We start from the raw sequence: 70,750 nt of genomic DNA, 5'->3' as shown, positions 1-70,750 counted from the left end.
ACATAAACACACTCATGCTGTCCTTTAAACAGCTGTTTGTCAAACTTCCTTGTAGGTTCATCCCTGCGGGAAACACTTGTAACATTAAACAACGCCGAAATGTTTATTTGAAAGTAAATCTGAGATCCCCACACATTGCATACACACACACACACACACACACACACTCATGCACACACAAGTGAGTCATGTTCTTGCTATGAGGGATATGCTGTCTCAGTGAGAGAGCTTGACTGCCGAGACTTTTATGGTTATAAACAATGAACAGGGTTGGTTGGACGAGATGAGAGGAAAGGACAGAGAGAGGAGGAGGAAACGGCTTTCGGTGTAAATTTGATCATGATTTTATCATAACAATCGTGCAGCATAGTGACATAGTTATGTTACATGATGGTTTCAAATGGTTTTACCCAAAAATGGACAGTTAGAGTGGTGGCGTCCAACAAAAACAGCGTAAAGGTAAAATGAGATTCATGTGAATGTTTTAAAAAGTGACTTCACTGTTTCATGAAAATCATTTGGCTCCTGAAATACTTTTAATTCCCATTAGTAAAGAGCTCCATCTCCTTTTAGTGTCTCCATACAGAAGGGTTCTGTGCTCGCTGGATGGGTAAATGTATCAGCCGCGGTTCCCATCACATACTGTGCTGATATTTAACACATGTGGTTTTGTTTCTTTGTGTGTCCACTTAAACCTGATGACAGATTTCCCAGCATCTGCCTCTCGGTTGGAACTGGGTCCCTGAGGCCTAGGTGCATTCAAGGCGCCACGACTTGAATGCGGAAAAGTGTTCCCATTTCAATTTTGCTTGGTCGAATAGTTTGAGAAAACCACCTCGTGCAAGCGTATTAAATTCTTTTGTTACATTTGAGTTTTTTTTCACGTGATTTCATTAGTCATTTTTGAGTTTGCAATTTCAAATTGCACATTAAGCAGGTTCCTTTTTCTCACAGGTTTTCTTGGAGAACAACAGTTTAGGGCCGGTACTTCTGTGCAGGCCAGGCTGCACGTATACCACACAGTTTGGACACACTTTCTTTTGACTGGTAGTGTTTGTTCAACAGTTATCATGCAGTATTCATTCTTCTCCGCAGATTTTAACTTTCTGTTCCACAAACACAGGTGATCTTGCAGAAAAGCAGCCTTAACAGAACACAGACTCCTGATGACCTCAGTTTCAGAATGAAAACTTTTCTACCTTTTGCAGGGGAAGAATGTCTTTGCCCTCTTTCCCTGAAGTAAAATTCAAACTGTAAAGGAATCTCTTTAATTTTGCGTGACTTGCAGGACTCATCCCTTTGATCAGGTTAAGTTGCTGGCGTGAACAGTGCGAGTAGATTAGAGCTTAAGAACAGTGAAGGCAGCCAAGGAGGCCGAGTTGAGCCGGTGCCACATGAGAGACCAGTGTTTTTAAAAATACTGTCCACTTTGTGATCACTCAGCAGGAACATCTAGACTGTATAAAGCTCAGATTCGGTCACGGTCGCTCAGTCTCAAATCTTCACAGCAGAGTTAAACTGGCATTCTCTCTCTTTGCTATTTGGTCAAAGGGCTCATTTGATTTAATCGAAGGAATCCAATTGTCACGAGTGCAGAGCCGAGAGGTGCGTCCTCGTCTCCTGCTGTGAGACAGATAGAGAGCTGAGTGGAGGAGACAGACGATACACCGAGTCATGATGACGCAACGAGATTAGGACGACTATCTGTGGCAGTGAGAGACAGCAGAGGCTGAGCAGGAGTGATAGCAGCGACAGAGGCGAGTGATAGGACTGATCCTGGGGTCTCACCTGGCTGTTGAGCATGCTCTGTTGTTTGAGACGCAGGTTCTCGGGGGTGTCGGTCACTATGGTGAAGGAGGTTTTGGGGTAATGCCTGGAAGCAAACGCAAGAGCAACAGAAATGTTTAAATGTCTCCATCTCTTTCACATAATTACAATGTACCACACAGTGCGGTTGTGTTCAGAAACCAACAGAAAATAGTCGGATAAGAACTTTTTTCTTCTTTTTTTTTTTTTTGCTAAAATTTAACAAAATATTGTTTTTAACAGGTCAGTGCTAGAAACTGAGATTAACATTATGATTTTTGGTTTTCAGACTTCCTCTAATCTTTGCTTTCCTTCTTATTAATCCTTTTTATTTCACATCTATTCAAATAAAAAAGCATAAAGGAGAGAAAAATCAATCTTTGGTTGAAACTGCTCTGTTTTATGGTGTTACAAGCTAAAAGACTGGGAACTTTTGTGGTTACAAACCTTGAAATATATTATAATGTATTTAAACTTGATCATTTGTCACATTTCTTACCACTTTGAATCTGACAATCTAATATCTCAACTATTGGTGTTTTTCCTCTTCATTTTATCATCATTATTACTACTATTTTTAAGGCACATAGGAATGATCTGACTGCTGTTGTAAGATGCAGGACCCCTGTAGAAATGCTGCCTTTATGCATGTAGGTTTATTCTTTTTTTTTTTTCAAACCTGAGATGTGCCTTATTTTCATTTTAACTTAACACACTTTATGTTCATTTATTTTTGTTTAGTATTTGCTAGAAAAATAGCAAAATAGTAAAATAGCCTCCAAGTCACAAATGTGCAAAAATCTGTCAGGACTGAGGTCTGTTCTGGACATGGACAGACACCTCAGGTGACACTGAAGAATTGTTGGGATCACATGATTCAGTCTGTCTGTTCACACTTCCCTTTTCCATCACCTGCGCACACTCCAGCTTCCACTGCCCATCTGTGTGTCTTGGAAATAAATATTTACTCGTGATGAAACGACCAAAACCTCCCAACAATGAAAACTTCAGCTAGAAAATTAAAAAAACTTAGGCTTTTACCAAAAAAAGGACAAATAATAGATGTGATTAGATTTATAATACTGAATATTTTAATTTTGTGGTCATAGTGTTATGATGAAACGTTACCTTCTTGGTCACTCCTGCAAGATAATTCAGAAGTGCTTTGTCTTAATCTGATGCTTTCCGGTCACTTGATGTTTAATGATTTCAATAATGTGGTGGTCAGTGAGGTGTAAACACTCACATACTGCAGTAAGGTTTCTTCTCAAATCCTTTGTAGTTCGTCATGCTCAGGGCCATCTTGCATACCTCACAGCTGAAACAACCTTTGTGCCAATACTGGAGTGAAACAAAGAGCAATGAGTCAGAGATTAAATGTGAAGAAATATTAAATGTGGTACTGAGTTCAACAAAATGATGTTCTATTGATTACAATATAAACATCCTGGAGGCCTGTGGTGACCCGTTAATCGGCCACTACAGAATTCTTATTTGGTTTTGCTGATGGTTTAAATTGATGCACATGGTATCAGCTAAAAAAAAAAAAAAGACAGGACACAGTGGGAAAATCCCTGAGAGCACAGCTGCACTGAGCGAGTGCCAATAAGAGACGGTTACATTGAAAAATTACAATATGAGAATGAATAATGGAAATTTAGATGTATATTAAAACCTGTGTCCTGGCAATGACTGGATCAAGGTTTGTTTTGTTGTACCCCGACTACCCCAGGAAACTGTTCTACATGATTTATTTGTTTGAGTTAATATCCAAAAGTCATGTGGTCACCTGAAGGAAACATCTTAGTGTCACAAAATAAAAAATTGAGCAATTTTTTCAGGGTTTTACTCTGAGAAATGTCTAAAATTCCTTAATCCAAATTCCATAACTTTGGCCTGTTTTAAAATGAAAGGTGTTTTGCTGTTTATGCAAAAACATAAATCATAATATAATAGTAAAATCTGAATAACTATCTGTTTCCCATACACCTTATTGTGCATAGAAGAAACACTTTGTTGTGTGGTTCACTGTGTGACCTTTGTGGTACATTCAATATCTGAGAGGAAATCAGACATTCAAAACAATGGTGAGTAATCCAGCTCTGTGAAATCAGGTTATTCCGCTTTGATTGTTTCCTTAAATTGATTAAATTAACCTAGACTGCGATTTTTCTTTATCTGTTACAGATACATTATCAGATCCTGCTGTTACAGACAATAAAGACAAAAACACACTATCTACTCTATCCTTTTTGTAAATTTTAGGGGTTTCTGACCAATGTGTGGGTTTGCGTCTCTTTTTTGTGTATATGCAGTATGTTTATATAATTTATGCGTGAACAAGCCAGACATTTTCATATAATAGTAGAGAATCACAGAGGTGATACTGTTTCATTAAGAACAAAAACAAAAATACAACATTTTTGGTTAAAATTAAATTGTAACAATAACAACTGGTTTTGCAAAACAGTCAGTGACATGAAAGTACACATCAAGGAGAAAAAGACCTATACCTCTTTAGTACTGACAATATTTTAAAGCATACTGACAACTTTCAGCAAAAAATTAATCAAGTGTCATTTGATGTGAGAATTTTGCAAGACTAAAGCATAAAACTGTTTAAAAAATCTACAAAATGTATAATAGTAATATTAAAGGCTAAATCTTTGTGTCATTTGGAAAAATATTCTGATCAGTGAATGGGGTTTGTCCTGTGTCACCTTACCTTATCAAGGCAGTTTATTTTTTCTGTGGGGTAAACTGGTTTCTTGCATCTTCCACAGGGCGGATTCATGGTGGCGTAGGGATTCCTCACAAAACAAAAAAAGGATAAAACGGTTTCAGAGGTGAACTACAGGCTGTGATGAGCAACTGGGACACGAACCGTCCTCTTCGCCTTCAGGCACTTCAATTAATATACAGAGGCGACCTCAAGGCGAGGAGGAGTCAAGCGTGCAGCTTGACGCATTCAAGTTCCGTCAGAAACAGTCGGATATAGGACCATTTACTTGTTGTGTTTGTGCAGAACTACCAGACTGGCGTCGAAATAGCATGTAGATAGTATAGAGGTCAAAGAACTGTAGTGATGGTTAGGTGTTGCGTAATTGTCATGTAGAGCTCTTTGCTGTTAACTTAATTCATACTTTAAATCCTTAAAATGACCCAAAATCTAAATTTGACCGAAAGCTCTATATTGATACAATTTCAATTTCATCTAACATTTTTCATAACTTAAGATAAAGCGTGTCAAACCACAGCAGGTGGCTGCCTGTTGTTCAGTATTGAGTTAGTATGTACACATTCCACTTTAAGTTTATGAATTACGGGGTTCTGCGGAGCACCTTAAAGTAGCATAAAATGCATTAGGGGGAATCCGTAATAACCTTAAAAGGAGACACAAATGATACCACAAAGTAAGGGAATACCAATTAAAATGCATTAAGGATTGGCTCTGTAATTAGTGTACATGGCCACGAAACTATAGTTTAGGGGGAAGTAAAAACAGAGGTTGCCCCCCCCCGAAACCAAGACTAAGTTAATACAAACCCATTATGAAGTGTATATCTGGTCTGAAACGCCTCTGTAATAGTAACCAGGTCAGAAATAATGAATTAAACGGCAAAAGTAAAAAGTAGACACATCGATGACAAATAAATAGTTGAGCAAACTGTAAATTAGATGTAACATTTGATGCACACGGTTTAACTGTGTCTAGTTGGCGGTCTCTGCCGGACACTGAGATAAATAACATCTCCGTCACCCATCCTGACTTCAATGTGAACGTTAGCGAAATGCTACATTATGGTTTAACCATAGACCCTGTGTGTTAATATGCGTTGTTGTGCGGTGGTACACAAAAATGAAATATAAACTCCACTGAATACACAGACCACAGATATTATTTATGGTTAAATACATGGCATGATCCCTTGCAAATGCATCGGGGGTATAGCTCAGTGGTAGAGCATTTGACTGCAGATCAAGAGGTCCCCGGTTCAAATCCGGGTGCCCCCTCTTTTTATTATCTCCATATTGGTTTGTCGTTTGTTTTAGCATATAAACCGATATAAACGTAACCAAAACTTACCGATACGGTGAAGTTGTTGAAAGTGTCCTCAGTTAACGGCTACAACAAACGCCACCCGCGCCATGTTAGAGTTAGAAGGGTTGGAAATCCTACATTTGTTTGCATCATGCGACTTTAATCAAACTTCACAAATTTATCTTTATTTCTTACACACTTTTAATTGCTTTACCGTCATTTAAAGACATTATATTACTAAAGCCAGCATCACTTGGACTATTCCTACCCCCTTTTTGGAATGGTATGTTCCACCTGTTGTAGTTGCAGTCTACTTAATGGAGGACGTAAAGTTTTTTGGGGGCGCTGAAATAAGGTCCCAGTACAGGTGTTACTACATTCGTTTTGCGCGTTAATGTTCCTACATCAAACTGTAAGTCATATATTAACATAACTCCTTGTTTGTCTGTCATTTACTAGGATAATTGGACCCTTTTTGTGGACTACTAGCACTTGTTATGCTAATTAGGACCAATTAACAGCAGCAGTGTTAATGTCAAGTTTTCATTGTTAGTCAGTTGGAAAGCCTGTTAGATGTCTGTTGCACCAGGTTAACCAATAATTATATTAGTTACAAGCAGCCAGCATGCTTGAATGTTAATATTTAGCTGTGTTTTGTCAGATATTTCCCTGTTAGCTAAACAAACACTACAGGAATAACTGTCCTTGCTTGCTATAGCTAGACTTGCTGTAATTGCAGCCTCTGCCTCGTTGATGGCTGTGGGACATAAATGATTTAGGCTCAATGTGTCATTTGGGATAAGTGTGTGTTTCTTGTAGCTAGTCTTATGGCTACATCGTGTGGCCTACTTGTCATCAATCACATATTCACTGGTTTTGTTTGTATCATGTTTGTCATTCAGAAACCACACACACACACACACACACACACACACACACACACACACACACACACACACACACACACACACACTTTTGCCCCAGTGCCACTCACCTGACAGTGGCGGCCATCTCTCCCACCACGTCATTTACCTCGGTGATACAGTAGTATATTGACATAGCTACAACTAACAATTACTGACAGGTGACAGAGTCGGAAACACTCATCGTAACCACCTGTTCACACTCAAGATGATCTGTGCCATTTGTTTTCATCTCCTCACCAAGCACAAGATTAATGTCAACACTCACCACCAGCTTTTATTAGAAGACATTTAAAGAGAAAGGTCAAAAGAAAACTCTCATAACTTGACATCGCTACAATTCATCCAAACATTTTTCTCCAGAGAAGTTTGAGATGATCATTATAATCACTATCAGTAATACAGTATAGCTAAATATCTGTTGTAGTCCAGAGATATAACATTTTATGAACCAATCATTGCTCGCGTAGAAGTTTCAAGAAACAAAAATAACTCCATAGACTGGGTAAAAACAAAAAATACATAGTTAAGTTGAGCTGTACATTGGTTTGCAGTATGAAGGCTAGTTCAATTCATTCCCTGACATCCCCTTGGATAGATGGGTTTTGTACAGTTACACATTTGCATCTCATCATTTCTGTGCAGTCGTCTTCCTCTCAGACCCTCCAACCCTTGGCTAATATGGCCAGTCTCCTGTGTGCGATGGCAAAGAGCAAGATACACAGAGAAAGCTGGAAAGAGCTACGAGAGCAGTTACAGTAAACACTGTCCAGCCGCCAAGGTTGGAGTAGGGCATCCTGTGTCAATGGTCTGGCTGGTCGTCCGTATTCATCCCCCTGTAGTGCCGTTACAATCCTCAAGATGGTGTCCTTTCTTCTTCTGAGTCCTGCAAGTCCAGGACCCTTAGCAACACTGCTCAGCTTCAATGAAACCTTCTTTTTCGTGACCCCCAAGCTCAACCTCAGCGTAACTGGAGTGGCAACCCTGGTTGCGGAACTTCATAGAGGGCCAGTAGTTATTGGTGTGTCGCTACAAACAACAGACAGTAGTTGCTGAAGGCCAGGCATCAGAAAAACTTGAACTGTTGACTCTACAGAGTGTATGAAGCTGTGGTGTGTAGGTGGAGCCTGAGGTTCTTTTTCTCACCTGCATGAGGTAGAACGGTGGAGCAACTGTAGGGTGTGTGTTGATGTAGTAGACAGCCAGTAAGGTCAGAGCTACAAGCAGAACAAGGGCAGCCACCACACCTGCTATGATGGCCGTGTTCTCTGTTATCCCCTTATGCTTTGAAGAACCCGTCTGTAAATCTGAAAGGAAAGAAAACTGAGACTCTGGGTATTGTTAAAGCTGGTTGGCTGACCTTAGGGCCTTAATGAAAGTGAGTGCACTTATTATCTTGTTAATAATCCTTAAATGTACAGGAAAACTGTGCACACACACATCTATGGCAAGTAGGGTAGGTCAAAGGTGAACCAGGAAATATGTTGATAAACTGTGATAGATGTTTACATTGAATAGTTTGGGGTCATAATTATACTGTTTACCTTTGTATACTCTTTTGAATGAGGTTGACTAACCTGGATGTTTGTCTAGTTCTGATCTGTTCTGTTCCCCCTAGATCCTTGCTGCAGAGAAACTCACCGCTAGTGACAGGCTGGTCTTCGAGCACTGCTGAAGAAGGCGTTGGACCTGGGGAAGAGTGGTTGAAGGAGCTCATGGATCCCTCAGGTAGTATCGGGTTGTAGTCCTCGCATGTGCCTTTAGCCTGTGAGAACGCCAATATGAAGGACTCAAAAAACAATGAAATATAATCATCATAATTTATACATGGATAATGTGTCTCACCTCTTCAGGGCAGTTATAATCTAACCACTCTTGTCTATGCCGGTCAATACCGTCAGAACATCTGAAACACAGTGAGAACGTAATGAGAAGAGCCAGGCTCTCTACAGCTTCATTGCAAGATAAATCTTTAGAGCTTCCACCTACCGTTGAAGTGTGTTGCACCAGCCGCAGTCGGTTGTCAAGTTGGATGTTAGGCAGAGATCACAGGATGTGTGCTGAAGACAAGCTGGAGGAATGAGATACAGTGCTCTGGAGTTAGAGAGGTGAATGATGAAGCTAGGCTGTCATATGAAAGCCAGATAGTCATAATACTTACTGGGTAGAGGAGTGAACTCAAAAGCAGATCTGTTAACAATCTTTGTTGTGTCAATCTCCACACGATGATACTCGTAGATAGTGCGCCGCTTTGGATCTTCAAGACAATTATAAAATGTTGGTATGTTTGAGTTTTTGCCATATGGATTAAAAGCTACTCTGCTTTTACAGAATATTATGAAAAAAAGCATAAATTCCTAAAAAAAAAATCAGTCATTGACAAAAGAGAAACAAATTTCAACAATGGCTCAGCTCCATCTCAACGAGCCATGTCAGTGAGCCAGCACGCACAGTATCAGGACCTACTAGCTGGAACTAGCTCCTCTAAACAGAATGCAGTTGTTTTTTTTTATTGTTATCAATTGCACCTGTCTAAAGATGTTCAGGTGTCTATAGCTTCAACAGATTAAAAAGTACGAACCCCTTAATTAGTTAACAGTGAGCCATTCGCAGTACACATGTGTTGATGGTCTTATTTCTCTTCTTTTTACTTAGATTAAATAGATCATATTACCAAAACATATGAAAGTTTCTCTGTTTATAACAAAGTAAGGCCCGGTTTATGAGGCATATGCCAATGTCAATTTGAGGTTTTAAGTAATGTAATAACTTATACACCAAAATCCTAAAGCTTTGTTACAAAATTGGAAGTTTTTTATAATGAGAAATGCTTGTTTTTATAATGAAAAACGGGTGATATGTCATAATAACAAGAAATATATTGCATTATCAAAGAACAAGAAACAGTTTTTTTGGTCATCATGGCACCAATAGGCATCCAGAGATTTTGAAGTTAGTTTAAAATCTGACCTGAGAGCTGCGAGGGGGAGAGGAATGCCATGAAAGCATCAGACAGTCCCACTTTCACTGGATGCTCGGTGGAATTAATTTTCTCCACTGGCACAGGGATCTGAAAAAGAACGGCATTTTGTTTTAACGTGGCTAAACCTGATATACAATCAGAAGATTTGTTCTGTTTCCTCATAACAGTGACCGTACAGACGATAAGAAAACAGTGTAGCTGAACTCCATAACTTACATCTCTGTAGTTGAAAACAATGGTTCCATTTCTGTGGAGGGCTGCCTGGAAAGTAAAAGCTCCTTCAGCCTCTCTGTCCTTTAGCCGCACCTTGTCCCACTGCACCACGAATAGGTTACCTGAGCAGAGTGAGACGCAGAGGCCAGTCAGAGAAATCCAGGAGCTCCCAAACACTACAGGCGTCACTGAGAAGCTCCCATTTACCGTTGTCCGAGTACCTCACTGTTGAGTTTTTGGAGAAGCTGGGGTCAAAGTTGGCCATGAGGGGGGCAACGTACTGTGTGGCAGTCAGCATTCGATGAGTAATCTCCCCCATGAAGATGAACCCTGGGGGGGCCGGGTCAGAAACGCAGGTACATATGTTAAAAACGCTTCATTCAGAAAATTCCTACATTGTTTTTTACATACTCTTAAGGACGATTGCAGTACATGTTGCATGTTTGGACCCTTTGACTACAAGCAATATCTACTACGAATTTTTTCAAGATGCAGTTAAAAGCTCTGGAAAAAGCTAGTAAGTGGACCTTTAAGTTAAGTTTACATTGTCAAAGCAGGAAAAATACATAAAAAGTATAAAACTGTGAAGCAGTGAATGTTTTTATCCCCATTACAGGATATTCAATCAATGTTGAATCAACAAACAACTCAATCTTTTTACGATAAAAAATTTAGGACACGCACAGCAGGTCTTTAAGCAATTAAAACCATCAAAGAAATGAAGGCATGTATATTTAATTAGATATATTATGGCCTGGTATCCCTGAATATTTCCCCAGGGTACGACAGAGTCTCCTTCAGTGCATTGGTAGACGTTTGGTCTCCTGATTGGAAGAGCAAAGCAGATGAGATCAAGTAATGTAAAGTAAAACTCACCGCCAGTTGCTACGATAATTTGTCTCAAGTAGTGTCCATAAAAAGGGAAATCAAAAGAAAGTGCCACCCTCTGTGGAAAAGAAGAAATATCAGACATGTCTGGGTGTTAAATCCAAAGTGTGTGTGTGTGTGTATGTGTGTTTGTGTGTGTGTGTGTGTGCGCGCGTCTCACCGCTGCCTGTCGATGTGTATTGGACAGTATGCCATGGATTCGGACTTGGCTCTTGTGCAGCGTGTTCAAATCTACCCACAAGTCTTCAGTCTGTCTGTCAGTTGGACCAAAGCTCTGCCATGTGTAGTAGCTCTTGGTGTCCTCCTGAGAGAAAGAGGACACTCATTAGGAGAGCGAACTTGTCAGAACATGGTGAGATAGTTTAGAGTAGCTTTCTGAAATTCATTCATTTGCTTTATTAATAATATGACTATTTCACAATTCATATCATTGTCCTCTACAGTTCTTAAATTATTGTAGGTGCCAGTTAGGGCTGGAGAAATTAAACCCTAGGCCTGTATTGTACTTTTAGTCTTAAAGAATATATACTGTAGTAGATTTGTACTGAGAAAATACGTGGCAGAATAATCAATAATGAAACTAATTATCTGCACTTCTAAATTATATTTCATTCACATCACACTGATAGGACATAATTAATCTTTGTGAAGATTTTCTAACATATCTACACCCTCTTTTAACCTCTTTTTACAATAATTTGATCTCTTCTCTACACACCACTCTGCATATTTATGTTTGGAGAGGGATCAGCAGCAGCATCCTGAAATCTGTTGAATTGCATTAATAATGTCTTGACTGAAACATTCAATTTTCTTTTATTCAGACATTTTGTCATGACATGTGATGATGAACCAGAGAGGATCAGGGCTGATGTCACACGCAGACAGTTGTTCCCAGTTGGGTTAACGGCCCCCCCCATATGGAGTCGTGAGAGCCGTCAGGTAAGAAATACATTGGACTACACAAAATTCTTATGAAAATTATTCAAATGAGAAAGTAACTTGTGAGCATATCAATCAAAAGATCAAAAACATACAGGCTATCAAAAAGGTTATGAGAGGAAATTGCTTGGTGCTAAGGGTAAGCTGGGAACCACTGCACTGGGACATCTGAGGATTTCTCTCCTCTATTTCTGTCCATACAGTTCCACTTGGGGGAGCTGTTTACACATTACACACAGTGCTTTGACAACGAGGACCTGTGTCTTCCAACAGATATCTAGTCTTGATGGCATTATTAATGTATGCCACAGTTGAAGGTGACAGAGAGCAATGGTTCTGGGGTTTAGTGTGGGCTCAGAAAGTGGAGCAGTTAAATGCAGCGCTCTCAGTGCCTCTCCGGCTGCTCCATATACAGAAAGTGACCCACTTTTTTTCTCCCATCTCTACTGCCTGACAGCAGCCTGTGTTTTCGAGAGGGTGGGAGGGGTTTGGGATTTCTAGGTGAGGAGATGGGAACAATCATATACTATTTTCCCTCACAGCTGACTGATTTATTGAAGATATTCCGGTTGGACAAGAGATGGAGGGTCTCGGAAATTGGGATCAGACCTCCCAAAAAAGGCAACAGCAGCAGTACAACAGAGCTACTTGTGATCTTGTCCAAGTGAGTCATTCACGAGCACACACATGTGCACATACTAACGCACAGCCACGCTTAAACAAACACTGTAAGTTGGCAGGTTGAGGTTGTCGTCTGTTTTCAATTTGAATTGTAGGGAGAGGGAAAAAAAAGTACAACACAATTTATTTGGGTTGAATTTTACTGAGGCTGATTTAAGTGAAAGACGAGTCTGGGACATAAGACAAATAAAACCTCATTACACATACACACACGGACACACACACACACGGACACACACGGTCACACACACACACACACACACATACACACAGAGAACTAAAAGGTAATGAATGGAAAATGGCAAAGGATACGTCCAACTGGCAAACACCTAATAACAATGACCTCCACTCAAAGCTTCTTAACTTTGTGAGAATAAAGATTATAACCCCGCTTGACCTTTCAGCTCAGTATTATCACAACCCATTGTCAGGTTAAAGCTTAAACAATGTAATTTATGATAAACCAGATAAAAAAAAAATACTTTTTAGTTTCACTTCATTCATTTAGCTTGACATTTTGTTCATGTTGGCCAGTTTCTTGTTGGGAGATGGAAATGTTTTGTTTTTCCAAAAGTAAACAGCGAGTGACGTACCCGTCAGGCTGATGTTATTTTTAGTTGAAACAAAAGCTACGGCAGCAGTTGCTAGGAGCGGTTAACAAAATGTTTTTATGAAGAGCTAAGAGATACGACGTCTTAATGTCATATTTCCGCTGTAAATCAGTTTACAACAACCTGTTCTGTAGTTGTGACCTCATCGCCAGTCACTACTTTTGTTGCAGTTTTTCTCAGTCAGTTTTCAAGGCTGTGGCTAGTGTAAAGCCGCATTTCCACCGCAGGAACTCTCCCCAGGAACCTTTCGAGGAACTATGTGCGTTTCCACCGCAGGAACCACGGTCTAAATTTAGTTCCAAGGTAATTGATCGACCCCCAAAAAGGTACCTGGGCAGGGGGTAGTACTTTCCAAAGGCTCAGGAACTTTGGGGGGGTGTGGTCTGCGGTGCTGAACATTTCTGACTGGTCGAGTACTCACTGCATTTTATTTCATCCACGATGTTTAAAAGTCTGCGGCGAGCGAGCGAGCACTGACCAAGCAAACACATTTTCCACAGCACGAAACAGGTCCGGGTGAAGGTAAAAAAACTGAAACAGGACTTCAAAAAAATTGAAGGACCACAACAACCAGAGTGGCTAGGGGTTGCCACCCGTTACGTATAATACAAGATCGTCCCGTATTTGAAAATGAAATGCTGCGTCTTGTATTGAATGAATATGGGAGGCAATTTGTCCCGTATTTTTGTTCATGTTATGTCCTCAAAGAGCTGTGAATTTTGCATAATCTTCCTGGGACTTTAGGCCGCGGTGGAAACGCAGACAACAATGGGCCACAGGAACCTTTTAGTTCCTGAAGAAAAGTACCTGGAACTTGGTCTAAATGCGGCTTAACAGTCAATTGAGGTGCATGGTTCTACAGTAATACCGAACTGCAACACAAACTGGAGCCTCCCGCGAGCTTTGTTGCTGTCTAACTGCTCTATCTGAGATGCACTTGAATGAACCACTGTTGTGCTGTGGTGACCTGGCATTGTATGGTTGTTGTCTAGTGTCATAGAATAAAGCACCGGTATGGATTCATTCAGTTGCTGTCTCTTAGCTTTCCAAGCTAATGAAGTGTTCTGGGACTTCTGCTAACTACGTGTTGCTAGCTCCTTACATCAGCCCATGTTGCACTATGAAGCAAGCTCGTTACGTGTGTTAACAGCTCTGTGCTGCACTTACGTGGATTTGGGGAAGTTTACATTTCACCAACTCCAGCCAAACTTGTTACCCAAGTATTACATTTGCCAAACACATCCTCACACCCTTTTATCTTGTAAAAGTGAAACATACTGTCTGAAAATACAAACAAAGGTTCATTAATCTAACTATTGTGTTGATGTCCAAGTATGGTTTTTCTATAGTGAACAGTGAAAAGTGGTAGTGTTGGACTGAAGTAACATTTTTCTTTTTTCCAATTATACTAGGGCTAATTAGATACCATGAAATACAACAATATGTTGTTTTAATTCCATGTCTTCTACATGGTTCAACTGATGAGGATGCCAACGTTTTATCTCGGTCCTGCAGTAGATTTAGTCTCAGTCTGAGCCATGATATCATGTACAGAGGCTTCAGAAAGACCCTTTTACTTTTGCACACTTTACTGTGTTGTAGATTTCATCTTAAATTGATAAAATGGCATTTTATGCTCATCAATCTACACTCAATCAAAATTTCAGTCGGCAGTTGTCGGCTAGAAATGAGAAGCGTGCTTCTGAAATCAACCACCAGTTATTTAAATAACGACAATTTCAAGCGGTAAGTCTGCTGCCTTCATCATGGTAGACTGCATATGTGCTGTGCTAGAGCGCAAAGCTTGACAGATGTAGTAACAGTAAATAATGGAAGTGGGCTGTATGAATCTCACTAATATGCGGGTCATGTCGTCAGGCAGGGGGCTGATATCGACTCCTCCTCCTCCGCCTCCGCCTCCACCTTCGGCCTGTGTGTTGCTGGTTTCTTTGTGCTCGTGGGGGTGAAAACCGGATGGATCCCCATCTGTCCGCAGAGGAGTCCGGCTCAGCGCACCTAGAACAAGACAGGGATTGTGGTGACTGAGTAGTGTCAACACAGAGACATGCAGGAGCACTGACTCCATGAAAAAACAGATGTCTCTTGAACTCTGCAGGGACAAGAGGCTTTGTCTTGAAATCCATGTTTAGAGTTTTTGGATCAATAACTGAAAAATACAGGAGGAAAAAAAAACTCAACTCACAACACCAGGAAAAAAAAGAAAAGACTCATAAGTATGTTTTCTTTACATCTGTCATGCAGAAATAGAGCCATGATTTGTTTTTAATCTCTGCATTTTAAACTAATCATGTGTCACGTGTGTTTTGGCTCGTTATCAACTAATTGATTCATGATAAAACATTAGTGCGGGTTTTCATGTCATCTGCTCAACAGATCACAGATGGATGTTTATATTTTTTCACATTTCCCTTCAGGAACGTATTTCCTTTGTTTCTTTTTTTTTTTTTTTTTTCATTTTCACAGTAAATTGATCCATGACTCACTGCTCTGTGCACATTTATGGTCGGCAGAGTTACTATGTCAGCAGAACTGACCGGTTGTTCAGCAGAGCGAAGATCTCTGCTGTTTTCCTACTGAAGAACAAGTTAAGGGATTAAATCCAGTTTTTTCTGTCTGGATTTTTATGTGAGCTGTTAGTTCACTGAACTGATGTAACAGCATGTCATGAACATCTTGAGAGAGGGAAAGACAAGAGCCTGTCTGAGGTTCAGATCTCCCTCTCAACCTCTCACTTTTGAAATTGTGTTTATAACATATGACCAAAGATATGTAGACACCATGGATCCTGTTTATACTTTTTTTGTAGTTTTGGTCTGGAGCTGTAGTTTTTTTGCGTAAACGTTTTTGGCTTGCTCTGTTTGTTCCATTTACAAGGTAAATGCTAAATCATTCATTATAGTTTAGACAATAGTTTGCTTCCAGCTCTGACAGTTTTCCTCAGTTCCTCTCCTGTATCAACATGACAATGACCCCCCTGCACAGAGCCACGTCTGTAAAGAAATGGTTATCCCAGGTTGGTGTTGAGGAACTTGATGGACTTGCATGAAGCCCTGACCTCAAACCTCAGACCTCAAACCCCATCCAACATCTTTGAGACGAACTTGAACGCTGACTGAACCGGGCCTTATCACCCCACATCAGTGTTAGACTTCACTAATGCCCATGTGGCCGAGCGGGAGCGAATTCCTGCAGCCAGTTGTCTGAAATCTTGTGGAAACCCTGAACCAGAAGAGTTGATGCTGTTATAGCAGCAGATTGTTTTTGGAATGAGATTTTTAACAATCACATATGGCTGTAATGTTTAGGTGTCTGCATAATGTTGACCTACATGGTCAAAGTATGTGTTTTTCCCTCTGAATATTACCACAACCTACTGGATGTTGGGCATGTGGACTCTCTTAACCATTTGTTAGGTACAGCAGATTATGTAAATTAGCTGCTAATGAATAGTGCAACATTTTTGGAAACATGCTGATTTGCTTTCTTAGTAAGATGAGACGATCTATACCACTCTTGTGTTTGTTTTGAAAATGTCTACGCTACAGCCAGCACCCGGTTAGCTTAGCATAGACTTAAGACTGGAAATGAGGGAAAGTGCTAGCCTTGCTTTGTACAAAGGAAACAAAATCTGACTACCAACACCTGTAAAGCTCACAAGTTGACATTCTTTTCCCTTCTGCTGTAATATTCTGTATATTATACGATTTTATCATCATATACTGAGGTGCACACATTGCATAAAGATTTAATGAAGGGAATTTTCTATTGACAAGTGAAATACAATGACAGAGAGACAATGAAAAGACTTAAGAAATAAAATGGGACATGGGAAAGAAACAACAAGAGGTTATCTCACACACAGGGGAGATGGCTCTAATGAGGAATCTTGTTTGATTATGGTGCAGTGGAAGCTATTTCCACAGCACCAGAACAAGAGGCTCCTAATTGGGTCAGATTGGCAGCACTCATCACCATCATTACTAAACAGCTGAGGAGGCGTCAAACAGCAGGGGGAAGAGATGAGGAAGAGCAGTGAGGAGGAGGCAGATCAGAGACTGTGCATTCGTTATTACAGAATGAACATCAAGTCCTTGAGATGTGTAGATATCTAGTATATGATCCACCATCTCCACAAATTCAGATTTGAGCTTTTCAGACTCTCTAAGCATTGAACTTGTTTTCTTTCCTGGAACATCTCTAACCTTGTGTAACTGTCTGCATGTGGGCCTAGATGAACTTCCAACAAAACAGGCCTAAAAAGAGTTCAAGAGTGGGTTGGGTTTTACATAAGGACTTGAGTTAAGCTGACCTCAGTAGCGTTAGGTCTGGCAGACACATGTGTATGTGGAACCTGCACTGGGAATGTGCAAAGTGGTGCAGAAAAACATCCTGGTGGCTTTGAAACAGGGTCCAAAAAATCCAACAACTAAAATAACAGATGTGACAAATTTGCCAGTGAAGAGCAGATGGTTTAATTGTAAATATACACTCTGCTGCTGCTTATATTAGAATAAAATACACAGGAATGATACTGACAGTCCTCTAAATTTAGAATATTCCTGCTTACTGCCAGAATGGTGTCAATTTACATTGGTGCATCTGCAGAATGCCAGATTTCCTGCTGTTTAATCCATCATATCTTACAGTGGCAGGAGTGTTGACCCAGGTGTGAATGAAACCTCTAATCCTGCAGGTTTATGTTGTGTGGTTAGCAATTATATAATCAGCTATTTTGAGTCGATGGCACCTGGTGTCCACTGTATCTGCCTCCTCAGATGTGTCTGCATTGCAGCAACCACCTTGCAAATGTAGTGGGTGTTGGGAGTCACATCGAACTAGGACACGGCATTTTGAGCCTAATACAGTGTGCTGTGGATATTCAGATTGTGTTCATTCATGCCATCACCATCTCCCACGCAGCTATTTCTCATCCCCCTGATCTCTCGCTCTCTCTCTTTTTCTTTTAAATCTCTAGTAAAATTCAAGCTATTTATTATCGTTATTTACCCTTTCTTTAATCTGTTGCTGTCAACGACAGACATTTAAGAAACATATAAGGTAACATTTTTACTATCAGCAGACTAGACAGCAACTGAAGACAGACTAGACAGCAATCAAATCCACGTTCCTCAGCTGCGACAAAAGCTAAATGTTCTTTCAGTCTGTTCAGTTGGATGAAGTCCACTTATGAAAAATAAATTTCCCCTGAAAATAATCTTTTTCTGGGTAAATTCAAAACACTTTGAAGTTGAAGTGAAGGCGAGGATACATGTACTTGATTGTTGAGAGGAAAAGAGAATTATCAGCAGGCCCAGCAAAAGGGAGTAAAACACTCTTCGCTTCAGAGACAGATACAGTACGCTGAAGAGACCTTTATGTACCATCCAAACACAGCTGAGGAGAGAGGTGATTAAATCTCAGGATACAGAGTCTTGACCCTGTAGCAGTCCTGTTTTGTGTTGTGCTGTTTGATGAGGCACAGAGTTAGTATCAGGACAGGGATTAGCGAAGCACCTGCAGTTGTCTGGCAAAAGAATGATTGGTGGAAGAGTAATCACAGAGCAAGGTCACTTCAATGTGTGTCATCGCAGTTTAATACAGTGGTTTTTATTGTAGTTGGATTTTAAAAGGATGATCTGTGTTAAAACCAGCCTGGAGCTTATGGCGTGGGAGGAAGCCATTTGGCACCTTACGCTGAGAGGAACAGCAGTAACCATAACACACAATCACAAACACTGGCAGCTGGACTGATAAGGAGTCGAAAAGAAAAGGAAAAATGAGGCGTTTAGATAAATATGGATAAATGGATCTGATTCAGAGTTTATAAAATGTTTGATTTAAGTGATGAACTGTCGCAGAGTTGTTTTTTGTTTACATTTGGATCCGATTCTCTGTTTTTAGTGCAGATGACATGTAGATCAAGTTTGCAGATGGACTTGGTCAGATGTACTTTACTTTATGTTTTTTTTTTTTTTTCAGTGCTGCAGTATTTATAGTTTTCACTACAAGAGATTAGAAAGAAATGTACGGTAGCGCCTGATGAATCTGAATCTGAATCTCTTCAGTCAATATGCAGTTTAGTTTAAACTTTGAGACGCACTTTGAATTTAATTGAAAAAGTGCTTCAACTAATGATCATGAATCTGCCAGTTATTTTCTTGATTAATCGTTTGTCAAAAGCATCTGTCACAGTTTCCAAAAGCCCAAGGGGATGTCATGAGATTGCCTGCTTTGTATGACAAACAGTCCATAATTCAAAGATATTGAATTTACTAAGAACAAGAATAGCAGTAAATCCTCACAAATGACTGGAACTGGGAAATGTTTGGCATGACTTAAAACACACAAATAGCTAATGAGTATCAAAAAAGTTGTGATTATTTCTCTCTTTATCAACTAATCGACTAACTAATTGAAGCACATTTCATTATTTTTGTGTAATTTACCCAATGCCAACGCAAATAGTCCAGAGAGCAAAGATTTTTTGCCTGTGTGTGGTTTCTGTTGCGGGGTTCTTCTACTTCAGGTAGTGAAGAAGTAAGAGTTGACTGCAGACTTATGCTCCATTCAGCAAATGATAACACTTAAGATATTCTCTCAGTGGTAACCTAGAAAAAGTTTAACAGAAAATATTGGTGTTATGGGATTTTTTTTTTAGCTCATCTAGGTCATTTGTTGTTTGGAACCTCAGTCGCACCTTTTCTATTGATCAGCAGTCAGATTTAGAATCAAATTGCCTTGTATTGATGCCGTCTGGTTTGAAACGGTTCATATCTGCATATCTGAGACTGAAACCTGAGTTGATCAGTGTGAATCAAGTTGTCTCCTCCTAAACTTAGCTTCTTTTGACGACATCATCAACTTCTCAGATCTGTGTTGATGGCAGGCACATTGAATTGTGTTGTTGTAGCTTCATCGTCTGTCACTTGAAAACTGTTTAAATGGTCACTTGGCCAAACACCATATTATGTCTAATTTAAAGAGAAATTTCCCTAAATATAAATCAATATCAAATGACTCCAGCATTTTGTGATGGCTGAAGTCACATACAGCAATTTAAAGCCTTGAATCTCCTTCACTCTTTTGTTTCTTTTCATGTCAGAATGGATAATATTATAAATCTATGTAAGATTGAGACACATCTGCCTGTTAACACTGGTACGATCAGACATGCTGACTAAGCTCCCCATGGTGTATAGGTGTCTTGGTGCCCTGATGAACATTAGAGGTGACGCTCTGGGTGGGGAAAACAGTACTGGGGGAAAGATCCAACACCAAAAACACAGCAACACAGAAACAGAAACATGACACCTATTTATATAGAGGTATGCATTTTTGTTTTTATCATGTGCAACCTGTCTTTGCACATGAATGACACATGAATTAGTTATTCCCTCAGACAGATCCCATTTCCCCAAGGCACGGCCACACCAGCATTTATAACGGCTACATTTTGGACCGATATCTGTTGATTTCAATGGAAGCTCCATGATCAGTGGATTTTCTCAGAAAGGGTGAAGTAAATCTGCATGGAGCTGTTGCATAGAGATTATCTGCGGTGAGATTTGGATCTGAAATATGTGCTGTTGATCAAGAGCAGACACTCTTTTGACGGTGTTGACCTTTGAGGGAGTGGGAGCGGCCATGCAACCAATTTTATGTAACTCTGCTGCTCTGCAAAAGAGATTTGGCATGGTCCAGAGTCAGCTGTGAGATTGGGGTGGATGGCACGAATACATTCGCTTCAATCACAACATCACCGAGCTTCCAGGTCCACCTATTTAGCAGAGAGTTGTTCCACTTTCTGGTGTGTGAGTGAGCACTAAGATGAAGTTATCAGGCTGCGGGAAAAGGGTGCATAATAGGGAGGCCGCTGTACAGGGGTGAGGCTGACAACTTGAACCGAATCACTGGCTTTGGCAAATTTGAGTGGTGAAGATGAACATGGATGTTTTGCTGGACTTAAAGTTGCCTTATGTTGGGGGGGGGGATCTGTCGCTCTGGTGTGTGCACAGTTTGTCGGGTTGTCCTCTGCAGAGTGAGGCCCCTGATCAGAGGAACTGGGACCACAGGAGAGGCCAGAGAAACTGGAGCACCGCTGATTGTCGGAGGAGGAGAGGCAGCGGAAGAACGGGGGCTGGCTAAAAATAATGTATCTCCAAGGAGAACAAAAATACATTCATGCGCATACACATACATACAGACACACACACACACACACACACACACACACACACATACACACATACACACGGGATGACAGGAGTATACAGAATATATACAGGAGATGCACACAAGTATTTTGGGTGATAAAACAGTTTGAGATGAAATGAACCAACATAGTAAAGCAAGAAACTTCCCAGATTTAAGAATTCAACACTCAGCTGCTGCTCTCATTGACTTTTTCTACTTCTATAAAACTCCTGCTGGAATGAAAGCGTAAATAATCCCCAAAAATTACTGGTTAACCTCAAACATTTACTTTCTAAAATGCCGGATTTCCGATCACATGATCCATATTTCTCCAGCAAATGAACACCAGACACCTTTTTTTTTTTTTTTTTTTTTTAAAATCTGAAATACAGAGGTTTAGGAATAAAATCCTGACCTGCACACAGCCTTTCATGTGTTTCCTGTGACTGACAGAGAGAAATGTCAGGGGACCTGTTAGCTTCACTCACACATATGTGTACACAGAAAAAAAGAAAGTGTCCAAAAAAACATTTTTCAAGCATGCCTGGTGCCAGAAGTTGCAGCAAAGAATTCAGGTCAGATTTCTTTTAACCTTCACAGGATTCACTTCTGTGCAGCGCTTAAGTCTATTGTGAAGAAAGGCCGTCAAAATGGTCCTGACATTAGAGTGCATGTGAATACCTGTGTGTATTTGTTGCTTACCTTCATGCTCTTGAGCCCAGACTCTCCCCAGCTCAGCCTGGGAGAGACAGATCAGGAGAACAGCACAAAGCCCCATGTCCAGCCGACTCTTCTCCCTCCTTCCCCAACTCTTTATCACTCCTCTCCTTCTTCCTCTTCTTCTTCTGTTTATTATTTCCCCCCGTTTCCCCTCTCACTTTGCTGGAAGAACGGGGCTCCTCACTCCTCCACTCCCCCGCCTTTTGTCGCTCTCTCTTTGCCTCTGCTCTCCCACACAGCTGCTTTTTCTTCACCTCAGCTAAGGTTTGCTGCTTTTCTCCCTCCTCTGTCTTTCTCTCTTCTTCTGCTTTGTGTCCTTGTTTGGCCCTCACAGTCACTTCAAGGATGACTGGTCCATGGTAGGAAAAGACTTGACACACAGCCGAAGTGTTGCAGACAGAGAAGTTGTGTTTTCTCTTTGCTCTTCCTTTTGCTTCAGTCTCGTTATTTTCTACTCTTTGAAATAACTCCTCGCTCCCCCTTCTCCCATCTCCCTGTCTGTCTGACTGTCTGTCTCTCTCTCTCTTACTGTCTCTTTCCTTGTGTTTGTTTCTGTTTTGCTGTCTCTAACAGAGCTCTGGATTTTTATATGACTTCCCCAAAGAGGAAATATTTATGTATTTCACCATTTTTTTTCTTTCCTTTCAAACAAAAAAAAAAAAGGGGGAGTTGGAGTTGGGAGGAGCATGTCTCCCCCATGTGGAAGCATGTTGAACCAAAACAAATGTGATGGTTAAATGGTTGACATCTTTAGGACAGGCTTCCCTGCGGTTTGTTTGGCGAAATACAACATGGATTAAGGCAATTTGTGAGTTTTTCGTTTGTTTGCTGTTACATCTGAACACGGGTTTGCTTAAAAAAAAAAACATTTTCCCACAGTGAAGGATGATTAAGATAAAGTGGTATTTAGTGATTTATTGGTGATATTGTTGGGCTATGAAACGTTTTATTTCTTTCACATCTTAAAATGTTTTTCAGATTGTTCTGTCTGTCCCATCTATTTTTTTAAATTTATTTTTGTATTTAACAAACATATACACACCCTTCAACTTAAAAACATATATATATATATATATATATATATATGTGTGTGTGTGTGTGTACAAAAACAGAAAAGTCCAACTCCAAACCAACAGCACACAATGCAGTTTATAAGAATTATATTGAAATAGCAGATCACAAGAACAAAATATATACGGTATACATACAGAAATTATCCAGGTATCTGACAGGAAATAAATAAATGGCACATACAGATGAAACAATCAACCGTCGCTGTCTGGGGACAAATGAGTCGGAGTCTGTAGAAGACTTTTCCAGAGTCTTTGTACGGTTTATGATCAAGATCATGAGTTAGTTTCTCCAGCAGGAGATGATCTGTCTCTCCCATTTGAGATGATTTGTTCAGCAGGAGAAGCATCTAGGAACCAGCATTTGTTTGTTTAGAAGTAGAGCTGAAATGATCAGCTGGTTTGGTCGATCGACAGAAAATTAATCTGCAACAATTTTGATTACTTGTATAAGTCCTTTTTTTTTTTCATAGGAAGAACACAAACATTTTGCTGGATGCAATTTTTTTTTAAATGTGAATATTTGGTGCTTTGTCAGTCTTGATAGTAAACTGAATATCTTTGGGTTTGGACAAAATAAGACATTTAAAGAATTCACGTATGATGGTCGCTGTTTCTGCTTTTTTATGAACTGCTCTTATTCTAATGAAGACCACAACCAACAATGGGTTATTTTGTCTCTCGGTAGTTTCCAACTTCTCTGTCCTTTCTGTGGAACTGACCTTTACACCCATTTGTTCCTATACTGAAGACAAAAATGTTTTAAACTGGGCCACAGGTATATAGTTTAATTTTTTTAAATGGCTGACTAATTTTTTAAAACAGCTGGAAACTATTGTATTTAGCAAATGTTACTCAGACAGCGGTGAATAGTGCATCTGTTGGGGACTATTTTCAACTGCGGATTAATACACATATGATAATATAGTGGCTTGGATAGTATATGTGGGATTAACTCAAAATATACTCATGTTCATTGTAATGAAGGAACATTTTACCCAGTGCAACGGTATGATGCACTGATGTATTTCTAATCGTTTTAGGACAACAATGGAGCGCTGTGACACAGAGGAATGAGACAATGTTTGTTAGTCGACCAGTTCATTGTTTCTTTTGATCTTTTCATGGGATTTGTTGACAATGAGAAAAAAATAGCTTGATGCTGCTATGTTCATGATTGCGACTCTCTCAGTGGGATGGGATGATGAAATATCAGTAGGCGTATTAGTATTAAGACAAACATAGTTCTTGACACCAAGCAACTATGAATGAGCCGTGAGCACCCCTGGCGTTATTTTCCATACATGACATTCTCTCTAGGAGTTAATCCTGTATGCATGTTAACAGTAGGAGACAGGAGGACACTGCGTGATGCTTCATGGAGAAGAAACAGGTCCTGCAAATCTGTTGCAGATGATAAAATGTTGTGCTCACAGCCTCTCAATCTGTGCTTCACACTTAGATTCACTCAGTACCAGAATACATACAAAAAACAGGCCAAAGACAGATTTGTATAGCTGATGCTACCATGTGTTACATATAGAGTGGAACTTTCTTTATATGTTTAAGTAAAACTTGAAATGATCTTTTTCGAGCCTCTCTTTGCGTTTGCAGGTATTGTCTCTTCTTTCCTTCTCATGAGGTGCTGCACTTTATTACTATTAGGCCAAAAACTCTGGATTTTGGCAGTTTTGGCCTCATATTAACAACACAGATGTGAGACTCATATTCAGCAGACCGAGGTTTCGAGTTCAGAGTCAGACTAAACATGTATATTCAGTAGCAGTCTGACTTGAGTTTGTGTTAATCCTTTGGACAGTTATATAAAAACATGAATTTTCTGGTTCCATGAAATGTTTGGTGATGAAATAGAAAGTATTTACACAGCCTGACTATGCTAAATTATGGAAATCTGAAACCTGAATATAAAAATGTGTTGCTGAAAACATCACAAAATCCAATACAAATCAAATACCTTTATATATAACTGATTTTAAATGTCATTCGCAAGTTAGCCAACTTCTATTCAGAATGAAAGACAACATATCCGTGAATTTGTGACTCCATATTGTTAACCTGAATGAAAGAAACTTAATTTTAATTAGGAGGAAATATCTGATATCTTTTCCAAAAAGTTAAAGGCGCTTTAATTCAAGATTTAAAAGATTTAAAAGCTACAGACTCATTTCAGTACCACAGACTTGAGTTAAGGTCAACAGGATTCAGCCTGATGGTGGGAAAAAAAAAAATCTTCATTGTGATCGACTGATGGAGCTCATCTGTTCTGATTGGACATGATTCAAAGCTCACAATGACCATCCAGTGGGAATAATGCTGCCCAACGTGGTCCGTCTTATGATTCCTCATAAACTTAGATAATGTTTGTTTTTCCTACACTTAAATAAACAAACACAATGACTTCAGAGTGTGTGTGTGTGTGTGTGGGGGGGGGGGGCCTCAGCTGTTTTATGGGACCAGTAAGACGATAAATTTGTTCCAAAAGACTTTTTCACAGAGTATGTAGTTTGTCAATTGATTTGAGAATTTCATTAAAACTGCCATCGCTGATTTTGATAAAACGTCTCTCAGTTTTGCCAAATCTGCCAAATTTCAGCCAGAAGAATTATCTATGTATTTGTTATGCTCATTATTTATGAACTTTTCAAATTAGTTTTTTAATAACCAGGATGTTTCAGCATCATCAGTATCAGAATCTGACATTTCAATTCATCTGGGCCAGTTTCAAGGCCCCGCAGCCATTCTGTTTATACTACGCTGGGTGTCTAAATAGGCAGATGTGTTCCCACATGTGCAGGCGGTCTCTGCGCATAAACTGTGGGCTACACAATTTATGCCAGAAGCCACGATTTACATTGTGTGGACTCTAATAGATATGTGGATGGGGAAAGTGTAATTTAATCTTTAGAATCATTAAAAGTCCTTCTCCCAAAATACTTTAAATACTTTTCCCTCATATAAGCATCCAAATTAGACTACCATCTGCTCATATTTCTGAATGACATCTTGTTGTCATTAAGACGTGTGACAAATTAAAGGAAAAACCTGAATAAATGAATAGAGTAACATACTGTAAGAAACACTGTTCGGTGTTACCACAATCATCTAATGAGAAAATATCTTTCTGAATGAGTGCTGTTCATCTCTCCTCTAGTGTTCAAGATTTTATGCCAAGGATCACTGAAGTTGTGGAGGCTCATGGAGACCCAACATCTGACTCAGACAATTCAAGGGGTTTTTTGTTTTTTTCTTCTTCTTTTTTTCTTCCTTTAATTTGCTGCCCGTCTGTAGTTAGAACAGGCCCCTGATAAAGAGGTTTTGGGAAACAACAATAGAAGCCACACGAAGCCCATTACCAAAGCTGCCATTGCTGAGTCATCAGTGGCATTAGGATGTAATTCAGTCTGGCATTCATATGGTCAAATTGTATTAAAGAGAGGCGATACTAATTCTCTTGGAGGTTGACTGCCAAAAGGCTAAATAACAAACATGCAGGTCCAAATGAGAAGGCAAGAAAAGCAGATGAGGAGGGAAAAGTCCCTCATAACCCCCCAGAACAGTATGTTTTCTGCTCTGACACTTAATACTTCGAAAGTCATTTTCCTTGTCGGACATTCGTTTCGATTTTGAAATAATAATAATAATAATTGGAAGGGGCCTGATTTTTGTCTACTGGCCACCGGTGACCCTAACTCCACATTCTCATCTTGCCCTTTTCTTGTTTTCCCTTTTTGTTTTTTTTTTTGTTTTGTTTTTTTTAATCTGGCACAAAGGAGACACAGGGCTGTTTCCCATTACAGAGGGAGTCACACTCATCTGTCTTGCTCCAATTGGAAACAGATTATCGAGAACATTATTTAAGCCTTAACATAAATGCAGTTCAAACATCTGAGGCTAGAATAAAACACGGGTTTGGTTTATTTGAGGTTATTTTTAATGATGACGTGAATGTATTTATTTTGTCTGTTGACCCAAAACAAAGCAAGCTCTCTTATCATTCATTTTAAAGCAATAAGTCTTTGACAGAAAAGTGTCTTTGAAGGATTATTGCCACTGTGTTAAGATAGTCATAGAGAACAGATATGGAGTTCATTATGAGTCAGTGAGGCAGGTTTATAGGTAAGACCATTACTTGTAAAGATTTCCTTGGGAACTTTTGGGCTGGGGACACAGTTTACTTATTCAATACAAAAGAAAATCAATATCAGGACCTTTTTCTGTTGTGAGTCATCAGTGTTTTCTGTCTTAAAATGCAGCATCAAATGAGTTTTACCACAGAAAAAGCCTTTAAATCTCTAAAGCAGTAATGACTAATTTACAAAGAGCCACAATAAACATACTGTAGGTGGTGTTATTAACTTTATTATAAGCTCACATCTGTCTCACCAACTATAAAGATACCTCACTTTTGAGACAATACACAATTAATGTCTAGAGCAGACGTTACTGCATCATTCCAGCCAAATGGGTGAAGGGAGCTCATCTATGTTCTCTGTTGCTTTTACTTTGATGACAAAATAGTCAAGAGAAGAACTAAAAAAATGTATTAATGCAGTTCATCATTTTTTCTTCTGGGAATATAAAGAGACGTATGACCCAGGTGAATTGAGGGTCCCAGACTACTCTGGTTATTCAAACTATATTGTAATGGAAGAGTTTGACTTTTGGGGAAATGCGCTTATTCAATCTCTTATACAGAGTTTGATGAGAATCCCAATTAAAAAAACAAAGTAACGAAGTGTAAAAACAATTTTTTATGGGGTTGTATTTGTTGGACTATTTCTTGGCAAGGCACAGTAACTGAGTCGAGTTTCTGCTCATTGCCTGGAAGGCCAAGAAATAGTCCGGCATATAACCTTCCATAAAACAAATGTTTGTTTCTTATACTTGGGTTTTTGTACGGGTTAAACAATATCGATATACACTGATCAGCCACAACAGCCTGGTTTTACTGTACTGTATGTATATATTTAATGTATATATGCATATACAAATATTATTACATGACCACAAGGATACTTCATTTCAGGAAAAAAACCCTTTCAAAGCCAAATAACAGAAATTTAAGTAACAGATACTATACTACACAATACAGTGGTATTTTTTGTATGATTAGCCCTGGTTAGACTGAGGTCAACAGTGTATTAACTCTTTTATAGCACATGACGGGTGTATATTCCCTCTCCATTTATTGATTAGAAACAAGCTCTGCATTACTTTGAAGTGCAACATAATAACAGTCAGATTTTTGAATGAATACAATATTCAGCTTGTAATTGCGATGTTTTCTGTCTGTTAACAATATTCAGCTTGTAATGGCAATGTTTTCTGTCTGTTAACAATATTCAGCTTGTTATGGCAATGTTTTCTCTCTGTTAACATTTACTGGCCTCATTTCACCCTTCACTTCACTTCATGAGGAGTGATATAAAACCTCAGCCCTATCTGTGGAGGGCGTGCAACGTCTGGCCGCTAACACTGAGAGACGGCTCTTAGGTATTTATAGCACCTCGTTTAAAAATGTGACTTAGATTTAAGACTGGGAGTGAATAAATGTTAGAACACTGTGTGCTCGCACTTTGACATTCACATTACCAGGTGTACTACGAGGCTGCAGCTGGACACAAATCAGTGTGTCGATGACAACGCTCAGCAGCTCTCAAGTCAGCATTTTGTTTAATTTTATTCCCAGTCGCTCTTTTCTATTTCTTTCCATAACTGTACATGCACGTATTGTATGAGGTTTGGAAATATGTCAACAACTATTGGATGGGTTACCATGAAACTTATACTGTCTCCTCAGGATGAATTTGAACAGCTGTGATCGTGAGCTTGGAAGCATGATAAAGATCTTTTTATCTCTTACATTCACCACAACTGCCAAGGATCGATATAAGGACCTCAACTTCAGACCCTTAAGGCTACATTCACACTAAGTCCATGCTGTGTTTTCTAGCGGAGTAAGACTAAAACTACATATTGATTCCTGAAGAAAACACCTCATTGTTCTCCAATGCCCTGAATACACATTCACTCTGCTGCCATTCATCCGTCCATCCCTGCACTGAACATGTGTCTTGGTGGTGGGAAGGCAGACTCCTCATGCCCTCCACCATTCACAGCTCCCTGCGGGGGGTCAAGGTCCATTACAATGACCATACATCACCCTGCCCATTGTTTTTGTTGGACCCTAATTGTAAGACCCACAGCAATGTTGATTGTGACAGCGAGCACATTCATTACGAACGTCATTAGCAGAGTCATTAACACTGGGAGAGCATGTTAAGGACTGTTTGGAGACAGTTATCTGCTGTTGGCATTGGGTAAATAAAAGGGGGGATATCTTGCTGTAAGTACGGACGTAGAACAAGAATACGTGTTTGGAGAGACGTGATAAGGGAAGGGAGTGGGACTAGAAGTTTTAGTTGTCATTTTTACATCGCAAAAAAACAAAGTGCTGAGAATTCAAAATGCCTCATTAGGAAAGGAATAGAGTTTACTGGCTTAAAATGTTCAGTTTATGAGTAATAAAACATATGATGAGTTTGCAAACACTGAAACTCATAAATCTTTGTGACTCAGTCAAGGAAAATCTGATATAAATGCATTTTCACCACTTTTTTTTTGCATCCAAATGTTTCTCCAGTCTTTCATTAAACCAGACAAAAACACAAGTAAAGTAGCACCACCAAGAAGAAATCATCCCGCAGGTGGGACGGTGTCTTTTCAAAAGGTGATATATCCCTTACAGTACCAATAAATCCTCAATACATACATATAAGAATAATTAAACTCAGATTGCATAATTACGATGCAATATTTATTTACATATTGCTAATTGATCCGGTCGCTGCCATTGTGCCTACTAATTGACCGCTAATTACGTCATTAGTCTGTGATAGCCTGTTTTGATAAGGACTTAACTACCTGGAGTTGAGTTGGGTGCAGACCCTGCGGTATCTACCTGACCGATCTGTCCTGTCTGCCACTGAGAACATGTAAATTACCAACAATTATCCAGGCATCCCAGTCTGTGTGAAAATGCTGAATGTTAATGAAACAGTGAATGCTAATGTTAGGTAAAGCTATTCAGACAGTTTGAGTTAACACAGACGTGATAACACATTGTTTTGTGCAGTTTTGCACAGTATCTTCAGCGTGATCATCAGTAAGTGATAAGGACCGGTGTGTAAGGTACCAGGTCTGCTGGAGGCTCGTGATCCCACCTGAGAAGAGACGATGTGTAAAGCTTACAGGAGTGGCCATAAGAGACAAATTAATAGACGCTAGACCCCCAGTTTCATGTACCAACAAATAGAATAGTGCATATCAGTTGACCAGCTCAATATTTAGCTGTACTGTACCAGTTTAGTCTGTTATTAACATAAAACAGATAGAAATGTTACTAAAATGTGTTTTTATCATGTAGTTCTAAAACAGTCTCAGGGGAAACGTTATAAAGACTTTTCCTCTTAGTAACATCTGGGATGTAAACCTGTCACCTACGTTTATTACATGTATATACAAATTTTCAAACAGCAAATACATTTTGACCGAAAAATAATTGAATTTCGTTTTCTTCAATATAATGAGGAAACGTTTTCACTGAGCAAAACAGGAGAGTCACAAAACGTTTATAAATAACATCTCCGCAACTTGTTCACTGACAACATATTTTATTTAAATATTATATGTACTACAGTATCCATTTTCAACAACCACAGTTTGATCAGTGGTTTTGTTTAGGCACTTAGCGCACCTGGTTCAGGTTAAAGAAAGATTGTGGTTTTGGTTAAATATTGAAAACAGAACACAAGACTGGATGCGTTTGTTTTATCAATAATTAACCAAAACCACAATTTGTCCTCAACTTGATCCACTTTTCTTGTCTAAACCCAATGTCACTTAAAAAGTAAACGTTGCAAGACATTATTTAGTAGTAAGAAAAAAAAGGTTGTTCTAAAGCTTCATTTATCCAATGTAATAGGTTGAAAAACTAACTTCCCTTCAGATACACAGAAAAAGATTCAGCCGAATCCCAGGAGAGTGTACTTGGCATGCTCGAAACATCTCCAGCTGTATAGCTAACTAGCTAGATAGATAGAGTACTTCATTATTCCCAATGAATTCAGCAGGAAATATTGATACGGAGAAATGAACATACTTTTAAACTTTGGATGTGTGGTGGGAAACAAAGCAAAAAAAAAAAAATTAGAAATACAAATGTTAGGCGAACTGATAGCTGCTGGACAATTCAATACATTAAAGTGCACATTCCTGGTAGATTGTCCCCATGATATCTTTCAAGACTGAAATCCTGTGAAATCCCATCTCATAGTATCATAAACCTCTGGGCCGCGTTTTGGAGTGTGTTAAGCTTTCAAAGTGGATTTATTAGTCTACCCAGCTGTCCTGATTTGTTTTTAATCTTCTCAGCGTTACCTTAGCGCCTGCAGGTAAAAGCACAGCTGTGAAGGAAGCCATAAATAGCAAAGCTGAGCTATACAGAAGGTGCAATTCAGGCAGGAAGAAAGGTTATAAATATTATGAAAGAAATCCCACATGTATGAAAGAAAAACATGTTCTTACTGTCTTCAAACTAGCAAGTTGAATTTGGACTTTGACTTTTACTCCATGATAATAATTTCTGTGTTTTCTTATTTGCAAGCAGTACTGCCGACATATTATGAAACCTTTCACTTCAGATACTGGGAGGCAAAATCTGAAATTTGAAAGAGGATATCAAGTTATTATATACATTCTTTTTTTTCAGTGTTGGGATAATGTATGGTCTGATTTCTTGGTGGCAAGTAGAAAGATGCCAAATGATGAAAAAAATGTGGCAAAAAATGAATTTGCTTGTTTCCCTAGAGCAACTTGTCTCCCCTCCACTCACTCCCATTCTCCCCCTGGGAACTAATGGCTGATGGTAATTACATTTAATGAGATCATGGGGTCGTCTGCAGGGTGCACTACTGCAAATTGCTCTCAGCGTGGGGTCTGAAGTGGGATAGCGTAGGGGCCAGCGGGGCAGTGGAGGTCGGGGCCAGGAGTGTTTGCCCAGTGTTCGGGGGCCAGGACCCATAGTGGCTTTACCTGTCACTCAGTGAGCAGTGAAACATGTCATGCATTTGTCTGCTTTTGTCCTCGTCGTTTGTTTGTCTGGCAGAGATAACCACAGAGAGGTGGTGCTTCGCTCTATTGTGTGAAGCTGTTGTCAGCCCATTACGTCCATCCATCCCCTCCCAGCCCCATCTCCCCTCTTTCCCTTTCTCCCTGCTTCACGACTGGTCATTTTGCCACTATTTTCTGGCTGCGGGGGGTAACCTGGGCAATTTAGTTAATCCATTAACAACTAATTGTCTCCTCCTACCCCATTGCTTGGACAAACAACCTGGTGGGGGGAAGTCAAGCCCTGCTGACCTATAAAAGTGAAGCTGGTAGAGGAGGCAGCCACTGTCACTGCATGGATCCCCTTCAGTTCACTTTCTGCACAGTTACTGGGACTTTTAAACTTTGGATTTTCTCTCGTTGTTGAGTTATAGACAAGTAGCTCATTCTTTTCTTTGCTCTTTGCGTCACCTTGTCTTGGGTTAATAATTTTCGGTTCCTCTTGCTTTTATTTTTCCGAATTTATTTTTCGCGGTTGTTGGAAATGTTGGGGAATCTGTGGATGCTCTGCCTGTGTCTGTGCTTCTCCTGGGCCGAAGCTCGTATATGGGCCTGGATGCTCAACATGCCTCACAGCCCTCCCAAGGAAGGAGCAAAGGCACTTAGAGAAGGAACTCCTGTCGCTAAAGCAGCCACGGTAAGATACCTTTTATAACCGCTTATTTAATCCTCAGAGAGTATGTCTTAAAATATTTCCTCTTAAGCTTATTTGTGTTTAGAGAAAATATCTTGGCTTGAATCAGTGTCACTTTTCCCAACTCAAATGAAAAATGTTTATGCTTTGTACAAGCACAAGGCAGTTTAGTCTTTACATTAACCCGTGTGCACGATTTTTAGGAAACTGCAGGACTTGAACTTGGGCCATCTTTTTAAAATCTTCATAAAGATTAACATATCTCCCTGTTTTTCTCCAGGCTGTGTGCGAACATGACAGGGCCTGTGGGCGGGGTTTTTCCTGTGATCGTCACTTTGGTCTGTGTGTCCCCCTACGAGGGGAGGGTCTCTACTGTCGGAGGGATGCCCAGTGTGTCCGTGGCCTCAGCTGCATGTTTGGGAAATGCCACCGCAACATCCCCAATGGACAAGAGGGTAAGACTGCACTGATTAATGCATTTATTTGAGGCTTGTGTAAAACACCGGTCTCTCTTTAAATCAGTTTGCATCAGTTTGCAGATAAAAGATGATCTGACCTTAACTAACCGGTATCCCCTTCATCCAGGTGCCAGATGTAAAGTCGACAGGGATTGTGGGGCATCCATGTGTTGCGCCCGACACCACGGCGAGCAGGTGTGCAAGAGTCGTCTGATTCGTGGTGAGAGCTGCTATGTGCCCGATGGCGGCCTGGCGTTCAGCATAAACCAGATTTGTCCATGTGATGAGGGGCTGCTGTGTCGTGAAAAAAGTGCACCTCACAGGAGAGAGTAAGTACAAGAAACAAACACAGCTGCCTCTGTGGCTGCTTATCCCATGATAAGATAGAGATAGTTTTCACATGAAGTTAGTTGATATACTGTTAGCTGAGCACCTACAGGTCCTGCAGTATTGTCTAATCTTTTGGCCCCGTGCCAAAAAGTAACTAATCTGTCAGTTTACATTGTACTTACAAAGTTAAAGGGAGTCAAGTGTGAATAAAAGGTGTTGGTCGAATATTACATGTTTATATTTGATCAGATTTCCTCAAACTAACTGATACACAGGGTACTTGCTGGGAGGTGGCAGGTTACAAACACAAAGGTTAACTACAGGTTAATGTGATTATGCCACCAGCATGATAAATGCATAGGAAGGAGGAAGAATTTCCATTATTGTTATTGACTGATGTTTTTGTTATAGTAGTAAATATATTACAGTTGTAATTTATATGTTTGTATAATGTTATGTTTGATTAAGCATTTTCAGTATTTGTTACTTTTAATGAAAAATCACATGATCTTAACTTAAGCTTCTTTGTCTTTCAGGAGAGATTTTATTTATCAGCCGGAACGAAAAAGTTGGACATGTCAGGTGCCCAAAGCCTGATGCCGGCCTCAATACTAAAACTATTTATTATGTAAATATGTTGTATATGATTGTATATAAAGAAATGTATGTATTTTCAAATGTGTTCTTAAAGCAAGGATGTTTTTGTATTATTTCGTTCTGTAAATTTTGACAAAAGCACTACTGTATGTAGCTGAGCTCAACAAAGCCGCAGTGTCTTCTACAGTATCTTCCTCATGTGCATTCAGTGATCCGTATGAATGTTGATCCCTCTTCGGTTTAAAGAATAAAAATAACTTTTCCAAAAGCAATGAGTCTATAATTGGTTTTACACAACATTTACTGCAATAATGTCATTTAGGATAATTCCCAATCAATAATAAATACACATAAGCTCTCTCTTTGTGATGAATCTACAGGGGTGGTTGCAAAGGTTTGTAATATTTATACAAACAATAAAACCCAAATGTAAAGAATTTTGTTCAAACATGTTTTTGTTGCAATGTTGCTTCAGTGACTATTGCTTCCCTTATACAGATGATGATGCTGTACATGAAATATAACAAAAAATAAGTGTATAAGAGTATCAGGGCCACACTGTTGGGGATAAACATTTCAAGAATAAAACTGTGTTTCTATATATTTCTTAGAAAGATTATAATGTTATGAGAAAAAAGTCTGGATTTTGAAGAAAGAAAATATAATATTTCACAAAGTCATGATTTTACAAGAATAACGCTAAAGTATTAAAATTTACAGTGAAGCAACAGAAAAAGAAAAAACAATGAAGCACAATGATTTGAGAATGTTTTATAGCTACTTTCATCTGTTTTATAGCACTAAAGTGACTCAAGCCTCTGTTATTTAGCTTTTCTGTTTAGATGGAATAAATGTTTCATACTCAGAAGTTAGATCTTGGGTGCAGTATTTCTTTAAAGCTCCAGGTGGACGATACAGACACATGAACTCGGTCCCCCTCTGAGAATGTTTTCTTGGATCGCAGGCCTTCATTATATAACAAGGTGGAATCTTGTGGCTCCTGATTGTTAGCATCACCAGATGCTGTAACGCTACCTGTCCCCTGACCCCTTCTTAGATCGGTATCTTCCTCGGACTACAACTCGCGAATTCCCCCGTCAATCCATTCAGATGCTAATCGTCTGCAGTTTGCCTCTTCAATTGCTGGGTGCCATGAATTGTTCTGTGAAGGACATTAGTGTCTAACCTCTGTGCTATCGTTTTACAGCTCTTATCATTAAGTCTTTGCAAGGAGGTATTTGATGCTGTGAACTTAATGTTAATGACAAGAAAGAGCAGAAACTTTATTGGTGCATTGGTGACCAAATCTAACATGGATGTGCCTTTCCCTTGAGCCAATTTTACCAGAGCCTTTAAATTGGATTTAACTGAAAAAAAATATGCCAAGCTCAATCATCACATCAGAAATAAACTCAAGCTACTAAGGCTTTTAGACAGAATGATATAAACCAATAAAAATGACGTAAACATGCCACTGAGTACACGTTTCATACACATAAGAAAAGCTGACAAGTCAAAAGTGATATCTAATAGCACAAGACCGTGAGAAACCTTATATTACCGAATGCTGCAAAACAGAGTCCTATCATCTCTGCTCAAGAACACTAGTTACTAGTGTATACTTGCTCTTATCTGAGCTAGCATCACATTTTGAAGGTATCCATACATGTCTGTTTGCACTATTTAGCTTCCTAAATGGTTTTCTGTTCTTGAGCGTTTTTGGCCAAGAGGACAAAGAGAAACAGGGCCGTCTGTTTCTCTGTTTACCTCAGGCTCTGTCCTCAGAAGTTGGACGTGACCTTAAAGATAAAGATAGAGATGTTGTAACACATTTACATGTGTCTCTTGTAAAAGCGATGTATCGTGAGAGATTCATTGGCTTAAAGAATAGTTTGACATTTTGGGAAATATTCGCTTTGGGGCAGAGTGTTAGATGAAAAGATTGGTACCACTTTCATATCTTTCTGTTAAATATAACGGATAAGGCTACAGCCAGGAGCTGGCTAGCTTAGCTTAGCATAATGACTGGAAATGGGGAAAGAGCTAGGCTGGCTCTGTCCAAAGGTTAAAAAAAAAAGCTCACAAATTAACACATTGTATCTTGTTCGTTTAATTCATACAGTGGAAAATCAACAATTTGCTGGTTCACACAAGGTTATGTGGCAGATAGTCTTGCACATAACCCCTGTAAAACAGTGAATTGTCATTTCTACACTTTAGGTTTTTGTTATGGATTAAGCAAACAAGATTTAATGTATGTTAATTAGCTTTAGAGGGCCTGGTGGGTGGTTTTTGTTAAATTTAGACAGAGCCAGGCTAGCTGTTTCCCCCTGTATCCAGTCTTAATACTAAGCTAAGCTATCCTGATATGAAAGTGATACTGATTTTCTCATCAACTCTCTACCAGAAAGTGAATAAACATATTTCCCAAAATGTCAAATCTCTGCTTTGAATAAAGGATATAAGGAATCATGGATAAAAATCTACCAATTCCTGCAGTTTTTTTTTACTCTGTTAAGGGATTAAATAAATACATACAATTTAAAAAAATGGGAGACATTTGTTAATTCTAATAAGATATAAATTGTAATGGGATAAAAAGAGGCTACAACTCTATTTGAATAGTCTTTTTCACAGCTTTGTTGGCAAAGCTAGTAATGATACACAATGCGAGTCTGTGAGCTCCGTATTGATCTTAAAGTTGTGAAAACTTCTGTCTTGTCTTCCTCTGCCATTGTGATGCTGCTAATGAAATGCATTCCTTGCCTACCTACAAGTCATAACTGTGTGGTATTCACTGCATAAAATTGGCAATTTTCTGTATGCACATCTCTAGAAAAAGGTGACTTAAGCACCCCAAGTGCTAATCCTGTGAGACACTGGTCATTTGAAAGTCAATGTCTGAGCAGCACAGAGAGCTTTTGTGAGCAGCCCCACAATAGAGCTCTTAAACCAGTCCAGCCAGGGGGGAGAAGTGGAGATGGGAGAATGGGGGAGAGTTGATTACCCTTACCTGTGACAGTATAAAATGCCTCCTCAAGTTGTCAGCATGTGAGTGGTAGAGTCACTGGTGCTGGTGACCTGTCGAAGAGCCATGTGGATCCTCTGACATCAGACTAGACCAAAGTGTTTTTTCCTCACAGGTGAGTTTTTTTTGATAGATTTACATCATTATACATTATCCTTAAATATTCTGTCATTGCTAATTCTTTAATCTCTCTGCAGCATCACACTATGGACTTTCTTTGTGCACTATTAGTGCTGTTGCCTGTTGCATGGACCTGCTCTCCCCAAAAAGCAGGTAACAACTCTGTGGCACAAAGATTAGTAGGTGCTTCATACGTTTGAATCATCAAAAAACACTGGATGTCCAACAGATTTCACACATTCCAAGTAATTATTTGTCAGGTTTATTGAGAGTTTTACTGGTGCAAGATTTCATCAAACTCATTGAACATTATCTTGATTCAGATAAGAAAAAACTCCACACAAAAATTATATAAACATTAGCAGAAGCAGTAGAAGTGCAATATGGAGAAACAGAATGACAATATTAAGTAAATCAAGTACTAATACTTGAGGACTATTAATAAGTGTAATAAGCTAAGTAAATAATTTCCAAAGTCTCTATATCTCTATATTTTCGTCTTTTTTCAGACTATGTTATGGTGTCATGTTTCCCCAACGCTATCATTGCCAATGTCCCAGAGTGTCCTTACGGCTGGGAGATCGATCAGTTATCCCTGGGTGGTGTCTGTTACTCTGGAATTCACAGCCCGGGCTACTACCGCTTCATCATCCCAGACCTAACACCTAAAAACCACTCGTACTGCGGCACACAGTCTGAGGTGACACACCAACCACTATAAATTCCATTTACCTCCATTATATTAAGACGCAGATCTCACAGGCTGACATCTCAAAAGTAAAACTGAGGGTATCTGCATGGCTGGATAAACGGTTGAACGGACCCTTTTATTATTAGAAAATGATTGAAAGCAAAAGTCCATGTTATTCGTATTCCTTCTGATGTTGATATCTATTGTTCCCTATAGTACATGCCCGGCAAAGACCCAAAGTACATCTTCTATAACTCCATCGTGTCCAACGATACTTCGCTCACAGTCAGAAACCAGCCGGTCAACTACACCTTCAGCTGCATGTACCGAGCAGCCTACCTGGTAAACAATGCAGTCTTCAGCCAAAGGTAAGCATCAGTCCAGGACGTGAAGCGACTGCAGTCACCGTGTGGATGACATGTGCATTCTAACCCAATGACTTGCAGCGCTTTTACTAAACCCTCTGCTTTTTCCAGAGTGGCTACAGTTTATGTCAACAACGGGAGTTTAGGCACTTTTAGGTCACAGTTGTCTATGAACGTGTTCACGGTGAGTAGCTGCTCAAAGATTCACTTTCTCCAGTGGAAGGCTTTTTTCGACATGTATAATGTAATGATGCTATTTTTAGATGTGTTGTATAGCAAATGCTGTGCAGAATAGCTGTCTGGAAAAATGAAGGTATAATTAACAGGTATTTGGTGTATGAGTACAACCCCTTATGGTCATGAGATGCACAGTCAGATGAGGAAAAACAAAAAATGAATATATTTTCTAGAATTCAAAGTTCCTGTATGCCAAGGATGCTCCCTATGTGATCGACACGTCTGAGATTGGCTCTGAAGTTTTTATTGGGATCGAGGCAAAAGGACTTAGTAACAGGTATATTAGATCATTTCAAATAATATCAAAATTCTGAATTCATAAATTCAGAATTTTGAAGGTTAGATATCCTCAAATTTCTAATCAAAGTTCATCATTTACCTTTCAGATTCAAAGTTGTAATAAACAACTGCTGGGCCACTCCTACTCCTTACTCAACAGACAGGAAGAGGTGGAGTCTCATCATTAACAGGTAGTTAAATAAAAGGATGAATTAAATTGAATTTAAAGACAGTTTAGATATGTCGTATTATATTCCACTTTTTTATTGTAATTGTTGATATAATTACCGTTTTCCAACAGCTGCTCCTCCGACAACACTGTGACTATTTTTGAAAATGCCAAAGACAGCCGCTCCATGTTCAAGTTCAACTCATTCCGCTTCCAAAGGCTGGAGAAGGTGTCCACTGTCTGGCTCCACTGTGAGGTCCAGGTTTGTGATGGAGAGAGGCTTGTCTGTCAGCCAGTGAGTACAAAACCTTAAAACATTAAAGCACTGAAAAATGTCCCCATTTACTTATTCTTCTTTTCCAATAAGCCTTTTTCACAGCAGACATTTTTGACTTGTCATAGTGGGAGAGGCACAGGTGGTACTAATAACATTAACAATAGCTCTGTTCTGTTGTCATGATAGCGAGAGTGCGTGTTCAGCACCAGGAGCCTGAAACCAAAGCAGCTAAATGAAATTCACCCGTCATTGATTTTATTATTTACACCAATGTTTTTCCTGCTCTGACGTCAGAATGTCTTCCATTTAAATGCCTTCACTTCACTAAGGGAGGTGATGATAGTGCTAGTAAAGCCCTTCCCAAAACTGTTACACAATAAACATGAAGCTGATTACAGGGACAAATAAACCAAATAGAAAATTCCGTATGTTGAATACGTTTTTAGTTCTATTTTACAACATGTCATGGTCTGTATCCAGACACAAGAGGCCACATTTCTTTTGTTGTTACTTTTGTCTTTGTTTGCTTCCTGCAGGGCCCCTGCTCTGTGAGAAGTCTATTGTCGGAGGCAGATCCAAGTGGGGGGATCCTCACTACTGAGTTTCACATTAAAGGTACAGTCCAACATGTTGCCTATACATACTGTGATAAAGGCTAAACAAATAGATAAATGAGCCATTGTCAGCTCACTTATTTCAAATTAAGATGCACCAAAAGCCAACTAATGTGTAGTGTGATGTACAGTATTGTTTTTGTGTCTTGACAGGTAATGGATCTTCCAATAATGGGCACATAACAGGTAAAAACATGTGATGTAGTAACTGTGATAAAAATGTATTTGAACTCTAACTCCAAGTCCCCCCATGACCGACATTTCATTCATTCAGATATTGCTCAGTTCAGCTGTCCCATGTATTTTCTGTAGAACTCTGGTGTGTCTGGTGGGGGACTTTGTTTTTGAATTCTTTGGCTTAAAGATTAATGAATTTAAATATATAGAGTCTAGCTAGACTCTCTCTGTCTCTCTATATATATAGAGTCTAACACTCAAATCAGACTGTAAAATTTCTTAAATTGCAGAATGCAGTTTGCAAAAACCTTTAGATCCCTAGAACAATGTTGATGACATTACGTCAGTGGCTATGGCTCAGATGATGTTTTTGAACACAGTTTCTCCTTCACTGCTGTTTGCTCCACTGTATTTTGCTTTTTCTTTTCCTCACAGGCGCCTCACTGTTCATCCTGCTGGTCCTCGTGATAAACACATGTTGTGATTTAGTAAATGGATCAAGAATGTAGTAAATATTTCATTTTCATTCACACAACATTCATTTACATAAACTAAACGCACACACACTGAGGGGAGTGTCACCCAGGACTCAGGGAGTGTATGGTTACAGTCCCCCCCCCCACACACACAGAAATGAATGTTTGTCTCATTTTCTCAGATATTATTTGTAATTAGCACATTTATTCACACTGTGGATAACCTTTTTTAAGTTACATACATTATTTCACTGCTTCCGCCAATAAATATGAATTGAAAATTAAAACAACACATCCATTGTGTGATCCCTTTTGTTTAAAATTATACATAAAGTCATAGTTAGTCTCTTGTCCACTAAGAACGGTTTACAATAAGCATATCTCTCACACTGAGACACTATGCAACCTTTATGAGTTATTACAAAATCCACTTAACAATGATTCAGCAATTTCACAGATACATTCCAGTTAATTCTACCACACTTGCAATGTTTGAAAACAAATAAACAATTTTATTCCGTTCAGAAATTAAAACCAAAGTCTCAACATAACAGCAACACAATAAAAATTTAAACATTTTATAAATACCATTGATACAAATTCAAAAAGTATCTTTAGCCTCCTGTATCAAGAGTCTGAAAGCACAAGTGTTGTAATCCAGGCTATAATTGCTTCTCATGACGTCAATGTTTTGTGTTTTAACTCCAATCTTCTTCCTCTTTTTGTCGCCAGTCCTCTTCTTAAGTGGAGGAAATAAACTTGTTTTGCATGGCCTTCTGTGAGACCATGAATTGTCATTTCCATATATTCCCACTTATTTATCCAATACATGGTCAGAATATCCACTTGTTCTTTAAATTTGCACTACAGGAATCAGGGCCTCTGTCATGTGACCTTTGGTCAGGGTTTTCTGGGCCTTTCTCTCAGCAGCTCTGGCCACTACTGGTTTCTTGAACAGAGATAACAGGTCAAAAATAACAGGTCAAAAAACGGTTTACATACAATACTACAGTATATACAGCATACTGACTGTGATACAAAGTTCTTGACTTGTCTGTGCTGCCTGATTAACAAAACAGGGACTGTCATGTATGTTTTATTTCTGACTGTACCTCTGTTTGTAGTTTGAGACTGTCAGTAGGTGGAGAACTGTGAGCCATAAGTGGAGGATTAAATAAATGTTTGCTCAGCAACCAGTAGGTCTTATGAGACCCTTTACCCTGTCATGGACACAAACACACTGGTCAAAAACATGTCAAACATAGGCTGTACATCTTATTGAAAAACACACAGATTTTTTACTGTAAGTCACCTTCATTTCAATTTCTCCTCTTTCCTCCAGCTCAAAAGATCCAGCCCGGACAAGAATGTCTGCAGTGCATTGAGATATGTGAATCTTCAGGGCTGTGTAAAACATACATTAGTGTTAAAGCTTTAAACACATAGGACAGTTGAAAAATGTCATAAACCTTGAATATGTGTAGCAAATTTATGGCAATCTATCCAACAGTTATTGATATATGTCTCTCTGGACCAAAATGGTGGACCGACCGTCCATTTAACAAATGCACCATCACTTCTCTAGGATTCATTCATTCAATACACTCCCACTTACACTCATAATGAAACTATATTTATTTAAAGTCTTATGCGGAGGGTTTAAAAAATGAAATTATAACGCTGATGGTCTCAGAATAAATACAGCAAAGCTTCAGTTCACTCACGTAGGCTGTTACTTTCCATCCGAGAAGCCATGTTCACTGTGTCTCCAAACAGACAGTAGCGAGGCATAGTGGTGCCAACCACTCCAGCAACCACTGGCCCTACAAAACCCAAACAAACTGTCTTTATGGATTTTTGAAATTCTGAAATGTCAAATGTTTAATGTACAAACTTCAACAAAGGTCTTGCCCACCATTAAGTCATGAGGGCAAATTTAACCACAAAGTTAACCAATTCCACCTCTTCCAAATACCTTCCAAAAGAAATGAGGCAGCAGCAAAAGCAAATTTTTTTGATGAGATTTAACTGGTTTAGTTAGTTGGTACTGTCTTTTACCAGAGTGTATTCCAATGCGAATTGAAAGACTCTCAGTAGGCATATGGCGGATTCTGAAGACCTTGATGGCACTCAGGAAATGCAGAGCCATTGTAGATATTTCCAACGCGTGCTTATTGCCATTGCTGATAGGTAGACCACTGGCTACCATATATGCATCACCAATTGTTTCCACCTAGTAAAGAGAGAAAGAGAAAGTTTTACAGACAATTTTTAAAGTAATGATGATTTGAATAATGTTTTTTTTTTTATATTTTTAAACCAGCACAACTAAATTAAAACAATTTAAAAGGTGCAATGTGCAATTAAATTTAAAAAATCTTAAAAAGCATTTTAAGATTTAACATTTCACTTTTTTGGAAATGTGCCTGTTAGCTTTTTAGGTTAGGTTAGATTAATATTACTCTTGTGTCTGTATGGTAAATGTAAAGCTATCTATCTGCAGTAAAAATGAAACATATAACAGAGATATTCAAGTCACCAACAAACTAATGTCTCATCTAAAATGCATACTGCTGAAAGAGAATCAAAATCTGTTGTTTTGTCATACTTTGTAGACATCGTACATCTTGATTATGTCGTCAAAGAGGCTATAGAGGTCGTTCAGGAACGTGACCACCTCCATCGCAGAGCTGACAGAGCACATGGACGTAAAACCCACGATATCGGAGAAGAAAATGGTCACCATCTCGTAGCTTTGCGGCTCCACCGACTTCCCCGCCATTAGCTGATCAGCAATGTACCTACAACCATTGAGACAACAGCGCTGACAAGGTAAGGGTTTCGGATTCTACTCGCTTGTTGATGTAGTCATGGATGCCCATCTAACTGGTGGCACTGTGGTCATATTTTTTGAATGGGGTTAACATGAATTGCTTATTTCATCCATTTCATGACTGACAGCATTAGACAAAATATGATATTGATCATTTTGATGCAGTTACATCTGGTGGTACCTTGGTAACATGCTGGACAGAAGCTTGTCTGCTCGGGCCTTCTCTGCTGTGAGCTGATTGGTCCTCTCCTCCACCACCTCCTCCAAGTGATTTGCATATTTCTCCAACTTATCCACCATATTATCCAGTATATTTGCATGACTACAGTACAGAAAATCATGATCACCTCCGTTAAGGAGTTTCTGGTCGAGTTTGTTCATTAGTTTGCAGGAAATCTCAAAATTTTGGTAAATTTTGCTGAAATTCATTGGAAAGTAAATATTTGGGTCAAGGTACAAGTGATTATTTTTGGGGCCTAAATGAGAGACAGGGAGAACAATTTATTTTCTCACAGTATTTTGAGTCTTACCTGTCTGGGCTGGTGTCCTTCAGCTGTCTCCGTATCAACCCAAAAGGTGGTCGGTGATCAGGGTTTTCACTCCAGCAGACCCTCAGCAATGTGTTGATGTTGTCATCACACAGCTGCTCAGACAGCCCCGGTCGGAGGAGTTCCCCTTGGCAAGGCGTCCGCAACTGCCTAATAATCTCTGGAGAAAACATATAGCAAGAAGCAGGAATTGTTGTGTTAGAATTTGGGGATTTTGAGCTTAGATATTTTTAATCATGTTCTGTGGTAATGTTGGTCTGTAAGCCTGCTAAAGTAAGACTGAGAACATGGTAGACATTATGCTAGGCAGAATGTTTGCGCTTTCATTGTGATCATTTAGTACTAAAGCACATCTTTGTGGTTTTTTTGCATAGTGCAGCCAATCACTGGCTCCAGAAAAGCTTAGCTTGTACTGTTAGGCTACTGTTAATTCAGTCAATGCACATGGCAAATTTTAGAGGGAAGACGCAAAGAACTGTCTCCATGTGATGAAAATGTTTCAGCTTGGGGAAAAGTTGGTGTGTTACTCGTTCAGTCAGAGCTCTGTGAAAGCCTTGGCTGAATATAAACACAACCACACTCCTACAGACATGTCTGCTGTGTCTGTTGCTAACTAGCTTACAGCTATGATGTCGTTAGCTAACTTGGCAACATCCTTTGATACATTTTGCGCAATGAGGTAAGGTGAAAGTGCACTTCGCTCTCAGTCTGAGCACACCTTAAGTCCTTTTATTTCCTATTTTCAATTTAATGTAGTTTAACTTTATTTAATTTCCAGCCTCTTGTGTAACATTTTTGTGTCTTGCCTTTGTTTGGACTATTTTCAGTCAGTCAGGTAGATTTCAGACTAACTGTCCAGAGAGGTAAATTTAAATGTAATAGACTGATGATCTGACTTTGGTATTTCTGCCTCACCTTTGGGCTCCAGGTTGACGTCATAGTATGGGCCAGCCTTAGAGTTGTACATGAGTTCCCACATGATGATGGCAAAGCTGTAGACATCACCTTTGGGCGTCCCTTTGGCCGGGACACCAACTTGTCTCAGAAGCTCAGGGGCTGTCCAGTACATCTCTACAACAACAGTTAGGTTCTAATTACTTCAAACATTTTACTTCCTCGTGGTTTGATAATCATAAATGTAAATATATTTAAGATGAAATCTATATCACAATGTGAGTCCACACATTGACCTTCATAATTGGGGTTTTCCAGTGAGATTATTTTGTTTTTGAACTCCCACAGTCCGAAGCCAGAGAGTTTGATCTGGAGTCGACTATCCACCAGACATGTGTTTGGTTTCAGGTTCCCATGAAATTTCAGGTTACTCTTGTGAATGAACTCCATTCCCTAATTCACAAATAAACAGATTTAAACCATGAAAAGTTAGACATTATAATGTATTTTCATAATTTTGCCAAATAAAAGTCAAAAATCAGTCGTAGCCAATACAGTAACTGTAGTTTGTCTGTTTTAAGGGTCAGTAACCGAATTTCAGTTTAAAATTTTGGACATATTTTTTGCATTTTTGTTTTACACTGGATACAACAGGTCAACATCAAGACTTATGCCCCATTTCTAAAGTCCTGGTTACAGCCCCGTGTAGTTTTGTGAAACTTGTGAAACTGTATTAAACGATTTAGGTGTCTTTCCAACAACTAACTTGTGGCAGTAACTTAAAGATGCTGCATAAATGAATTGACTCACATTTACAATGTCATAAGCAAAAGAGAGTTTAAACATCCCATCCAGATCAACATCTGAAGCCTTTAAAACATCCTGCAGGAAAAATAATGATACCAAAGAGTAAATAACAGTATGCAAAATTAGGTTTTTCAAACAATTCATAATGGGGTAGAGTGACAAGGTTTAAGAGAAGTGAAAACAAGCATTTCCAAGAAGCATGTCTACAGTGATGCTTTACAACATGAAGTAAACATATCTGTATCTCACTTGGTACAGGTTGCTACACTAACCTTCAGGCTGCCCTTCTTGCAGTACTGGGTGACCAAACAGACATTTGGTGGTTCGTTGCACACACCAAAGAACTGCACCAAGTTCTCATGTTTCATCTCTTTCATCTGTCTTAAAGAGGTTAAGATGGTTAGGCACACAATATTATCATTTCATGGATGAACAAAAATATTCATCGTCACTTTTAAGCTAAAAATTAGTTTGAGTTTGTTTCGTCTCTGACATCTTATGAACATTACATGTGGCTCTGTTTAATTAGTTATAATTTAGCTGGATTTTATGATACAAATAAATACAAAAAAATAAGAACCGAAAAAAAAAAAAAATATGTTTGGTCTAGAACAACGTGAGGAACTTAACCACACTGAACTCCATGATAATTGAAGGCTTCTGGAAATTACAGCTAACATGGTTCTTGATGTACTTGATGGCCACTTGATTCCCCTGTAAGGAAATGAAAAATGACATTAGCCAGACGGAGGTAGACTTTTATTTGTCTTGACCTACAATGACTTTTGTCATTTTGTGGATTCAATCAAAGACACACGTAAGTCTGTCGGATTGATGTATTAGATATCTGAGGACTCCTCAGACAAACAGCAATGTGTTGATAAAATCTGCACCCGTAACACACAGTTTAATGAAAAAGATTATATTGGTTTCACTTTGTGTGAGTTACTCAGTTTGCTGACTTTATCAGGCCTTTTCCACAACAAGAACCCCCATAAGGTCTAGGTTCAAGCTTCTGCCTTGATTGATTTGATTTAGGTTTTTGGATTGAATTTGGATTTACATCCTGAGCATACTGAAAGTTAGGTTTAGGAACTTGGCCTCAAAGTGGAGGAATTTGCAGAGGAAACAAACAGAATCCATCACAATTACTGTCTTTACGTTCCTGCAATGTAAAAGGCCAATAAGACTCTTCCATACTTCTACCATTAATCTGTGATTGCCAGTTGTGGCCATTGTTCATACAAAGTTAAACAGAGTCATTTTAAACTTTGAATAACACTGGTACCTGATAGAGACCTATTGTGGTGTAGACAGTTTCCCTCCCTGTCTTGTCCTTCAGGCCGTAGCTGTTGTTGGAGAAATTAGACTGAGAACCCCCACTCCCGCTCTGACTGTTTGTGGTGCTTAGAGATAAAGCCTGAAATCCCTGGAGGAGACACAAATACACCAAACACGCATGTGAAAACAAACACACACATAAACATTCGTTGAGCGGACAACACATCTTTCTTTAGTGCTCATACCAAGGGCTCCCTGATAATGGTGATGTCGCTGTAGTTGATGAGCCACCAGCAGGAGTCATCGAGCCTCGTCTGGAGTCGTAACTTTTGCTGAATGAGGATCCCGATGCACAAAACCGCAAGCACACCGACCACGGGGAAGGTCACAAGCAGGGCCAGCAGGGTGATGTCTGTGTCCCATCAAGACAGTAAATAATGAAGGTGGTTAGCTTGGCCTGAGTGTAGAGTATGAACTCCTATAAAAGAGGGTTTTGTGGTTAGTGTTGGTTTAAAATGAAGCATTTCTGGTAAGTCAGTTTGCTAGTTTACCACTGATCAGCCATTCACAGGCTTCATTGTTGAAACCACATTCTGGTTTGTCAGAAGGAGGTCGTCCTTTGGGCCAAACCACAGAAGCAAACATGGATGTTGGTCTGAAATGACATTTTTTTTTTGTATTTGATGATGGAAAACATCTTATCAAAGATAAAATCAAAAACAGTTTGATAGTATAAATGTGTTTGTTACCGGATATTTTTGGTGTGACTGTCAAAATGGAGAATTGGCACAAACTTGGTGTCTCCTGGATGCTGCAGGTCATAAATGGAATAGTCCACATTTCGCTCCCCGTCCTCGTCAAAGTGGACCAGTCCTGAGGCACCTGTGGCGACAAACCGTTACTGCATCAAACTGTCTTTGCAAATGATGTGCTACCCTTGTGTTTGAGTGTTTGGGTAGAGGGTTAGGGCATGATACAACCTTTTAAAAAAGTTTTAGCTTGACATATCTGTCTGTGAGATTTCCGCCTCCAGAGATGGAACTACTTTCGACCAAAAACATAGTCCCAATATGAAAACAGTTTACAGCGAGTTCTGTTGATAACCCAGAGCAATTAGGACAATGTTTCTATAAAGAGATATTGCTGTGTTTTTTATATCAAGTTAATTGCGGGGAGCACCATAAACAGTATTGCATTACTATTTGCATGAACTGGCCCTTTAATGCATCTTTAGTTTTGATATGGTTATTCAACACACTAGCTAATGACACAAGAAGTCTACACTAGGAAAAGCAAAGCAGTGGGTTTAGTGTAAAAAGTGTTTATGGACTTTGCGTACTTGGCGTTGCAGTATTTATTAAAGCAGCTACCAACCATAAAATCGAATGTTGCTTTTATTTTTCAGTCTCTGCAACAGCTCCCGCCCATCACGAGGGTCTTTCTCGTCTTTGAGGACTTCCTTCAGCCCCATTGCATAGATAAGCACGGCGTCATGCAGGTAGGCCGCGTATGGGCTCACCTGAAATAGCAGAAATTAATGTGAAAATGTTTACATTGCAACACCCTCATAATATATGTGTGAGCATCAGGGGTGCTTACCTCTTTTATAGATGTCAGGTTGCTCCTGAATGGGTGTCCTTTCAGTCTTTCAAAAACTCGCTCAAAGAAGTCATAATACTCGTAGCCTTCGTAGGGTTTCTGGCCAATGATAAAGGCCATGTCAAAAGCTCTCATGGTAGCCTGGTCTATGTTCATGGCATATTTCCACAAGTTATCCTGCTCAGGGAAAAAAGATTCATATGACATACATGCAAAACAGATTACTATAGAGATATGGAAGTTTGATCATTTGATAGGAAAGATTTAACTTCAGACTGTACATATGTGGACAACAAGCTGTCTAATTAAACAAAATAAGTGTCTCTACACTGCAGTGCAAAAACAATGGATGGATCAACTGCTGAGGGTGCTGACTCTTTCCCGAGACCCATTAGCTTTAGCACAATATAAAGTGCAATTTTAAGACTCCTTTCACTAGATTATCATTTTAAAACGAGTCAGATGGAAACTTTAAAAAGTCAGCTGGAGATGGCATTTTCAAACAACCTAGTGGAGCTAACGTTAGTTTAATTAGCTTGCTGGCTACAGCTGGTAATATCTGCCAACGACAGTCAGCGCTCGCAGGCTAGAAATAAGGAACCTGCTTTTGTCAGCCTCTAGAACCAGTGGACCTGTTCTATCCAACGTGACTAACTACTACTACTTAAAAAATGACAGCTCTTATGGAATCATATGCAGACTGGTAGGTGCTAAGATGCTTTAAAGGATAGCCTCGCTGTTCACAACAAGTAAGATATAATAGTAATAGAATACAATAATGAAGATGTTTTAATAAGAGAAGATAAAATATTGACGCAAAATGACATAAAACAAGACAGCCATTCAAATGTTTTTTTTTTTAGCCCCGCCCCCGTGTAACTGTGTTTTTTAAGGTTTTACTCACCACAGTGCCACTGACCTCAAAATGCTGCACCAGGAAAAACACGTAATCACCGTTCATCAGTCCCTGTCGTGCAGCCTCCAGCAACAGAGCCATCGAGTCCTCTTTGTTCGACAGCACCACAATTACTGGAGGACGGAGGGTCACAGGACAGCAGGACATGTTATAAATACATAAACAGTAGCGAAATCAAAGGTAAAAATGTGGTTATACGTGGTTACACAGAAATACGTTTCCCACCTCTGGCGACTGTCGAGATGTACTTCATATTTCGATAAATGAGCTGAGGATTGCTGGTGTCAAACTGGACGGCTGCAGTCAGTTTGAATTTAGCCCTCAGTGGACCCTCGACCGTTTTCCACAGGGCATCCACTTTGTCCCAGGTGTTTGAGTCTAATCCCCCTCCGATCATCGCCACATGACTCCACCCGAAGAACTCCAGTGTCTTCACCAGGACCTCTGAGCTTCTCCTAAGAGGGGGAATGATTTTGATGTAGGAGTCATAGATATCGCTGTTGTCCATTTTGGAGGATTGTCCAACAAAGCCGAACATGGGGATGTTCCATGTTGATGCGATGAGACCAGTGACCTAAAAAGCAGCAGTAATGTGCAGTAAAGACTGTAAATCTCAAGTTCAGTTTATTAGGAAGGGACAGGGAAAGTGCAGGGATCTCTGCATCAAATATTTATACATTTTTTTCATTTAAATCTTATTTAGATTAATCTTTATTTCTTCCTGTTTATGTTTTTTTCCCCATTATGACAGGGACAAGGTAATAACATGGACTAATGCTGCATACCCCAACATTTATAGCATAAGGTAATGTAGCTTTCAATGCCCATTCCTAAATGGTTTTTAATGTAAATACACACAGCTCCACAGGGCTGAAACACTTTACTTAACTACAGTGACAATAATGTCATATAAAGATAATTACTATTATTCAAGTAAAGTATTGAAGTATTATTACTACTGATTTAAACATTCACAGTATGCCATAGTTGGACAGGTAAAACTCGGGATGTTTGATAATACGTCCAAAATAATCATATTTTACATTATATTTTATATAACTCATGTAAAAAAATTTAATATGCAAAGTAACTGCTAACTAGCTGTGTCAGATAAACGTAGCGGAGTACAAAGTATCATGTTTCCCTCTGTAATGTACTGGAGTAGAAGTAATCTGTACTTAAGTACAGTCCTTGAGTAAGTGTACTTTGTTACTTTCCACCTTCCAACAGCACCTGATCATCTCCTGACAGGTGTTTCTGTTTTTGTCTACCACAAGCTGAATAACAGCCTCTCATTATGATGTAATACAGTTCAACAACACAAACTACAGCCTCCAAAATGATCACACAGTTGAATCAACACTTCTCTGTACCACTTTCCGATAAGGCACCATTTATAAAGGGTTTATTAATTAAGCTGTAATTAATCAATTTATTGATGTTAATAAATAATTTACTAATGCTTTATACATCCTTTATAAAACCTTAATTAGAACAACTTCTGAGTTGCCAGACTGCGGAAAATCCTCCTTCATCATGACACTGTGCTCGTCTTTTTTAACTCTAACTGTAATGTCATTAATGAGACCTCTCCTCTGGACTATTTGAATTAGAAATCCTTTATAGATGGTGCCTTATCAGAAAGTGTTACCCACCTGTCACCGAAAACTTAAACTTAATAACCTTATAACTTATAACCTCCATGAAGGTATAGCATTAGTTTTATCTACATGTTCCTAATAAACTGGCAGTTGGCTTGTAAACTGAAGAGAATTTGACTAAGCACAGAAACCCTCCAACGCATCAGTTACCATTTTCCATTTTTACACACATCACGTCACATCAGAAGAGTTCATACCTCGGCCTCTCCTGGACACGCTGGACCAAAGAGCGCAGACACGTTGTCTTTCCATACTTGCTGAATGAATCCTCCCAGGGAAACTTTGGGATTACAGTCTGTGTCTGTGTACACAAAATCCAGACTGTAGTTCCCCAGGAAGGAGGGATTTGAGTTCACCTTCTCCACGGCTATCTGCATGGCCGAGCCCAGCCGCAGGGCGCTGAAGGGGAAGGACGTGTTCCAGGGAACCTGGAAGCCAATGAGCAGCTTTTGTGGCTGAGACCCATTTGTGCTGTTATTAATGGCAGCAGCAGCAGCAGCAGCAGTTAACATAAGTGTGAAGTGAAGCACCAATGTGTGGCTCATGCCAGAAAAATGTACCACCCTCGACATACCTCTCATATTATTAGTTGTTTGATGCTACAGGGCTTAAATACCCAACTTCCCTGGTGATGCTGGGCAGATGTTTAGGGAGGAGACAATGTAAATATGAGGATGAGAGTGGGAGGTACAAAGAGGCATTAAGTCATCAGTGTGTCCTACACCAGACTGTATGTTCTTGTAAACTCGTGTTGTATAATATCCCATCATTAAATTCAGTGGATGTCTTCAGAGAAAACAGACCACTACTCTTAAAGTATAGTGCTTACAGTAAAGAGTAGAATTACATCTGTATTTGGGCTGCAACTAACTCTATTAATAGATTAATACCTTAGCTTCAAAAATGCTCTTTTTTCTTTTCCAACGTGACATCTACAGATGTCTTTTTTTGTCTGATCATCAGTGCAAAACACAAAGATATTCAGTTTGAATTATAAAACAGGAAAATGAATGAAATCTTCATATTAAAAGCTGAGCTTTTTTTAATACCTAGAAATGACTGACAAAAGAGCGACTATAATAATAACTGACCAGTCGTGGCAGCTTTAACCTGTGTAGTTTGATGGCTCATGTGTAACTTTTACTCTAGGCCGAATCTTTGATTTTATTGTGTAACACTAATTAAGTCAGATTTGTCAAGATAAGCCCCTGATTAGTATATCAAGTATGTTTAGTATAGATTAGTTTATCAAGTATAGATCAGTAAATTTCAAAGGCACCACATCTGGTCTGCCTTTAGTAATCGCTCATAAATCCAGTATCAAAGTTCATCACAGTCTTTTTATCTCTAAAAGGGACAAACTTCCACTGCATGCAAACACACGCGCACACACACACACACACACACACACACACACACACACACAAACAGAAGAGGGGGGAGTGGAAAATGACTATAGACTGTTTTATTGACAGAACGTGAGCTAATTTAATTAAGAAAATAATGTTTTAAAAGGCAAAAGCCAAAGTGAGAACTGTGCTGTAGATCTCCTGGGAGTGTTATCTGCAGGAACAAGGCGAGGCTGGCAGGCTGAGCCTTGTTGGGTGCAGAGGAGTTGCTCACACCTGTGTGCAGTTTAAAGGTGCTAATGACGACAGGTGGGCAGATTGTACATTAGTGGTGTTGCTGGCTTCAGCTGCTTTTTCCCCAGGTGATCTCTGCTCAGCCTGGCCCCAAACCGCCTCTGCTAATCCCACCAGGTAACTTCTCAAATCTTCTCCTAATGAACCTTTACCTTCATCTCACTGTCCTGCAGAATCAAAGCCTTCACACAAGAAAACATGTTGGGAGTTCAGCTTTGTGTTTGTGCTCTGTTGAGTGAATATATGAAGCTTAGAGAGGATAAGTGTTTGTCCAAATGTAATCTATGTATCTGTCCTTCACTTAAAGTTGAAAAAGAAACTCATCTAACAACTTTTCAAACACATGATTAATTAGGGATGATTCATTTTTCAAGAAATTATATAAGTGTTGGGAAGACACACATACCACAGACGGTTTCTCTCTTGCAAATACAAAAGTTGAATTCAAAAGCAGAGAAAATGCAGCATTCAAATCGATACTGAGTGGTTTTGTTGCTGCAAATGTTTTGCTTTGTCTCTGTAATCACTGTGCTTAGGTGTCATTCAGCTGGTTTCTCTCAGTCTGGTGTTCAGCTTCAAATAACACAGACAGAGAGGCTGTACTGAATCTGATGACACGTTTCTCACACAAACAAGTAAATATATTTAAAGTTTTGTTTTTCAATCAGGCTAACATTGGTAACGGTGTTAAGGTGTTGTCTTTTGAGAGTGAGCGCGCAGATCTGGGGCCAGTTTATCAAAGATAGACTTTGTCTTAATTCAAACTACAATAATAGTCAGCCTTCAGATGTCTGAATTCATCTGTTGCACAACGCTGTCTAGTTCTTGACTGTCCTAATCAGGACTAATTTGCTATCAGTTCTGGGTAACTTGAGGCTTCTCCTGAAGTGAAGTTTAAAAAAAAAAAAACACGGCTCCTTTCACTTCAGCAGAATGATTGTGTTGTGGAAGAGTCCAACAGTTATAAGGACATTTCACTTAGAAAAGTCAGCAAAAGATTGTTAACAATACAATAAACCTGAACACAGCAGGATTGTGTTGTACCAGCTGTTTGAAGCCTAAACACAAACTTGGTGAAGGATTTATATTCCTTCCAAAGTTCTTCAAACTAGTGATTTTCTATATCAGGTTGGACCACTTAGAATGTCCTGGGCTGTTGTTGCATTAGACTGCATTCATTTTAGTGACATCTACCTATTAATGAACTGGCAACTGAGTTACACAGCAGTGAGGGGACATCGTCAGTAGTTTTCACTTGTCCTAAGAAACTGTCCTCGTCCTCACGGAGTTGGCAAAAATATGGAGTCCTGTCACTTTAAGAAGCCACAGCATCACAGGTCTGCAGGGCTCTGAGATTTTGTGTTACTGGATGTCTTTGTGAAACTGTACAGAGGTTAAACTCACTAAAACTGTAAATAACCTCTCTACCGTTTGTCTAAACTAATGTAATTTGTTGTGACACTCCACATGTTATTTACATGCCATGATAAAGGGTAGATAAGAGTGATGACTTTTCAGCAGCTGCAGCATCTTGGTCTTCTCAGACATTGCCTCAGATAAAGTGTTAAGTTTATCTGGACTGAAATCAAAGTCATTTATTGGTCAAAGCTTTTGTAAAATGCATAATATACACCTATAATATAATGACACATACTGTGCTCGTGTTTGTTTTTTTTGTTTTTTCGTTTTTTTTTTTTTTTTTTTTTTTTTTTTTTTTTTTTTTTTTTAAATCAGTGGAGGTAATGGTGGTCAAGGTTCAAAGGTTCATTTTAACTGTCAGACTTTTTTTTTTTTTTTTTTTTTTTCTTTTTAGTTTTCAATCTGTGTGTGTCGCCCTTCAGAGCAGCAGAAGAGGCTCTGCTGTGCACACACACTCCACCACACACCTGCCTGTCAACTAGCAGCTGAGAGGAACACCTGAGAGGACCAACAGCAGGTAGGAGAGCCAAGGTAACGTAATGCAACGCTCACTTTAACCGACCTATTCTGTCAGCAGGGTCCATTCTTACCAACTCATAATGGATTTATCAGATGAGTGTTGTATGGCAGCCAAAAAACTGATTATTCTGCACTGAAATTAAAACTATTGGTTGGTATAGTGTTTTTATTGTGACTTTTGCCACCAGTTTCATGCATATTTAATTAGCATGTTATTTTTAAATGCTGTCAATGGCCACGCAAATGCCATAAAACATGCTTGATATGATGTTATAAAATAGTTGACCTTGATCTTTTGTAGTTCACAACTATGACACATGATCCCATATGTCTCAAAGGTTAAGAACTTTATTTTATGTTTATTAAGATGGGGGGTGGAGGGGGGGTAAAATCATTTATAATGTCTTCATGTATTATCTTATTATCTTTATCTCATGCAGAATTGGTTTAACAGTAGTTTCACTCATTGCCAATGTATGTAAATACTCAAATGTCAAGTTAAGGCTGGACTGTAATGTTGTAAGCTTTCATGGGTTGGACTCTATCTTGAGTGATTAGAAAGAAACTGTTGCTCAAGTTATATTGACTTTGACCTCAAGTGATTGCGGAGGAAACATTTAAGAGCTGTGTCAAGGAGCCGAGCATTGCATAATAGGACTATATATCTTCAATATGGAAAAGTTTTTAGACTGAAATTGACTTTATTCATCAGCCTCTCTCTGCATCCCAGCAGACTTGGCACCATGGAATTCCTTATCCAGTTGCTGTTCTCCCCTCTCCCGACCCCGGCCATCATCTCGCTGTTTGCACTGGCAGCCGCCACCCTGTTTTACCTCAACACACGACCCAGTCCGCTCCGCAGCCCGACTGACCTCAAACACCAAACTCTGGGGATCAAGGTATAGAGTGCCGAACTGTCAGGTTTTTCGTGCATTCATGAATGTGTCTGTGACTGGGCATGCTGATATTCTGTTGTGAAGTGGAAATGGCGAATAGTGACATGTCATTTCACAGCTTTATCCCTGGAATAATGGGTTGTATAGCAGACAGGAATTATTGATGAGCATTTCTATGGAGGTTCACGTCACTGTATGAAGTTAAGCATGTTTAACAGTTCACCAGTGAAGTGCTTCTGCTTGACGTCCTCAGGATGGAGCAAGAAAGACTGCTTTGCTTGAAGGCAACAACAACCTGATGTCGTTCTGCTACGAAGACGCCAAGACCATCTATGAGGTTTTTCAGAGGGGGCTGAGAGTTTCAGGTGATGACAACTTTCTTGACTTTCTCTTACTGAGGCTTCTCACAGGTGGGCCTTCATGCTACCAGCCGCCTATTAGTGTTTCTGTGATACTCAGAGCAGTTTATGAAACTTCTCCTTTATCACTTGTAAGCCATTCCATTTAAATCAGTGGCCATCTACACATTTGTTATCTTTTTGAAGTTTCACCCTCCACTGTGTAAATTCCATTAGGATGCTGAAGTCAGTGAGTCTGGCCAAGCAAATAGTCTCCAAGTACAAACAACTTCAGTAAATTTAAGAACAAATCATTATACTCAGCTGACTAGGCTGAGCCATCATTGTCACTAGCTTTTAACAGTGGATGCACAGCACATTACTTGTTCTTTTAAAGGCTAATGAAAACCTGTGAAAGCCACAGGAACATACATACTGTGATTACTGTTGCAGCAGAGCTAGTAACCTTATGTGTAGTGCTTGTATAGGCTGAACTGAACGTAGCGGCTTGAACCAGCAACAGACTGAACATGGTACTGAACTGTAAACGGTGAGACTGAGCGCTGAACATTGTGAATGGTGATGCATTCACTGACCATTTGTACTGAAGAGCATTTTTGATGGTTGCTGCGAGCACTTCAGATTATCCTCGGCAAAGGGAATTTGTAATTTACACCATGGTTCCTGTACAAACGATATAATAAGATGGTAAATGGTGAGCCCTAGAACTTTTTCCTCATATTTCCAGTCTTTACGGTAAGCTAAGCTAATCATCTCTTTGTTGTAGCCTCATATTTAATGTGCAGAGGTATGGTATCAATTATTCTATTTAACCCTCTGCAAGAAAGTAAATAAACCTATTTCCCAAAAATATTCTTCACATAAAGGGGCTCATGGTCAGTTGAAACATCTAATCTATTAGATTAAACTCTTTTTTTTTTTTATTATTATTATGATGATGATAATAATACAGTGCATGTAGTTTGATGTTGGCTCCATGTCTTGTTTGCAGGTAATGGACCCTGCTTGGGCTACAGAAAACCAGGAAGGCCGTACCAGTGGCTGAAGTACAAACAGGTAAAACATCCATCATCATTAGTAAACATGGAGAACATGGCCCGCTGTGAATTTCAACTCACCTTCTTACTCCACTTCCTCTTGATGAAGGTGTCTGACAGGGCGGAGCACCTGGGGTCAGGGCTGCTTCACAGAGGCCTGAAGCCAGACCAGGACACTTTTATTGGCATCTTTGCCCAGAACAGACCAGAAGTAAGTGATGTCTTGGTGTTCGTTTTTGTAAAGAGGTCACTTTCAGTTTGACCTGCAGTACATGCCTTTTAGCTTCTTGTTTTCGTTCGCAGTGGATTATTGGTGAACTGGCTTGTTACACCTACTCCATGGTAGCAGTTCCCCTGTACGACACCCTGGGTCCTGAGGCTCTCGTGTTCATTATCGACCGAGGTAATTGGAGCTTCTCTCTGCCCTCTTAATGCTGCTAATTACAGAGCCGGGTCGGAGTCCAGTACCTCTCTGGTCCCCACAGGGATTTGTATCGAGAGTGCTCTAATCTCCTCTCACTTAGTTATTACACCCTCTCCTTCAATCTGTGCTTTTTTTTTTCTTCTCCTTTTTTTATCTGATCACTTCTGGACAATTTATCACAACATAAAGAGCATGACTGTTACTGTAAATCTGCTGTTATAATGCTGCTGGTCTGGCTTTTATGAATCCTGTTATTCTATGAATCTTAACAGTGTTGACATACTTGCCTCATAACGGCACTGGTGTCAACTTGCCACTTATTTGCACTATATAAATTTTACTGGCGATATGACTCAATCTTTCTTTCTTTCTCTCAGCGGAGATCTCCACAGTGCTTTGTGACAACCAAAATAAAGCAGAAACCCTGCTGCAGAACCGGGAAAAAGGCCAGAGTCCCGTTCTCAAAACTATCGTCATCATGGACCCTTTCAACTCAGAGTTGGTCGAGAGAGGAACCAAGTGTGGGGTGGACATCGTGTCCATGCAGGATGTGGAGGTAATGGCATGCTGAGCACAAACAAGTGGTAACTGGTGACTCATTCCTCACTGGCGTCATCTGGAGAATGAAGAATTGTTTTAGATCTGTATTTGCAACTGTTGCTGTTCGAAGAAGCACAAACATTATTGGAAACACGTTTTGTTTTTTGTTCCCCAGGCTCTGGGGAAAAGTAATCTTCAAAAGCCAAGTGTAAGTTTCTGATATATCCATGTAATTGGTTTTAATGAGATTTAACAAGCTGCATGCTGCTCTGATGGTGCTGCTTTCATGTCCCCAACAGCCACCAAAGCCAGAGGACCTCAGTATTGTTTGCTTCACCAGTGGCACAACAGGTGATTTTTTTTTTTTTTATTTTTATTTTTATTTTTTTAAAAGGGGATTTTATTTCATCTGCAGGGTTTGCTTTTTTTTTTTTTTTTTTTTTTTTATAAATCAAAGAGGATGAAAAAGAACTTCACTAAAAACAACCCTGTGCCTCCATGATGTTTTGAATCCCAAATGTGACTGCACACAATGAGCTGTGTGATCATGAAAAGCAAGAGCAGCCATGGTTGAGTTTCACTTTGGTCACGCTTGAGAGGGGAGGCCAGTGTTCGTCAAATGGTCCAGACTGAAATATCCCAGCTACTATTTGATGGATAGCCGTGAAAATTTGTGCACACACACACATTTCATGGTCCCCAGAGGATGAGTTCTAATGACTTTGGTGATCCCCTGACGTTTCTTCTCATGCCACCACGAGGTTGACATGTGGCTATTTGAGTGAAATGTCAACAAATATCGGATGAACTTCCATTTTTAAAATTTGACGCACACATCCATGGCCCCCTCAAGTGTTTATGCCAGTTAGCAAATAGTAGCTAAGATGTTTAATTTGGGGAAACTTGTATGCATGTTAGCTCGCTGACGTTGCTGCTAGCATGGTTGTAGTAGCCTTATTAAATGCTATATTTACATCACTTGTGTTCCAAAGGCTTTACCTGGAATTAATTGTCTGTCTTAAAGGGCAAAATATTTTCTGTATTTAATTCTCAGGAGACCCCAAGGGAGCAATGCTGACCCATGAGAATGTGGTGTCTAATGCAGCAGGTGTTGTCAAAAGCTTTGAGGTACCTATGATTTTAAAATTGGTACAGTTATATGTATGAATCCTCATGCTAATTTCAAATGTTTTGAAGTGGAAACTTATTGTCAATACTAGCTTTGCTAACAGACTGTGTGTGTCCCACAGACGTCAGTTGTTCCAAGTACCCAGGATGTCAGCATTTCATTTCTGCCTTTAGCTCACATGTTTGAGAGAGTTGTCCAGGTAAGAACTTGATCAGATCATAAAAGCGTGTTTACAATCCTTGTCTGTAAATGAGACTTTAGAGCATCCCTTAATGTGTTTCTTTAATGACTTGTCTGATCTTGCAGACAGTGATGTACGGTTCTGGTGCTAAGGTGGGATTCTTCCAGGGTGACATCAGACTGCTGCCAGATGACATGAAAACCCTGCAGCCCACCATTTTCCCAGTCGTTCCACGGCTTCTCAACCGTGTCTATGACAAAGTTAGTAGACACAACATCCCTGCCTCATGTCTTTCTGCTTTAAACATCAACTCAAAATTTCCAGTTTCTTTCATTTCAAATTTTTTATTTATTTTTATTTAGGTCCAGAGTGGAGCCAAGACGCCTTTCAAGAAATGGCTTCTGAACTTTGCTGTGGAGAGGAAATACGCCGAAGTCAAGGAGGGCATCATCAGGAACAACAGCATGTGGGACAAGCTCATCTTCCACAAAGTTCAGGTACTACTTCTGTTCAAACAAATGCAGATTATGTGACACAAACGACACAAATGCACTGAGAGTAAAAGTGCTTAACCTTGACTGTAGGAGTCTTTGGGGGGACGTGTGAGGGTCATGGTGACTGGAGCAGCTCCCATATCTCCCTCTGTGCTCAACTTCCTCAGGGCTTCTCTGGGCTGCCAGGTAATAAATACTATAATAAATAGGCAATCTGTTGACATGGAAGTGTGTTGTTGTTGTTGTTGTTGTTGTTGTTGTTCCCCCCCCCCCTCCATTAGCAGGTTATGTTTACTTGACCTTGAATCACTTTTTCTTTTTTTTTTTTTTTTTTTTTTTTTAAATAAAAGATGTCAGTTTAAGAATTCTTCTTCCCACTTAAACATGCACACTCCCTTAACTCTTAAAGCTAAATTCAGTACACAAAAGGCAGTATTTTCTGGGCTCTAATTTTGCTGCTTCTATTTGCAAACAAATTGGAAGGTTTTCAAGAAAATTGACCCAGTTCCTAAATCGTTCGTATGATGTCTGAACTTAGGTAAACTCGGAAGCGTCTCCAACAAAACACTGCTACAGTAATGCGTGTGTGTGGCGTGTGGGTGTTTGGGGAGTAGAGGGTTGCACAACAGTGACCAGCTGGTGCTGATTGCTTCATGTTGTCATGATAACCTGGTCGCACTGCTCTCACTCCACTTTGATCTGACTGGTACGCTTTAGATCTTTGAGGCATATGGTCAGACAGAGTGCACGGCCGGCTGCACCTTCACCATGCCGGGAGACGCCACTTCAGGTACGTAGTTCAGAGGCAACCTGAGTTCAACCTCCACTGTTTATATTAAACTCAAATCTGACTCATTTTTAAGTGCTTCGACATTAAAATAGAAATTACATTTTATTAATTAAATTATGCAGACAATTCATTGTTTGTTCCCTCCTTGCTAAATGTATTCAAAGAAATGCTCTGAAAACTGGTGCAGTATTTAAATAACTCATGGTACACATGAGTGACCAAACATAAGCCTTCATTGCCTTTTTTTTTTTTTTTTTTTAACCACAGGACATGTTGGCGTGCCACTGCCTTGTAATATTGTGAAGTTGGTGGATGTTGAAGAAATGAACTACTTTGGTTCAAATGGTGAAGGGGAGGTAAGTTTATGCAACTTCAAAAGGTTGGGTTCGGGTTACTCAAGTGGACAGATCGCATTAACTTATGCTGAATTTGCTATTAGCACTTCCACTTCCAGAAAACTTAAAAATGTGGTGATTCTCTGGCAAGTTCTGGAGGTATAATTAGTGGCTCTTCCTCTGTGGTGTCTAATTGGCTTTATGGACATTTAATGATATCCATGAGAAGTGCATGTCATTCTCTGTTCACATTTGACTGTTTCTCAAACATCAAAACTTTTTTTTTTTTTTTTTGAAAATCCATAATTATAGATTCCAATGTTTTTAAAAGCTGCAGGAATATACAATGCTAAGAAGGTTTAAAGTAATGGTCCTATTCATCTTGCTCTGTATTTTTATTTTTTTTTACTTTTCCAGGTCTGTATCAAGGGTAGAAATGTGTTCAAAGGGTACTTGAAGGACCCAGAGAAGACAGAAGAGGCTTTGGATAAAGATGGTTGGCTCCACACTGGGGACATTGGAAAATGGCTTCCGGTAAGAGAAGCCAGTGCAATTCTTCTTTTCCCCTTCACCACTACATATAAATGAGTCAAGCGACTGGTGCCATCCACAAACCTGGAGCAGAAGGGCTTGTGGTTGTACTTATTCAGAGGGTATGAAGTTCAGTGTTTGAAGAAAATGGCTATCAAGTAGAATCAAAGGGTTTTTATAATTTTAAGTTTTGCAGAACAGATGATTTTATCTATCTTTTGGGATCATTAATTTCTAGTTCCCTGGAAGGCAATGTCTTTACTGTGGGGGATGGAGGGAGGGAGGTGCTCTGTCTGGCACATAAAACCACATCTTGCCCTGTTTTTACATTTTGGATTTTGCTATGATTAAACAATATAACAAATTGGTGAGCTTTAGTGGTACTGACAGACATAAGTGGTATAAACTTCTCATCTTTTGGCAAGAAAGAAAATAAGTGCTTTACCCAAGTGTTCAACTGTTCAAGTAGGTCAGTAGGTATACTCTTAAATTGATCCTGACACTTTATAATTTAACAGATCTGAAATAATCTGTAAAACTTCCATCTTGCTTTTGTTTAGTGAGACATGGCAACGCAATATTAAACATTTAATGAGGTAATAAACGATTTGCTCATGGTCAAAAGTGCTTAATTTTGCCATAAAAGGTAGAAAACTGTGGAAATCATTAATGTTCATACAGCAAAAATACAAAGACTGAAGTAGTTTCTGGAATCTGTTTGGTGCCAGACTGGAGTTCTGAAAATCATCGACCGGAAGAAGAATATCTTCAAGCTGGCTCAGGGGGAGTACATCGCTCCAGAGAAGATTGAGAATGTGTATGTACGCAGTGGACCTGTGGCCCAAGTGTTTGTGCATGGAGACAGCCTACAGGTATGTCAAACCCAGTGTCTTCAGTCTGTGCGTACACAGCTCAACCACTCAGTCCCTCTGGTAATAACAGCTGCTTCTTTTTTTTTTTTTTTTTTTTTTTTTTTTTTTTTTGGTATGTAGTCTTGCCTGGTTGCCATTGTGGTCCCCGATCCCGAGGTCCTGCCGGGTTTTGCCAACAATCTGGGGTGCCAAGGCTCCATTGAAGAACTCTGCAAAAACACAGTAATGTGTTTTTCTTTCCTGCTCTTACACATGTTTGTAGAGGGGCCTTTCTCCTCTTAATAACTCTAACAGATAATCTGGGGTCACTATAAACTATAATACTGTATAAATGTCTCCTCAGGCTTACTTTTATACTCAAACTCCAGCGAAAGAATATCTGCAGTAAACCCAGTCATTAACACTAAAAGAAGCCAGTTGGACTGGTCTTGCACACTCGCTGTAAAACCCATAAGGAACAATGTCTGCAAATCTAATTGAATATTCAAAAAGTAGAGTAGTGTTGAATTGTTTTTCAGCTAAAGAATGACTTATTGGACTGCTTCTGATTTTTTTTTTTTTTTTTTTTTTTTTTTTTTTTTTGTTACAGGAAATTAAGAAAGCCATCCTTTCAGACATGACCAAACTGGGTAAAGAAGCAGGGCTCAAGTCCTTTGAGCAGGTAACAGCTCCTTGTGAATTCCCCAAGTGAAACAACTGTGTAGTCTGCAAGTTTTCCTGATAATCTGACTTGCACAGTTATCGGTAATTGTGCAATTCCAAATTAAAGAAATGAATCATGCTAATTATTCTGCATAGAGTTGTGCTAGGACAAATTCTCACTTAACACAAGAAGTAAACTAAAACTTTAGGAGGTCATTAACATTTGAGCCCAGATTTCCTTCTGCTACACATTTCCCAAAACCTGCCTCAGTTCCCCCTCTAGTGGTTAGAATGAGCACTTTCTGCCTTAAAGGACAAACCTTTGACTCATTCCCTTTCCTCACAACCACAAATCCCCCTTCTCTACTTTTTATGCCTACTTTCTTGTCTTGTTTCATGTTGGTCATCTATTTTTTTTTTTTTTTTTTTTTTTTTTTTTTTTTTTCTCCTCCTCCTCCCTCTGCAGGTGAAGGATTTGTACCTCCATCCAGAGCAGTTCACCATTGAGAACGGTCTGTTAACTCCCACACTCAAGGCCAAGAGGGCCGAGCTCAAAGCTCTCTTCCAGCCGCAGATCGACAAACTGTACGCTAACGTCCAATAAATGGAATGAACAAACGCCACCAACCTACCTGTTTTTGTCTTTGGAGTCTGATTAAAACATGAATCAATTCACCTATTGTGCACTAGCCTTCCTAAATGTCCATAAAGAGACCGATCCGCTGTGTGTTTTGGCTTTCATGGCACGAGGCCTGAGTCACCTGAGACAATGAGGTTCTGTTAAACTCGTCTTCATGCTGTGAAGTGCAGTTCGGGGGTGAGCTGGACAGACTCCTTGGCTACAACCTGAGTGAATCATCCTTCAACAGTTACAGCTGAAGACTCGAAGCTCCACTCAGTTTAGGAGCTGAGTGCATCAGGTCTTTTTTTACTAATGCGTAGAATGGATCAACATATCAATTAAATTTGTGTTTCATTAAAGACCAATAACGACTTTGGCTGACATGAGGCGTCCATATTTGTGGTGTTTCCAGGCACTTCTGTATTATTAACTGCCAAATCTGATAGGTTGGAGTTTTCAGGAAAATCGGTTTCCCAGGCGTAATTACAACTTGGATGGTGATGAGGAGTCAGAAACTCTTATCTGAGGAACCTTAATCTGTGATGACGCTCATGACATCTTCTGAGTTATTTTCTCAGACTTCTGAGAAGACAGCATATACACTCGCTTTCCAGTTTGAGGTACACCTAGCTGAAACTAATGCAGGCTAATACTGCAGCCTTACCGTCATGACTGTTGTAATGTTCAGCTTTTGTTGAAACTGTTGCAGAGACGCATTGGTTCAACTGTGAGATCATTCTAGAGGCTGCAGTTTGTCCTGTTTTGTGTTACTGAGGTGTTTCTATTTTGTCCATCCCATTTATGTAAAATATATATATAAATATGTAGCTAAATGAGACTTCTCTGCATAATGCAGTGCACTTCTACATCCTCCACATTAACCATAAACAACCTACACTGTCGTACTCCTCGTGACAAGTAAACCAATCTTCATATGAAATCCAGTGGAGTGCTCCTTTATCATTTTTACTGTGTAGCCAAAATTACAGAAAATGAATATCCATTGCTCATCGTGCATTCACATGGCCGGAATAGGCCTTTACTTTGAGCTGAACATCTTTGGAAGTATTATATCTGGACATGGTCTGAATCTGGGAAACCAATCAGTTCGACTACAGCAAAACTTTTTCTGACTCAACACTGCCCTCATGTGTTACAATACAAACATTGGCAGTAACTGATGCTTCAATTGGTACATGATTGAACCGTCATGTCAATACTTGAAGGAATTAATGGAAAAATTACCAAAAGGGTTTGATGAAGTTTGACTCATAATTACAGGATTGTGAATTATTTCCCTATGAAACACCATGTAATGATATATAGTTTATCATCACTTTATTTTGCTTATCTAACATCTGAAGTTCCCTGCTAAGCAGCAATTGAAATTAATTGGAAAAACTAACTTATGATAAAAATAAAATGAAATACAAATTTGATGTGAAGAGTAAAACTGAGGTTTTGTCGACAGGCAAGTAAACAATTCAACATATATGATGACCAGAGTTTCTAATATTAAATGAACAATAAATAGGTTTTTTTCCTACTGTTTAAATTGAGCATTTAATGGAAATTCCTCTAGATATAAACAAATTCTCATAAACTCAACACAACAAACTAAACTCCAAAATGAGACAAAAGAGTTTGTGTTTTTTTCTGATTTCTGGTAACAGCTGGACTGTTTTCGGTTAATTGTTCTTCAGAATGCAACAGTTTATCCAGTCCAACTGAACTAAGGCTGGATAAGTGGGAAACTACCCTGGGGCCCGGACGCCCAGTGACCCCAAAGGCAGATTTACTTCATATTAATATATTATAATAATATTTTGGCCTATACAATTTGAATAATTGCAAATGTGTCAGAAAATTTGCATCGCTGAATATAAATGATGGTGGTTCCATCCTCCATCCTTCACCTTGTGGCCCTTTTTGTGTATATTATCCTGATGTTTCATCAAATGTCTTTATTTTTTTCTGTCAAGTTATGAAAACACAAAAAACCTCACACAGGGCTGTATTATCTCATTATACTGTAAGGCATAAACCAATGATTAGGCTATTTTCATCATCAATACGTCTGACATTTGTTTTCTTTAATAATTGATTCATTGTTCAGTGTATGAAATGTCAAAAACAACATATTGAAATACTGAAATTGTTTCTTTTTTTTTTTATAAACCAAGGGTCCAAAACCCAAAGACCAAAAATAAATTATCAAAATATAAAAACTGGTTTGTTTCTGGATGTCAGGGGTTCAATAGGGGCCCCAAAACCATCTTTGCCCCGGGGCCAAATTAATCCGGTCATGACCTGAACTCATCCCGGAATTGGTTTTTCCAAGTAAATACAAAATACACTAAGTGATACTGAAGGATGACCGAGGAGCCATGCTGCCCCCTTGTGTTGGGTTTGCTCGCTGGTTTCATTGGGAGTCGCTCCGGGGCTGCAGCTGGATACTACTCCCCTTCACCTGGAGTTTCCACGGGGACAAACCGACGCTTTCACCGCTCTCCCCGAGCCGCTGCTTCGGGAGCCCTGAAGCCACAAGTCCTTCAGACAGTCAAGAGAGCGAAGCTGTGAATAAATGTCGCCTCCTCTCCTGCGTTTTTACAGCGACAACTTTACAGTTGGTGCGAGGATTTGGCTCATAGCTCCTCAACTCCTGTGATCCGGCTTACCTGTGAACCGGAGCAGCTGCACGGCACACTTCTCCAACATGGCTTCTTCCGCCACAGGTGACCGCGAAGGGCAGGTAAGGGGACTTTTAACTCTTCCAGCTGTTGAAAATAACAGTTTTCCAGCTTAAAGTGAGGATTTTCCTCTTTGGTTCTGGTTTATTGAGACTGTGAAACACTAACGTGGTGGAGCTTGTCTGTTTCCTCATGAAGCGCCAAGTTCCTGGCGATGTTAGCTTAAAGTTTTATTTCCCTCCATTGGGGAAAAAAGGAGAAATGACCAGCAAAGTTAGCAAAGTATTTCATTACAGGTCTGTCTGTATGGCTCATTTACTCTGGTATGCAAATACTGACACCCCGTAGTCAGCAGCAGTGGAGCAATAGCTGCATTTTGTTGTGATATTATGATTCATTCATTCTGAGGTGGAAAATTACATGTCTTCACCTAAATTACTGTAACATACACATATCACACGTTGAGACCAATTGCTCAGAGATTTACTTGTAAAAAGTTGGATATTAACTGGAATATTGACATTAAAAGACCATATGACTGTTTTTATTGGTCTGTTTTTAGTCTCTTCACTACAAATCATGTATACATAACATCTTTGCTCATCATTTCTGTAGATTTTTGGATGATTTTTTCCCCCATAATCTTCCAGACAGCAATCAATTTCCATTCATTTCTGCATGGTGGCTTAGTCTGTCATATCTATATTGAATTTAGTCCAAGTTGTATTGTAGTTGCCTGCCATTTAGTGCTGCTCCGATCAGTCAATTAATGGATTAATCCATCTAATAATTATCACATTTCAGAAGCTTCATCCTGCAAATGTTTTAAAATTTTTGCTTGAAAAATTATGAAATCAATTATCATTTTTCTGTTATAAACTAATCAATTAATCCAGTGGTTCTCTTTTTGCCGGGGACCCCCCCAGGAACCCCCTCAAGGACCCCTGGAGGTCCCTTTACCCCACTTTGAGAACCACTGGATTAGTCGACTAATTATTGCACCTCTAGAGGAAACATTTAGATGACAGATCATCCAGTAATGAAAATAATCATTATTCGTAGCCCTTAACCTGTAGACTGCTTTAAAACGTCTGTAGCTATTTACCTGATAATCGTAATGTAAGATTAAGTGAATTTTAACAGTCTGCAACTTAATTTTCATCTTGTGCAGAAATGAGTGGAAACCAATGGCTGCCAGAAAAAGGAGGTGGAATTCCTAAAACACACAAACGACAATAAGTTATCTGGGGCTTTAAGTATTTACAATTGGTAGTAAATGGGCTAAAACATGTAAAACCACTGATGTGGTCTTTTTAATGAATGATTTTTAATGATATATTTAAGTGTGGTGGCTCATAATCTTACATCCTTATGAGATATTTGGACCATATTTATCTGGACTAGATCAAATGAACAATATAAATGCTGCAGGGGAAATCCGTTTTCTCATAACATGCTCTGACATAGGGATATTTTCTTGCTGTGTGCACCTACCCTGTACAGGAATATGAGACTGAAATTATAAGATGCACGCTGTGTGTCGTGTGTGTGGTTTTCTTAATCCAGTGTGCGTGTTTCGGTCGTGCTGTATATCAGTGGCGCATTTCAGGTGACCGATGTCATCGTCTGCAACCGCTCAACATAAATCCCCTCCGTCTGACAAATCTAACACCCCAGACTGTCTAAAAGCCTCAGACCTCAGCCTTGACCCCATGTGAGAATCAGTTTTATAGCAGGAAGATTATAGGAGCAGGTGTCACCAATGTTTACCCCTGTTATCAGTATTTACAAAGAATTGCTAAAATGTCACAAGCGGTACCTGTCTGTCTGCTCAGGTGTTTGTTCTTCACTCTGACAGGTTGTACATCTTATGCTTCTATCAGTCTTTAATTTTTTCTCTCTTCTTTTCTTGGCTCAGCAGTACGCCTGTAATTTTGGCTGATAATCACTCATATAGCATAATATAGTCCAGTTAAAGTCAGGCCATGCATCTCTCTGAGTACTTACGTTTTGTAATCGGTATCAGAGAGCTGTGACTGCTTTGTTGTTACATCACAAAGTTACAGAAGTCCTGAAGGCTGGTTTTAAGGCTCAGTTTCTGAATACAGGCTGTGAGCATTTCTCTGCGGACTGAGCGCTTTGATACTTTCACAGTATTAATACCTATTATATCTACCTTTATACAATATGGGGCATTTAAGATTTAAAAAAAAATTCTTAGTATATTTCGGCACAGCAACCTCTACATTTCAGTATTATTGGAAAACTCTCGCTCTGACAGCTGATTCAGGATCTTTATGCAGCTCTCTGCCCAGTATTATCACCTACTGTGGGCTAATATAATATCCCAGCTAATATCTCTGAGAATGTCACATGACCACCTCTCATTTTACTCACTTTGCTTTAGAAAGACACTTTTTAGCATTATCATTTCTATCAAAGTACATCTCTCCCGGCAGCAGAATACTGGCAGTCCTGTGACTCTGTTCACTTTGTTTGCTGCAGCTCTGCGGTTTGAAATTCTCCCTTTTCCTTTTTTTTTTTTTTGAATGAAACCTGCCCACAAACTGAGAGGAACCGGCAGCCTTAAATGGCAGTTTTAGGGGTGTAGATTCTGCTCATGAACAGGTGGTATCCATCAGGTTGTAACGAGCAATTAACAGGAAATGTATCCAGTTAACAGAGTTTGCTGAAAGCGACTTGGAGCATGCTCAAGCCTCACAGGAAAAGGTTTTAAGACAAGAATATGAAAATGTTGTTGAAATGAGACCCAGTACACCAGTATTTATGCACCACTTTGGCAGCTAGTGTACAAGAACTTGATGGACTGCATTGTTTTGTTATCAGGAAATAGCGTGTGCACTGTCGGTCATGGATGAAGTAGCAACTTCAGAAGATTTTTGCTAGTTTTAAATTGGAGCGTGCAAGTTGGGCCTCAGATAAAGTGGTCAGGAATGACTTCATGTGAGGAATCCTCTTGGAGCTGGTGAATAAAAACAAGGAAATGCAGGTCAAAAATCAAAATAATTACACCATTCCAGCATTCAATGGCTGTCAACAAGAGAAAAATACTGAAACTTTTAGGCTTAAGCCTCTGGTGTATATACTTGAAATGTGAGATGGCACTTTTTAAAGTAGATTAAAGTGGTTCTATGGTGCATCCTATACTGATGGATGTTTATTAAAGGCAGGAATTGGCAGAGATACTCTGGTTCAGATACAGAAAATAAAAAGTATGTATGACTTTTGTAATAGGATGTCATTGGTTTGGCTTGCAGCATGCATACATTTTTTTTTTACTCTCTAAATCTTTTGCAAATTTAAAAATGTTTCATGAGAACCACTGGAATCCTGAAATGACTGACGTCTGTCTTTCTCTCAGCCATACTGTGCGTCCTCGCCTGTCGATCTGTGTATTTCAGCCTGTTTGTGCACCTATCTGTGTGTGTTTCCTCCCATCTGTCCATTAAAGGTTGACCTCAGATTGCAATGGGAAGTGGAAGGCGGTTCAGTTTCTCAGTAGGAATAACCGCCTCTTGTCGAGATGCTGTGCAGGAGGTTTATGGTGGCAGAGCAAACACAGTGAGACTCCACCCAGGCCATGGACAAAAGTAAATGGACAGCACATTGGAGCCTGCAGACCTGTGTGTGTGTGTGTGTGTGTGTGTGTGTGTGCGCACTCTATGTGCAGCCGGTCTGACGGGATTAAAAGGCACAGCAGCCCAGAAATGATAAAGATATTTTAATTATTATAATTGCTGTGTAAATGCTATCTAACTTTTAACACATGTACAGTATGTGCTGTCAGGGTTACACTGGGTCGTTGTTGATCAGCTGTTTAATCCTCGCTGGAAACAAAGAGTGTCTTTTTTGTTGGTGTCATGTTGTCCATGGTTTAACTGGATGAATGAATCGATCAGCTGATCAACAGAATATAAATCAGAAAATATTTTGATCGTCGAATAATCGTTTCACTCCTTTTTTAAGCAAAAATGTCAAATATTTGCAGTTTCTAACATCTCAAATAGAAGGATAGATACTTTTCTTGGTCACACATGATAGTAAACTGAATATCCTCGGATTTTTGACAAAAGGAGATGCTTGAAGATGTCACAGTGGTCTTTGGGAAATTATTTTACTGTTGTCTGGCATTTTGTTGACAAACCTTTAGTTGAAAAAATAATTGATAATTGAACTGCAGCCCTATCCACCAGTAGACACAAGCCTACTGTATAGGTGCCACAGCTGGAAGTGGTGATAATGTTATGATCTCATGTCACAGGCAACATCTGGCTTCAGCTATGGCCCAACTGATACTAGATTCTTAAGGCTAACACTGATATTTGAGAGTAAT

At 39.4% G+C, this 70,750-nt stretch overlaps 5 protein-coding genes and 1 non-coding gene across 8 annotated transcripts in view; 3 read left to right on the top strand and 3 right to left on the bottom strand.

Annotated features, from left to right (window-relative positions):
• The window catches only part of LOC111219870 (LIM and SH3 domain protein 1-like), a 9,524-nt gene extending 4,826 nt beyond the window's left edge, over positions 1–4,698 (bottom strand). For both annotated transcript variants that reach the window (XM_022742710.1, XM_022742711.1), the window contains exons 1-3: positions 4,532–4,698; positions 3,053–3,147; positions 1,789–1,873 (exon numbers count right to left, since the gene is read on the bottom strand). In XM_022742710.1, coding sequence (XP_022598431.1) covers positions 1,789–1,873; positions 3,053–3,147; positions 4,532–4,600 — 249 coding nt within the window. In that variant the 5' untranslated portion in view covers positions 4,601–4,698. The remainder of the gene's footprint in view (positions 1–1,788; positions 1,874–3,052; positions 3,148–4,531) is intronic.
• Positions 4,699–5,748: 1,050 nt separating this feature from the next.
• On the top strand, positions 5,749–5,820 carry trnac-gca. Its single transcript has one exon. It is a non-coding gene; the product is annotated as a tRNA-Cys (tRNA).
• A 1,220-nt stretch (positions 5,821–7,040) lies between these two features.
• LOC111220081 (plexin domain-containing protein 1-like) lies at positions 7,041–22,558 on the bottom strand. Its single transcript, XM_022743039.1, has 13 exons — positions 22,006–22,558; positions 14,945–15,105; positions 11,016–11,159; positions 10,844–10,913; positions 10,175–10,297; positions 9,971–10,089; positions 9,742–9,841; positions 8,933–9,028; positions 8,761–8,842; positions 8,617–8,677; positions 8,413–8,536; positions 7,918–8,078; positions 7,041–7,800 (listed from the first exon to the last, which is right to left on the bottom strand). Exons 1-13 carry the CDS (start codon positions 22,079–22,081, stop codon positions 7,675–7,677), a joined length of 1,443 nt encoding a protein of 480 aa, XP_022598760.1. The 5' UTR covers positions 22,082–22,558; the 3' UTR covers positions 7,041–7,674.
• Positions 22,559–37,535: 14,977 nt separating this feature from the next.
• On the top strand, positions 37,536–40,767 carry LOC111220424 (beta-tectorin-like). The gene is made up of 9 exons (XM_022743506.1): positions 37,536–37,602; positions 37,959–38,149; positions 38,357–38,508; positions 38,617–38,689; positions 38,916–39,019; positions 39,129–39,212; positions 39,323–39,485; positions 40,004–40,082; positions 40,694–40,767. The coding sequence occupies exons 1-9, from the start codon at positions 37,536–37,538 to the stop codon at positions 40,765–40,767; spliced, it is 987 nt and encodes a 328-aa protein (XP_022599227.1).
• Positions 40,768–41,587: 820 nt separating this feature from the next.
• On the bottom strand, positions 41,588–51,818 carry LOC111219587 (guanylate cyclase 2G-like). Its single transcript, XM_022742304.1, has 22 exons — positions 51,471–51,818; positions 49,838–50,186; positions 49,616–49,725; positions 48,697–48,873; positions 48,472–48,616; positions 47,847–47,979; positions 47,649–47,752; positions 47,343–47,509; positions 47,105–47,245; positions 46,447–46,530; positions 46,089–46,193; positions 45,820–45,891; positions 45,306–45,462; positions 45,031–45,186; positions 44,098–44,275; positions 43,749–43,889; positions 43,343–43,535; positions 42,793–42,967; positions 42,459–42,557; positions 42,047–42,138; positions 41,847–41,954; positions 41,588–41,683 (listed from the first exon to the last, which is right to left on the bottom strand). Exons 1-22 carry the CDS (start codon positions 51,816–51,818, stop codon positions 41,588–41,590), a joined length of 3,330 nt encoding a protein of 1,109 aa, XP_022598025.1.
• Positions 51,819–54,797: 2,979 nt separating this feature from the next.
• On the top strand, positions 54,798–63,705 carry acsl5 (acyl-CoA synthetase long chain family member 5). 2 transcript variants are annotated; one of them, XM_022742674.1, is made up of 21 exons: positions 54,798–54,866; positions 55,588–55,753; positions 56,004–56,115; positions 57,101–57,165; positions 57,256–57,357; positions 57,450–57,549; positions 57,948–58,126; positions 58,286–58,318; positions 58,410–58,461; positions 59,165–59,238; positions 59,361–59,438; positions 59,546–59,680; positions 59,783–59,917; positions 60,005–60,100; positions 60,632–60,704; positions 60,972–61,060; positions 61,457–61,573; positions 62,299–62,442; positions 62,563–62,664; positions 63,032–63,103; positions 63,551–63,705. In XM_022742674.1, the coding sequence occupies exons 2-21, from the start codon at positions 55,598–55,600 to the stop codon at positions 63,686–63,688; spliced, it is 2,052 nt and encodes a 683-aa protein (XP_022598395.1). In that variant the 5' UTR covers positions 54,798–54,866; positions 55,588–55,597; the 3' UTR covers positions 63,689–63,705. The 2 variants fall into 2 exon arrangements, with proteins under 2 accessions (XP_022598395.1, XP_022598396.1); XM_022742675.1 differs by having other exon boundaries at positions 54,802–54,852.
• Positions 63,706–70,750: the final 7,045 nt, after the last annotated feature.

Source organism: Seriola dumerili, unplaced genomic scaffold (genome assembly GCF_002260705.1).
Source record: "Seriola dumerili isolate Sdu_G_001 unplaced genomic scaffold, Sdu_1.0 BDQW01000068.1, whole genome shotgun sequence".
Classification (NCBI taxonomy): domain Eukaryota; kingdom Metazoa; phylum Chordata; class Actinopteri; order Carangiformes; family Carangidae; genus Seriola; species Seriola dumerili.
The sequence above is the reverse complement of the archived record's forward strand: the minus strand, read 5'-3'. Positions and strand labels throughout refer to the sequence as shown.

Bases quoted from the DNA above. Each gene is read 5' to 3' on its own strand.
- LOC111220081 (XM_022743039.1), bottom strand. From the start codon at position 22,081: ATGGGGCTTTGTGCTGTTCTCCTGATCTGTCTCTCCCAGGCTGAGCTG. The intron at 11,160-14,944 runs GTGAGATTCATA...TCTTTCTCTCAG, and splicing joins ACGACATGACCCGCATATTA to GAGGACACCAAGAGCTACTA. The intron at 9,842-9,970 runs GTAAGTTATGGA...GTTCTTTTTCAG, and splicing joins TTGTTTTCAACTACAGAGAT to ATCCCTGTGCCAGTGGAGAA.
- LOC111220424 (XM_022743506.1), top strand. From the start codon at position 37,536: ATGGACTTTCTTTGTGCACTATTAGTGCTGTTGCCTGTTGCATGGACC. The intron at 38,509-38,616 runs GTAAGCATCAGT...TGCTTTTTCCAG, and splicing joins AATGCAGTCTTCAGCCAAAG to AGTGGCTACAGTTTATGTCA. The intron at 39,213-39,322 runs GTAGTTAAATAA...GTTTTCCAACAG, and splicing joins TGGAGTCTCATCATTAACAG to CTGCTCCTCCGACAACACTG.
- LOC111219587 (XM_022742304.1), bottom strand. From the start codon at position 51,818: ATGAGCCACACATTGGTGCTTCACTTCACACTTATGTTAACTGCTGCT. The intron at 47,753-47,846 runs GTAACAAACACA...ATGTCATTTCAG, and splicing joins AGTCACACCAAAAATATCCG to ACCAACATCCATGTTTGCTT. The intron at 42,968-43,342 runs GTATGACAAAAC...TCTCTTTACTAG, and splicing joins AGATGTACGATGTCTACAAA to GTGGAAACAATTGGTGATGC.
- acsl5 (XM_022742674.1), top strand. From the start codon at position 55,598: ATGGAATTCCTTATCCAGTTGCTGTTCTCCCCTCTCCCGACCCCGGCC. The intron at 55,754-56,003 runs GTATAGAGTGCC...TGACGTCCTCAG, and splicing joins ACCAAACTCTGGGGATCAAG to GATGGAGCAAGAAAGACTGC. The intron at 59,439-59,545 runs GTAAGAACTTGA...CTGATCTTGCAG, and splicing joins TGTTTGAGAGAGTTGTCCAG to ACAGTGATGTACGGTTCTGG.